Source organism: Oncorhynchus masou, chromosome 22, assembly GCF_036934945.1.
Source record: "Oncorhynchus masou masou isolate Uvic2021 chromosome 22, UVic_Omas_1.1, whole genome shotgun sequence".
Lineage (NCBI taxonomy): Eukaryota > Metazoa > Chordata > Actinopteri > Salmoniformes > Salmonidae > Oncorhynchus > Oncorhynchus masou.
In genome coordinates this window covers 56157956-56230044 of record NC_088233.1, presented here as the reverse complement: position 1 = coordinate 56230044, position 72089 = coordinate 56157956, and the positions used below count along the sequence as shown (strand labels likewise).

The following is a 72089-nucleotide window of genomic DNA, read 5'->3' as shown; positions in this document are numbered from 1 at the left end:
TTAAATATAAACAACATCAATCTATACACAATACTCCATAATGACAAAGCAAAAACAGGTTTGTATACATTTTTGCTAATGTATTAAAAACACATAACAGAAATACCTTATTTACATAAGTATTCAGACCCTTTGCAATGAGACTCTACATTGAGCTCAGGTGTAACCTGTTTCGATTGATCATCCTTAAGATGTTTCTACAACATGACTGGAGTCCAATTAATTGAAACACATAGAGACACACCTGTCTATATAAAGGTCCCACCATTGACTGTGTATGTCAGAGCAAAAACCAAGCCATGAGGTTGATGGAATTACACATGGAGCTCCGAGACAGTATTGTTTAGAGGTACAGATCTGGGGAAGGGTACCAAAACATTTCTGCAGCATTGAAGGGCCACAGGAACACAGTGGCCTCCATGATTCTTAAATGGAAGAAGTTTGGATCCACCAAGACTCTTTCTAGAGCTGGCTGCCTGGCCAAACTGAGCAATTGGGGGAGAAGGGCCTTGGTCAAGGAGTTGATCAAGAACCCAATGGTTACTCTGACAGAGCTCCAAAGTTCCTCTGTTGAGATGGGAGAACCTTCCAGAAGGACAACCATCTCTGCAGCACTCCCCCAATCAGGCCTTTATGGTAGAATGGCCAGACTGATGCCACACCCCAGTAAAAGGCTCATGACATTCTGGTTGGAATTTGCCAAAAGGTACCTCAAGACTCTCAGATGATGAAACCAAGATTGAACTCTTTAGCCTGAATGCCAAGCATCACGTCTGGAGGAAACCTGGCACCATCCCTATGAGGAAGCATGGTGGTGCAGCATCAGACTGATGTTTTTCAGCTGCAGGGACTGGGAGACCAGTCAGGATTGAGAAAAAGGTAAACAGAGGAAAGTATAGATAGATCCTTGATAAAAACCTGCTCCGGAACCCTCAGGACCTCAGGCTGGAGTGAAATTTCACCTTCCAACAGGACAATGACCCTAAGCACATAGCAATGACCCTAAGCACAACGCAGGAGTGGCTTCGAGACAAGTCTCTGAATGTAATTGAGTATCCCAGCCAGAGCTTGAACCCAATCGAACATCTCTGGAGAGACCTGAAAATAGCTGTGCAGCAAAGCAAAGCAAAATCCAACCTGACAGAGCTTGAGAGGATCTGCAGGGAAGAATGGGAGTAACTCCCCAAATACAGGTGTGCCAAGCTTGTAGCGTCGGACCCAAGAAGACTCAAGGCTGTAATCGCTGCCAAAATGCTTGGTAGCGAAAGGTTCTGAATACTTACAGTGCCTTGCGAAAGTATTCGGCCCCCTTGAACTTTGCGACCTTTTGCCACATTTCAGGCTTCAAACATAAAGATATAAAACTGTATTTTTTTGTGAAGAATCAACAACAAGTGGGACACAATCATGAAGTGGAACGACATTTATTGGATATTTCAAACTTTTTTAACAAATCAAAAACTGAAAAATTGGGCGTGCAAAATTATTCAGCCCCTTTACTTTCAGTGCAGCAAACTCTCTCCAGAAGTTCAGTGAGGATCTCTGAATGATCCAATGTTGACCTAAATGACTAATGATGATAAATACAATCCACCTGTGTGTAATCAAGTCTCCGTATAAATGCACCTGCACTGTGATAGTCTCAGAGGTCCGTTAAAAGCGCAGAGAGCATCATGAAGAACAAGGAACACACCAGGCAGGTCCAAGATACTGTTGTGAAGACGTTTAAAGCCGGATTTGGATACAAAAAGATTTCCCAAGCTTTAAACATCCCAAGGAGCACTGTGCAAGTGATAATATTGAAATGGAAGGAGTATCAGACCACTGCAAATCTACCAAGACCTGGCCGTCCCTCTAAACTTTCAGCTCATACAAGGAGAAGACTGATCAGAGATGCAGCCAAGAGGCCCATGATCACTCTGGATGGACTGCAGAGATCTACAGCTGAGGTGGGAGACTCTGTCCATAGGACAACAATCAGTCGTATATTGCATAAATCTGGCATTTATGGAAGAGTGGCAAGAAGAAAGCCATTTCTTAAAGATATCCATAAAAAGTGTCGTTTACAGTTTGCCACAAGCCACCTGGGAGACACACCAAACATGTGGAAGAAGGTGCTCTGGTCAGATGAAACCAAAATTGAACTTTTTGGCAACAATGCAAAACTTTATGTTTGGCGTAAAAGCAACACAGCTCATCACCCTGAACAAAACATACCCACTGTCAAACATGGTGGTGGCAGCATCATGGTTTGGGCCTGCTTTTCTTCAGAAGGGACAGGGAAGATGGTTAAAATTGATGGGAAGATGGATGGAGCCAAATACAGGACCATTCTGGAAGAAAACCTGATGGAGTCTGCAAAAGACCTGATACTGGGACGGAGATTTGTCTTCCAACAAGACAATAATCCAAAACATAAAGCAAAATCTACAATGGAATGGTTCAAAAATAAACATATCCAGTTGTTAGATATGCTGTTGCTACTCTGTTTATTATCTATCCTGATTGCCTAGTCACTTTTACATTTAGATATTTTCTCAATTACCTCAACTACCTCGTACCCCTGCACATTGACTCGGTACCGGTACTCCTTGTATATAGTCACGTTATTGTTATTTTTTGTGTCACTATTTCCTTCGTACTTTCTAACTCCGCATTGTTGGGAAATGGCTCGTAAGTAAGCATCTCAGGATAAAGTCTACAGCTGTTGTATTCGGAGCATAAGTGGCAAATATAATTGAAGTTGAATTTATTATATTTTATTCACCGTAGTGTTTTGTGGACATGACTGTAGTATACTGTAGTAAAGTGTATTATAGTATAAATATTGTAGTATTACTATAGTAAAAACTATAGTATACACTATAGTAATTACTGTAGTGTTTTTGTGGATATTGCTGTAGTATTTACTATAGTGTTTTTTAAATTTATTATCTTTGACAAAATTGGGGGCTTTCTCCTTGAGGAAATGTACTTGTCAAATAGTAACAGCAAATTTTCCTTAACCTGTATGACAGCAGACACTTCTGCTCTTTTCTATAACCTGTAGAGAACACAATATACAGTTGGTCTGTACTTGGCATGCAGGTTGCTAACTAATTGGGGGCACAAATTGGGATATAGGGGATGGGAATGGGTGGAGCATATACAAATGAAATAATGTAGTATTAATATAGTTTTAAAAATGTTTTTGCAGACATTTGTTTACGGCTCTCGTTTGTGGAATGACCGGACCAAGGTGCAGCATGGTAGGCGTGCAGCGTGGTAGGCGTACATCGTTCTTTTTATTGATGACACCAAAAGCAAAATAACAATGACAAAAATGAAAGCGCACAGTTCTGTAAGGCAAAACAAACTATACAGAAAACAAGATCCCACAAACCCCAAAAGGAAAATGACAACTTATATATGATCCCCAATCAGAGACAACGATAGATAGCTGCCTCTGATTGGGAACCATACTCAGCCAAAAACACAAAGAAATAGAAAACTCGAGTTCCCACCCGAGTCACACCCTGACCTAACCAAACATAGAGAATAATAAGGATCTCTAAGGTCAGGGCGTGACAACATTGCTGTAGTATTGACTACAGTGTTTTTTGCAGATAAAATTGTAGTATTTAATATAGTATTCTACAGTATACTACAAAATTCTATAGTAAGCACTACACTGCCGAGGGATACTAGTATATAGTATAATATTCTACAGTATACTACAACATTGTATAGTAAGCGATACACGATTAAGGGATACTACAGAATGTAGTATAGTATTCTACAGTATATTACAGTTCTCTATAGAATTCTATAGTAAGTACTATATTATTCTATAGTTAACTGTAGTATATTTTTATGTGGGAGTGCCTGACAGCAAACAGAAGGAAAGCCAGTGTGAGTGACATTCAGCCTCCCTGTAAACCTGGGTGACTTCTTCTTACTGTACACATACTGACTAACCACTGTTTAAAAAAAATAAACTCTTACGTCAGAAAGAGCATACATACTATTAATAGATAGATTGACAGATAATAACTGCCACTGTTGCCACGTGTAGGCTACCTCAACAGTTCGTGGGTTGTTCAATGTGTTCAATGTCTGAAATCTGAAACTAGATCGGACAAAATGTGTATGTTTTAACCTTTGATTGATTTAAATTTCATTCATAACAAGTTGCTAGGTTTAAATGCACACTTCATGAGATTATCCCACATGTGTTTTAGAGTCAAGGTAGCAAACTTCTACAACATTTCCATATGCCAGTATATGCTGGGAAAGTGACATTTTTCAGTCTCCACTTATGTATCCACCTTTTCTGTGCTTCACTGAACTTTAAGATTGTTTCATCAAAATCATGAAAATGTGTCCTCTTAACCTGGTCATGTCATATTCTTATTTGTGGATTAAATGACTTCTGAAGGTTTTCAATTTTGTTTTCGTGCCATTTGCACTTGAAGTCAATAAAAAAAAGTGACTATGTCACACTTTCCCAACGCTATATAAGATTGTCATACTTGTCATACTGGCTGTATTTCTGCCTGCTTGAACCGCAATAGATACACAAGAAAACATTAAATGACCCTGGGAATTGATAGAACATCGTCAGAGATGCACAAAAATTATATAAGGTTCAAAAGTCAACAAAGTAACACAAAAACTTTTCAGCGCTAATTGAAACACAGAAAAGACAAGGCTATTACCACTTCCTCCTAAAGCTCTCTGTCACACATGCTCAAATCTCTTTCCATTGACATCACTTTCTCGTTAACACTGATATTATCTGACAAAGCAAGTAAATGATAGCCTTGCCTTGGCCTTGCCACGGTAACTTCCTATCAAATCATGCTGTCACAAGCATCATTTTGATTCCTCCGTTTCGCCACTTTGCTCAGTGTCCCTCGCTTATGGCTCTCAGAGTAATGATGATGCGGTGCTTCGTAGCATAAAGAGGCCTTTCATTCTCTGTCGATGCACAAACACACAAACAATATCAACATGATGAGATTATCTGCTGACAGAGAACAACAAAGTCAAAAGAATAGTTTTCTTGTGTTTTCCGTGAAATTTTAATACAAGCCCTGTAACGGAAAGCCCTGTATTGTAAACAATGCATGGAATGCAATAACAATACTTGGCCTAAAAACATCCTAAAATAGCTCATACACATAAATTCAATTTATCACTTGAGAACATCTGTGTTGTTGACTCAGAATTCAAAGTATTGGATCAGAGCTGTTTTCAACTGAACAGGCCTCTCTTTTTCAAACCCCATTACCTGCCCTGAGAATTTGGGCAGATTACTGTCCAGATTACTGTCCAGATCACCTCCACCATAAAGTCTTCCAGACTATAGCAAACACCGGATTGTTGCTCTCAAACAGCCGTAGCCCAGGAGAGCGCCCTTCCAGACAGTAGCGTAATAAGATACGCTATATTTGACTGATCTGAAGGGAACAAAGATGGCTGTATTTCAAAAATAAGGGATCCCTGGGAAAGAAACGACGGGCAGGTTCCAGGATCCCCAGCATATTGCTCCGGACGAAGTTAGCAGGGTTCTTGGGTAGCCAAGGTAGGCTGAACAAACCCAACACTGGTAAGGGGGTTATTGAGCGACTGGGAGCTCCCAGATGTGGCATGCTGCCTGTGAGGCAATTCACGGAACTGCTCCATTAACGCCTTGAACCCCTGGACAGGCAAGACTTCATAACCAGGTCAGAGTCCAAACAGTACAGGGCGGCAGACAGGCTAGAGGTCAGGGGCAGCAAAGAGAGGCTAGGAAAAACAGGAGCTTGGAAAAACGCTGGTTGACTTGGCAAGACAAGACTAACTGGCAACAGAAAAACAGAGAAAACAGGTATAAATACACTAATAATAATAATAATAATAATAATATAGGTAATAGGGAAGATGGGTGACACCTGGAGGTAGGTGGAGACAATCACAAGGACAGGTGGAACAGATCAGAGTGATGGAGTGCTGCATGAGATGACCTGGCCTCCACAATCACCCGACCTCTACCCAAATGAGATGGGTTGTGATGAGTTGGACCACAGATTGAAGGAAAAGCAGCCAACAAGTGCCCAGCATATGTGGGAACTCCTTCAAGACTGTTGGAAAAGCAATCCAAGTGAAGCTTGTTGATAGAATGCCAAGAGTGTGCAAAGCTGTCATCAAGGCAAAGTGTGGCTACATTGAAGAATCTAAAATCTAAAATATATTTTGATTAAAAAAAAATGGTTACTACATGATTCCATACGTGTTATTTCATGGTTTTGATGTCTTCACTATTATTCCACAATGTAGAAAATAGTAGAAAAGAAAAACCCTTGAATGAGTAAGTGTGTCCAAACCTTTGACTGGTACTGTATATAAAATATATTTTGATTTGTATAAATCCTTTTTGGGATAGGGGGCAGCATTTTCACTTTGGATGAATAGCGTGCCCAGAGTGAACTGCCTCCTACTCTGTCCCAGATGTTAATATATGCATATTATTAGTAGTATTGGATAGAAAACACTCTGAAGTTTCTAAAACTGTTTGAATGATGTCTATGATTATAACAGAACCCATTTGGCAGGCGAAAAACCTGAGAAAAATCCAACCAGGAAGTGGGATATCTGAGGTTTGTAGTTTTTCAACTTAGTCCCTATTGAAGATACAGTGGGATATTGGATATGTTGTAATTCCTACGGCTTCCACTATCTGTCAACGGTCTTTAGAAACTTGAATGAGGATTCTACTATAAAGGAGGGGCTCATGAGACCTGTTTGAGTCAATGGTCTGGCAGAGTGTTTCAGGCTCGTGACACGCGCTCGCGACAGAGTTAGCTCTTGTTCCAGTGCTTTTCTTCAGACATAGGAATTCTCCGGTTGGAACATTATTGATGTTCGAGTTTTGTCTGGACAAAGTGCTCACGCCTCATGAAGATGGATTACTGGGCTGTACACGCTAACAACAAGTGGCTATTTGGACATAAATAATTTATGGAACTTTATGGAACAAATCAGTCATTTATTGTTGAACTGGGATTCCTGGGAGTGCCTTCGGATGAAGATCATCAAAGGTAAGTGAATATTTATTGTGTTATTTCTAACTTCTGTTGACTCCAAAATGGTGGATATTTCTCTGGCTGGATTTGGCTCCGAGTACCGTTCTCAGATTATGCTTTCTCCGTAAACTTTTTTTGAATCTGACACAGCGGTTGCATTAAGGAGAAGTCTATCTTTAATTCTGTGAATAACACTTGTATCTTTTATCGATGTTTATTATGAGTATTTCTGCAAAATCACCAGATGTTTTCACCACATTACTGCACGTAACGCGCCAATGTTAACTGACATTTTTGGATGTAAATATGCACATTATTGAACAAAACATGCATGTATTGTGTAACATGATGTCCTATGAGTGTCATCTCATAGGGGCGACAGGGTAGCCTAGTGGTTAGAGCGTTGGACTAGTAACCAAAAGGTTGCAAGTTCAAATCCCTGAGCTGACAAGGTACAAATCTGTCATTCTACCACTGAACAGGCAGTTAGCCCACTGTTCCTAGGCCGTCATTGAAATTTGTTCTTAACTGACTTGCCTCGTTAAATAAAGGTAAAATAAAATCTGATGAAGATCATCAATGGTTAGTGATTCATTTTATCTATATTTCTGCTTTTTGTGACTCCTATCTTTGGCTGGAAAAATGGCTGTGTGTTTTTTTGACTTGCCGGTGATCTAACATAATCATATGCTGTGCTTTCGCTGTAAAGCATTTTTCAAATCAGACATGATGGGTAGATTAACAAGAAGTTTATCTTTTATTTGCTGTATTGGACTTGTTAATGTGTGAAAGTTACATATTTCGGATTGTTGTCTAGAGTTTCCGCTAGCACAACGCCTGCCCTAGAAAGGTTAACACTTTTTTGGTTACTACATGATCCCATGCGTTATTTCATAGTTTTGAAATCTTCACTATTATTCTATAATGTAGAAAATAGTAAAAAATAAAGAAAGAAAAACTCTGGAATGAGTAGGTGTCCAACCTTTTGACTGGTACTGTATATATTATATATATATATATATATATATATATATATATATATATATACTTTTAGATTTGTGTGTCTTGTTAGATATTACTGAACTGTTAGGGCTAGGAATACAGGCATTCCTCTACACCGGCAATAACATCTGCTAAACGTGTATGCGACCAATAACATTTGATTTGTTTCGTCGCAACTCAGCAATGTTGATTCTAAGATCTAGCCTGCTCATTTTAAATGTAAGTAATTTAGCTGACACTCTTATCCAGAGCGATCCAAAGCGTGTGCATATATTTTCATACTGTTCCCCTGTAGGAATCAAACCCACAATCAAACACAATGCTATACCAACTGAGCCACATGGGCCTCAGACTACATTGTGAAGACGGCATCATCAAGTATGAGTGTCTCTCAGTTCACACACTTCCTCACTCTCCTGGAGGTCCCACTCAGGCAACATACACATGAAACCAGTAGTGGAAAAAGTACCCAATGTTTATACTCTAGTAAAAGTAAAGCTACCTTAATAGAAACTTACTCAAGTAAAAGGGAAAGTCACTGACCAAAATACTAGTCGACTAAAAGTCTAAAAGTATTTGTTTTTACATATACTTAAATATCAAAAGTAAATATATACTGACCAAAAATATGAATGGCACAATTTCATCGATTTTACTGAGTTACAGTTTATAAAAGGAAATCAGTCAATTTAAGTGAATTCATTAGGCCCTAATCTATGGATTTCACATGACTGGGCAGGGGTGCAGCCTTGGGTGGGCCTGGGAGAGCATAGGCCCACCCACTGGGGAGCCAGGCCCAGCCAATCAGAATGAGTTTCTCTCCACAAAAGGGCTTTATTAAAGAACAGAAATACTTTCATCAGCTGTCCAGGTGGCTGGTCTCGGACGATCCCACAGGTGACAATCCCACAGGTGAACAAGCCAGATGTGGAGGTCCTGGGCTGGTGTGGTTACATGTTTCTGTGGTTGTGAGGCCAGTTGGACATACTGGCAAATTCTTTAAAATTACGTTGGAGGTGGCTTAGGGAAATTAACATTAAATTCTCTGGCAACAGCTCTGGTGGACATTCCTGCAGTCAGCATGTCAATTGCATGCTCCCTCAAAATTTGACATATCGGTGGCATTGTGTTGTGTGACAAAACTGAACATTTTAGAATGGCCTTTCATTGTCCCCTAGCACAAGGTGCACCTGTGTAATGATCAGTGGCGTGTACTCATGGACGCCAAGGGAAGCCAGGCTTCCCCAAAAATACCAAAAAGGTTATAATGTATCTTTCGTCTGTGTTTCATAATTTTCCTTCAATTCACAAGAGGCTGAATGTATCTCACAGGAGAAATCATCCGAGTGAGCGAAACATGGTTTTCTACTTGTACAAATGCGCACACAAACAGCAATCAGAACCACGGACAGCCACATATTTAGCTTGTGCTGATTGGACCAATCAGCTTATGCTGATTGGTTTTTGGTATCTTTTACTTGTCACTGTATTAGACTAAGCATAGGTGGTTTGATGATGTTGAAATGTTGTGTAAATAGTGCTGGGAAAGTGGAGGCAGCTCCTGTTTTCTTTGCAACTTGCTGTAACTCTCTGTGGTTCTAAATCAATAGTTGTTTAGTGGACCGAAAATGTCAGAAACATTAAACTTGCTTAACCATGCTGTAGGTCATGTAACTGTCTGTTACATGCAATATGCGTTGTGGACTTCACCGAGGTTGCTATCTGGTTTTGTGATAAAACAACGTGTGTGTGATGGAGAAGTACGTTACGGGCCGCGGGCAGCATTTGGTAAGCTAACAGATCAACACGCACTCTCATCTCCCCTCCCTGCTTCGTTGTCAGCTAAGTTAGCAATGTGGGTCGACACACAAGTTAACTTAGCGATGTCAGTTCATACATTACACACATTATTCTTACCTACCTTCAGTAACAGTTTGGTATGGCATGAGGAATTGGCAGACAAGCTTTCATGTTTAATTTAAGTCATGTTTATTGTACTCCTGTGGCTTTTTTTTAAAATTGGCATGTTTTGTTTCTAAACGTCTGTGCAAGAGTGAAGGTTTCATCGAGTTGTGAGATATGTGCTAAAGTACTATAACACACTGTGAATGAGGAAAGGCACTACTCCCAATATAAGTGAACCCCAAATCAATGTAGTTCATATTAGTGCCTCTTCAATGGTCCAATGTCCATCGAACAACAAATGTAGAATTACTGACGCTAGCATTGGATGTGCTCGTGGATGCAGAACAACTTGTGTTGTCGACAGGTGTAGGTGTAGTACTGCTGGTAATAGTAAACAGTAAAGCTCGTATGTGTCTCTGTGGTTGCGGGCCTTACTTTTTTTAACCATTTATCAATTTTCGAGCAAACGGAATAACCAGCAGCAACGTTTGGCTACATACGGACCGTTAGTGGAATTCCTGCAAGAGAGTAAGAGTTAATGTGATTGGATGTTAATTATTTGACTAAGCTTCCTGTGTTTGTGTCACGACTTCTGCCGAAGTAGTTGCCTCTCCTTGTTCGGGCGGTGCTCGGCGTTCGACGTCACCGGTCTTCTAGCCATCATTGATACATTTTTCATTTTCCATTGGTTTTATCTTGTCTTCCCACACACCTGTTTTCAATCCCATTCATTACCTGTTGTGTATTTAACCCTATGTTTCCCTCATGTCTTTGTCAGAGATTGTTTAATTGTCAGTGTTGTTATTTTGTTGTGTTGATGCGCGACGGGTCCTCGTACCCATGTTTTTTTCATGTCTGTACGTTTTAGTATTATGGAGCATGTTCTGTTGACATTTATTAAAATACTCCATTTACACTTCATTTTGACTCTCCTGCGCCTGACTTCCCTGCCACCTATACACACGACGCTGACAGTTTGACATTGTGTTGTTATTTCGCTGAGCACTAGTTTAATTTTACTTTTGGTAGTGAAATAAGGCTAGTCATGTGAGAGAAAAAAACTCACCCAAATGTATAGTCCCATTGGAAATGATAAAAGAACGGTTTGAAAATGTGAAGATTTTTATTTTTTTATTTTTTAAATGTGAATCACATTTTTATTTGGCATAGCCCCGACGACATTGTGCTTACCTCTGGGGGTACCCAGTTTTAGAATACCTGTTCTACAGGAAGAACTCGATTCAGCCAAAAATAAATATGAGGAAGTACACGCAAAACTAGATCAATCTGACAACCTAGTAAAAGACAGGGACGCACAACTTGATACCCTGCTGTCACGACCGTCGAATGAACATGACAGAATATCCCACCTAAACAGCACCAAGCAGTGTGCCCAGGAGGTGAAGGAGAGTTGGTCATGGGAAGAGATACTAGGTGGATGCGAGACCCTTCCTTGGCGGGTGTCGCCGAGGAGTAAAGGAGGACAGCGACGACGCCGGGGTCTTTGGCCACAAACAACCCAAGGGCAACCCCAAGTTCTTTTGGAGGGGGAACAAGGGGCGGTCAGCCGAGCTGAGAAGAGAGCCCGAGAACGTTAGGGAGTCGATGGAGCAGTTTGAGGAGGGATATCGGAGAGAGATGTTGGCTAGAAGTATGCTGCAGTGCAGGCTTTTGAGGAGCATGTCATCAGTCCAGTGCAACCTGTGCCGGCTCCACGCACCAGGCCTCCAGTGCGTCTCCCCTGCCCGGTACGTCCCGTGCCGGCTCCCCGCACTCGCCCTGAAGAGTGTGTCATCAGTCCGGTGCAACCTGTGCCGGCTCCATGCACCAGGCCTCCAGTGCGCCTCCCCAACCCGGTACATCCTGTGCTGGCTCCCGCACTCGTCCACCAGTGCGTGTGTACAGTCCGGAGTCTCCTGCAACGGTCTACAGCCCAGAACCTCCAGCGACGGTTCACAGTCTAGAGCATCCAGTGACGGTCCATGGCCCGGAACATCCAGGGACGGTCCACGGCCCGGAGCTTCCTGCGCCAGCTCCATGGCCAGAGCCTTCCTCTGCGCCGGTGCTCAGTCTAGGCAAGGCGTCCAGTCCCGTTCCATGGCTGGAGCCTTCCTCTGCGCCGGTGCTCAGTCCAGGAACGGCATCCAGTCCAGCTCCATGGCCGGAGCCTTCCTCTGCGCCGGTGCCCAGTCCGGAGCTAAACGCTAGATCCACTTACCTCTTGGTGCAATCTGACCCAAGCGGATGTTTCCATTTCTCGGTACACTCAGCTAGGAACACTGATCGATTACTCCTTCCATGATTTCAAGTTGTTTGTTCCTGTGATTGGGCCACTTCCTTCCTCCTTAGACCCATGTGGGGAGGGAGAGGAGCTTTCCACTTGTCCATCACAGGCAACACATCAACACATCAACATACAGACTGGATATCGACAGAGGCCAAGACATGTTGATATACTCCATTGTCACGGAGGAAGATACTGCATCTCCATTTGCTTCTGAAGTTCACACTGAAGAGGCAACAGCTGGTGGTTCACCCACCACTGACAAGCTATCTCCAGCTGATGAAGAGTTGTACGATTTTGCTGAACCATATCCTGGCTTCCGTTACAAGTACTACAGCTAATGTCAGAAGCAGACACACTTGTCAATGACACAGAACGACAACAGTTGCAGGACTTGTTTAACAAACACAAAGATATCTGATCGACAGACTCGGTGGACTGCGGTGGTCATGTGGTGCGTATTCATGTGGTGCGTATTCCCACACTACCCGGAGCAGCTCCTAAATTTGCGTGACAGTACAAAATGCTGCTTGCGGCGTACGTGGCGGTACAGTTAATTATCGACCTTCTACTGGCAAAAAAAATTGTCATGGCCGTTGCTGGAAGAAGACCAAGGTGCAGCGTGGTGAGCGTACATATTCCTTTATTTAGAAAAGACGCCGAACAAAACAATAAACACTACAAAACAAACCGTGACGCTACAGGTTGTGTGTCATAAACAAAAGTCAACTTCCCACAAAGAACAGAGGGAAAAAGGACTACCTAAGTATGGTTCCCAATCAGAGACAAAAATAGACAGCTGTCCCTGATTGGGAACCATACCCTGCCAAAACATAGAAATACAAAATCGTAGATAACAAAACATAGAATGCCCACCCCAAATCACACCCTGACCAAACCAAATAGAGACATTAAAAGGCTCTCTGTAGAATGATCACACCCGTGTGTTGGTACGTGTGAAAAGGTTAAGGTACCAGAGTGGAAGATTGTCCACAAAGACAACCTGGCCAGATACCAACTTTCCGATGACAGAATAGACACAGATATTGAAATGCCTGACGCTTTTTTTAACATTCCCTTGAGTTATCACCAACCATTCAAAACTAAGTTCAGTACGAGAGCCCAATGACTGTTGACCTTAGCGTACTGGACGAGGCATTTTTAGTTGACTCGACTGACTAGAAGCCAAAAGACTGGTCAGTCACATGCTCTTGGACAGTGCCAGACAGTATCCTGACTACTACCATGATCCTTGGTCTTATTTCCATTGGTGTGTGCATCTACTATGTACACAGATGCACACGTGCAATGGAAGACCTTAAGTTAGGATCACTTTTGGGACGGAATCAATTCCGATGTTCTGAAAATTTGCAATTGATGATGAAACCCCCTCAGGTGATCCATCTACGGCATCCACAAACTCCACCCCAAAGTTCGCTAGGTCAGCCGTGTAGAGTCATTATTGTCAGCCTCGCCACACAGTTTGGCATTCTAGAGAGTGCCTGAAACCACATCTTCAACTAGGGCAGCCCTAGATATGACATTGAACAAAATACCATGATAAAGTTATTTAGCCAAGACCATGGACATATATAGAATAGAGTTCAATTAGATGATTAAGGTGTGGTAGCTATATTTTGTATACCTTTTTGTTTGTGTTTTATTCTTAATTATACTTTCATTTTCTTTGAAATTTAGGAAGTGATAGAGCCACAAATCAACCACCAGTTAGTGCCACAATACCGCTCGTTTGGGGAAGAAATGTAATGATGTATTTTGTGAGTATTTAGCGTCTGCCTAAGTTACTGCCTAGATCCACCAGCCTGGATAACCGGACAACAGATCTGGATTGACTATCCACAACCAGGACATCCCCGGATCATTCTTGTGGTCAGGGTAAACCACCGGAGGGGGACCTCTACAATGATACACAAAGCAGGACATCCTGTGGTCATTGTTGTGGTGGGTTGCAACTTGCAGAATCTTTCCAAGATTGAACCCACCAGAGGGGGACTGCCATATCTGTCCTGTGAGGATCAGAATGGGTCAGATCAGAATGGGGGGGGGGCAGTAACGAGGCCTCTTTCTCTCCCATAGAGGAGAGAGGGGGAGTTGCTGGATGGTTGACCATTCATACCCTGTCTTAAATTACAAGTGAGTATTGACTACATCTCCCAAATCGCCCAAATCTCTAACGTCCAAAAAGTGGATAATGAAACAATAATTTGAATATAAAGATTGGGGTGAATGGTCAGTGGGGAGATGTAGGAAAATAATGTCATAATGTCATATTGTTATTCATTTTGTGATATCATTAAAAGCTGTATGGGCAAAATGCTGTAACTTGGAAAGGATACCCCCTTTATCTGTCAAGTTTCCATTCAATACATTGTGCAGACGATATGAAAAATTATTAAAGTATTTTTGTTAAGATGTGAATGTGATTTTGGGAGTCATAAGATCATATCATAATCATATCCTGTGCACATTAAGTAGCCACCCCCTGGGTGAAGTCAGAAGAGCATGTCAGTGTGATGGAACCATTCTTTTCGACCAGAGTGCATATTAAAAGGACTGGATAAGAATTAACGTATCAGAACAGAACATTGCCAGGTTGCTGCTGTGTGTGTGTAAAGTGGTCTGAATAATCAACATGAGGTGTAGGCTAGAAGCTCACTCCCCAGACAATCACAGGTACAGCTGATTAGCTGCCCTAAGTTAGACATTGAGAAAAGCGAATCGAAGTGTGACCATTATACTACGCTGCAAACCATCCCATCCAACTATGGATCTCAAATCACCGTATGCTCCTAATCTCATTACCGAGGGGAACCATAGACACGGCTGGCTAAATATCACACTAGGAGCATCGTATAGAGTGAACAGATGTGAGAAGATGGAAAGGGGGGACCCCCCCTTTTGGACACCAGAACCTTACAAGCGTTCATGTACAAAGTATATGATTAATGTGAGACCAGTCCTAGAATGTATTCATGATAAGTATTATTTTTCTCTCGCTCTCTCTCCTCCCCACCCCTCTTCAAATAGTTGTGTATAAGCCACCATATTTTGTCAGTCCACTAGGGACCTTTCTTCTCATGTATTAAGTGTTATCTTGTTCTCATTTTAATTAGCTAGAAAATTAATAATTAAACCAATTGGTGTAGTCCTGAATCATGAGTAAGGTTGGTGTTTTTGCAGATGCATGAGGTTACGATGTTCAGCATTTTGATAGGTAATGATTATTAAGATGATTGTTTATCGATGAAATAGATATATAACTTATAGAGTTTAATTTGGGAGATGGTTACTCTTTAAAACCTCTTAGGGATTGTACCCTTTTTTTCAATTTTCGCCTAAAATGACATACGCAAATCTAACTGTTGATAGCTCAGGATATGCATATTCTTGATACCATTTGAAAGGAAGCACTGTAAAGTTTGTGGAAATGTGAAATTAATGTAGGAGAATATAATAGATTACATCTGGTAAAAGATAATGCAAATAAAAAAATCTGGATTTTTCTATTTTTTTTTAAAATGCAAGAGAAAGGCCATAATGTAATATTGCAGTTTAGGCACAATTTAGATTTTGGCCACGAGATGGCAGCAGTGTATGTGCAAAGTTTCAGACTGATCCAGTGAAGCATTGCAATACTGCACAATTGTTTTCATCAAGTCTGCTTAAATGTGCTGAATTGATCAATTTATACATTTTCAAGTACATAACTATAGAGAACATACAAAAATTATATGGTAATAAAACATGTAAGTTTACATACTCCGAGGAAGGTCATACATGATGGAAAATAGCTTCCCTATTGTTGTGCACTCTCCTCAAACAATAGAATGGTATTGTTTCACTGTAATAGCTACTGTAAACTGGACAGTGCAGATAGATTAACAATAATTTAACCTTTCTGCACATATAAGACATGTCTTTGTCCTGGAAAGTTGGATGTTACTTGCAACGTCATTCTAGTCACATTAGCGCAGCTTAACAACAACCACCCTAGTTTGATGCCTCCCCTATGCCACGCATTGATGACTTACTGGAGTGAATATATCAGCATATTGGATCTCCGCAAAGGGTACTGGCATGAAGAATCCAAGGCCTACACTGCCTTCCAGACGCCGACGAGCCTTTACCAGTTCAAGGTCATGCCGTTTGGCCTTCATGGGGCCCCTGCAACTTTCCAGAGGCTGATGGACAAGGTCCTCCAGGATGATGTGGTGATTCTCTCTTGGGAGAGAATTTGACCTGCATATGGAGCACAGAGCCCTGACCTGGTTCCAGACCATGAAGGACCGGAATTCTCGCTTGACCAGGTGTTATCTGGAGCTCCAGCCCTTCCGGTTCTGTGTCCATCACAAGGCAGGAAAATAAAACGACCTATCCCATGGCTAGTGACGGATTTGCATTTGGTAAACTAACACACTCATCTCCCTCTCCCTCCTCCGTTTTCAGATACAGCATCAATGTGGGTTGACAAACAAGTTGACTTCGCTGTCTCAGTTCATACATTCAACACATTATTCTTACCTCCCTTCAGTAACAGTTTGGTATGGCATAAGGAATATGCAGACAAGCTTTCATGTTTAATTTAAGTCACATTTATTGTACTTATCAATGTTATTGATGAGTTTTTTTATTTTATTTTATTTCACCTTTATTTAACCAAGTAGGCTAGTTGAGAACAAGTTCTCATTTGCAACTGCGACCTGGCCAAGATAAAGCAAAGCAGTTTGACATATACGACAACACAGAGTTACACATGGATTAAACAAACATACAATCAATAATACAGTAGAAAAGTCTATATACAGCATGTGGAAGAGTGCGCTGTTTGTTTGTTTCTGCTCCTCCCTCCGTCTCTGTAGTTTCCTGGCACGTTCATGTGAATGTCAGTAGTGATGGGATTTCATAAATGTGCTATATTGTATTATGATAAACCAATTGCAAAAGTTTAATGAAGATAATTCATTAAATGTTTAGCTGAGTGGAAAAGGTAGGCTTTGATGTTTGTAATCAAATTAATTAACTAATGAGTTTGGTATGTTCTGATGGGAGGGACTTCACCTACAAAAGGAGCCTCTCTTCAGTTCAAATGGGAGGGGGGGAGGGGGGGGGGGTTGATGGGGCAGCACTGTTTAGCTGTCCCCATAATGTATACTTTTGGTGGCAGTACTGTTTTTCTTCCGGAATCACTATGTACAGTAAATAAACACCTTTGCACTGAAGTACTTTTGCGCCTCCGCCATTGTTTTAATTGGTAGAGGATAGGTTCTTCAGTTTTGCCTTCTGGCCTACTCTATGCGATTGTGTGCTTGAATGAATCCTGCCACTGTCTTCTTATTGTCTCGGCCTTTAGGTCTATATATCACGGTCGCAAGGCACATTAATTAACATCAAACACATTCATCACAACACATACAGGGGGGCTTGGCTTCCCCAGTGAATTTACCCCACACACCGCTACTTGTAGTGATCATGCTGTTGAAACAGCTTCTTGATCTGCCACACCTGTCAGGTGGAGGGATTATCTTGGCAAAGGAGAAATCCTCACTAACAGGGATGTAAATATATTTGTGTGCAAAATTTGAGAGAAACAAGCTTTTTGTGCATGTGGATAATGTTACATGTTGCACTTATATTTTTGTTCAATATAATTGCAAAAATATACTTTAGTCTAAAAAGTAAAAGTATAAATAATTTCAAATTTCTTGTATTTGGTAAACCAGATGGCACAATTTTCTTGTTTTTTTTAAATTTACGGATAGTCATGGGCACACTCAGACATAATTTACAAATAAAGCAGATCAGAGGCAGTAGGGATGACAACAGATGTTCTCTTGATAAGTGCATGAATTGGACCATTTTCCGGTCCTGTTTAGGATTCATTACGTAACGAGACCTTTTGGGTGTCAGGGAAAATGTATGAAGTAAAAAGTACATTATTTTCTTTAGGAATGTAGTGGAGTAAAAGTAAGTTTTCAAAAATCTAAATAGTAAAGTACATATACCCCCAACTATTTTTACAACACTGCATAAAACACATTTCCAATATTGTATATGGAAATCTCTCGTCTTTTTTTCTCTCTCTCCCCCTCTCTCTTTCTTCCTCTGTGTCTGTAAATCTCTCCCTCTCTGTGTCTGGTCGGTCTCTCGGAAAGAAGCTTTCAAGTTTGTACATCTGGACAGTACTACAAAAAGGAAAGGAGTTCCAGAGCAACGCACCAATCAGCCCATTGAACAAGCAGCGTTCATTCAGAACCGGAGGGGTAGACCTAAAGTCAACCTCACAGCTGCCTCTCATCTTCCTCAAGGACCCAGCCTGGAACTTAGCAACAGAGGACCGCTGTAAACACTTCCATCAAGAAACGGGACTGTGTCATCATTTCCTTTATATATAGTAAAGAACTCCGTAGATGAGAACATGGTGAGGATTCAGAGGCAGAAGTAGGATTTGGTAGGGGAGGCATGTTACATAAAGGTGATATTCAAGCCTAAAGGCAAATTGTGTTTTGAGTTTGATTATTGTTCCACTTCACCTTCCACCAAAGTTTAGAATTGTAAAGAAAAGGTAATAAAACCTGATTATTCTCAACTGCAAGCACTGTTTCGGGAGTCCTGGTTATACACCACATGACCACACCGTCAGACCAGGCTAAACATTGATGTGTGATTTAGACTCCTTCTATCATTACTTTTACTTCATGTAAAATCTGTGGTTCAAGATTGTTTAGCTTAACTGAATAGGCGATATTCAGTGTATTTGGCAGGGACAATCTAAAAAACAAGTCTCAGTGTGAGAAGTGATGCTTTGCATCAGATTTACCCTTGACATACAGTGGGGCAAAAAAGTAGACTTTCAACTCCCTCCAAAGATTTTCTATGGGGTTGAGATCTGGAGACTGGCTCGGCCACTCCAGGACCTTGAAATGCTTCTTACGAAGCCACTCCTTCGTTGCCCGAGCGGTGTGTTTGGGATCATTGTCATGCTGAAAGACCCAGCCACATTTCATCTTCAATGCCATTGCTAATGGAAGGAGGTTTTCACTCAAAATCTCACGATACATGGCCCCATTCATTCTTTCCTTTACACAGATCAGTTGTCCTGGTCCCTTTGCAGAAAAACAGCCCCAAAGCATGATGTTTCCACCCCCATGCTTCACAGTTGGTATGGTGTTCTTTGGATGCAACTCAGCATTCTCTGGCCTCCAAACACGACGAGTTGAGTTTTTACCAAAAAGTTCTATTTTGGTTTCATCTGAAATTCTCCCAATCTTCTTCTGGATCATCCAAATGCTCTCTAGCAAACTTCAGACGGGCCTGGACATGTACTGGCTTAAGCAGGGGGACACGTCTGGCACTGCAGGATTTGAGTCCCTGGCGGCGTAGTGTGTTACTGATAGTAGGCTTTGTTACTTTGGTTCCAGCTCTCTACAGGTCATTCACTAGGTCCCCCCGTGTGGTTCTGGGATTGTTGCTCACCGTTCTTGTGATCATTTTGACCCCACGGGGTGAGATCTTGCGTGGAGCCCCAGATCGAGGGAGATTATCTGTGGTCTTGTATGTCTTCCATTTCCTAATAATTGCTCCAACAGTTGATTTCTTCAAACCAAGCTGCTTACCTATTGCAGATTCAGTCTTCCCAGCCTGGTGCAGGTCTACAATTTTGTTTCTTGTGTCCTTTGACAGCTCTTTGGTCTTGGCCATAGTGTAGTTTGGAGTGTGACTGTTTGAGGTTGGTACAGGTGTCTTTTATACTGATAAGTTCAAACAGGTGCCATTAAAACAGGTAACGAGTGGAGAACAGAGGAGCCTCTTAAAGAAGGTCTGTGAGAGCCAGAAATCTTGCTTGTTTGTAGGTGACCAAATACTTATTTTCCATCATAATTTTCTCCTCATTTTGTCTGTCATAGTTGAAGTGTACCTATGATGAAAATTACAGGCCTCTCATCTTTTTAAGTGGGAGAACTTTCACAATTGGTGGCTGACTAAATACTTTTTTGCACCACTGTATTCATTACACCTGTCCAGTGTGTATTTACAGGTGATTAGAACGCTGTAATCCAGAGACTCCACTCAGAGACTGGGTGGGCCGACCACTGGGGACGAGGGCTGGCCAAGGCCACCAGAGGGCTCCATTACATCCAGCCAGCTCCCTTCCCCAGAAATATGGGGGAGAGGGCCAGAGAGTGCTGAGGCTGAATCAGGGAGGGAGACCCAACGCTGCCCATGCCCAAGGCTACCAGGGGGCACCATTACATCCAGCCAGCTCCCTGCACCAGAGTGGGGGGGGGGAATCCCCCACCAACGGCAACCAGGGGGCGTCAATACATCCACCCAGCTCCCTTCCACGGGGACATTATCTGACCTCAGTCAGAGGCCACCAGGGTGCGTCTCTACATCCAGCCAGCTCCCTGCCCCAGGGATATGGGGGTTGAGGGCCAGAGAGAGCTGAGGCCGACCCAGGAAATGGGCCGACCCCCGCCCACGGCCACTAGGGGTAGTCACTGCATCCACCCAACTCCCTGCACCAGAGAAAGGGGGGTGAAGACAGCCAGAGAGGGCTGGGCCCAACTCAGGGAAGGGGGGCCGACCCCCGGATAGGGTGCCCAATCTCCGCACTCTGCCAAGGGAGCAAGGGGGCGCCTCTCCATCCAGACAGCTCCCTGCACTAGGGAGATTGGGGGAGAGTTCCAGAGAGGAATGGGGCCTACCCAGGGAGAGAGAGGCCAACACCCGGAGAGGGGGCGCTGGCCCCATGCCCCCGACCACCAGGTGGCGCCACAACATCCACCCTGCTCTCTGCACCATGGAAGAGGGGGAGACTGTCAGGAAGGGCTGGCCGACCACCAGAGAGAGAGCCCAACCCCTACAAATGGCCACCAGGGGACACCACTAAATACACCCAGAGAGGGCTGGGGCCGACCCAGAGAACGGGAGCTGACCCCCGGACAGGGAAGGCCGACATCCGCCCGCGGCCACCAGGAGGCGCTACTTTATCCAGCCAGCTCCCTGCCGCAACGAGATGGGGGAGATTAGCCCAGTGAGTGTGGGCCAATCTCTGGAAGGGTCCTAACCCCCGCCTACGGCCAGCAGGGGGTGCCACTACATTCAGCCAGCTCCCTGCATGGGCAGAGGAAACCCAGGGAGGGAGGGTCAGCCCCGCCCATAGTAAAGGCCATCAGTGGGTACCACTACATCCAGCCAGCTCCCTGTCCCTGCTATAGAGAAATAGTAATGGCGTATTTTTGTAGGGACTAACTCAGCCATGGTTCATTCGACAGCCCGGGGTAATGGGGTAATGAATGGCGTTTTTGTAAAACGACTAATTTGGTAAATACAGGCTTAGGAAATGTTATAAATTTTGTTCTATGAGATAATCTTCATCAGCTAATGTCATAGTTTGGTATTTTTTTAAACATTTATGTTTTGAAAAAAAGCACATAAAGCACATATAGGCTTCACAATTGATGAAGATCATGTTAAATGACTGATATTATCTCATAGAAGAAAACATAAAATATCTCCTAAGCTCATATTAACCTCAGACCTTATTTTCAGCGTTTTATCATATGTCATATTTCTACCATTATAACAGTACATTTACATTTTAGTAATTTAGACGCTCTGGTAAAATGTTGCTAAATACATATAACTCATATCTCTGGTGCATCTTTGTAAGGCATCTAGGTGTAGCAGGTAAGTCTGTCAGTCGCAGGACACAGAGACACAAATATTCCAAGAAGGAAAGTAATCAAGCTCAAATACTGACCAACTTACAATGAACAAACACGCGCAAAACCATCAGGGAACCATGTTCCATAGGGAACATAATTATGGAATGGAAACCAGGTGTGTACAATGAAGACAAAACAAATGGAAAATGAAAAGTGGATCGGTGGCGGATAGAAAACCGGTGACGTCGACCGCTGAACGCCGCCTGAACAAGAAGAGTGACCAATTTCGGCGGAAGCCGTGACAAAATATTTTAGCATTTTTCTTACAGTAACACACATTTTCAGCCTTTGTTGGTCTTATTTCACCAATATTTATTAATTTATGCCATTGAAAAATCTATTCAGTTCCTCCACATTGAAATGAATGGTGACCAACTTGAAAATAGGCTGCTGTGACTGATTTTACCCAAAATCTATGATGACTCTATGAAACAATACAATCAAAGTCTATTGCTATTGATATCATAAAAGTGTCCTAGTGGTTAGCTGACTAATTGAATGACTGACTGACTTATAGACTCCCGTTGATGACAACAATACAATTCTAGTGCTCCATTCCAAGGATATAGTTTATCGCTTTTCACTTGAATTAGCTGTCCATAATTTTTCCTTGTCTGAAGTATTAAGCTGCATGTGAAAACACATTTTAATCACACTTTCTATTCACCAGATGGGGTTGTTTTGAGAAAAGTACCTACTTTTTCAAAAACTCCATGTGTTTGATGGATAAATTAAAGCAATATTAGTCACCATACTTTCCAAACAAGAAAGGCTGGATGAAAATATTTTCTAAAAAGGAAATTATAAATATTTGAGAGACATAAGCTGTTTGTGCATATGGAAAATGTCCGGGATTTTTTATTTCACTTTACATGTCGCATTTATAATTTTGTTCAGTGTATATACGTCCATGTGAAAATGTGCTGCAAATTGAGACTTCATTGCTCAAGATGGTAATCCAATGTTTTGAGAATTGCTGGCTAGCCCTGTGTCCAGTACATAAAATGCAAATATCTAATATTATCTTAAGGCTACATCTCTGCACCGTTTCTTTTGTCACTGATAGGCTGTACATTTACCTGCTTATTCCCTGACATTGTCCAAGTTCTGATTTCTCATCATTCTCCCTTCCTCCTCTGATGTATTCCACATTTCCCACTTCCTCACCAGACAGTAACAACAAACTATTCAAAATGGTGCTAATTTCATTCATCAACAACTTTTTTTAAAGGGTAGACATTTACAGTATCTATTTACAGATCATAGTCTAGCCCAAAACTAATGAGACCGTTTCAGCATGTAAAAGGTAACAGTAAAAAACAAATATCATTTTTGCATATATAAAAAGGCAACATAAAATAATGAGTGAGTTGTGACTGAATAGATATGTAATAAACAACTATAGACCTGCTCAATTACTCACATCCAACATAAAGCACTTTAGAAACAGAATTAACTAAAATACCTTAATGAAGATGCCAGTTGATGACTTGTGATGCGTCTGTTTCTCAAACTAGACACTCTAATGTCCTCCTGATCAGTTGTGCACCGGGGCCTCCCACTCCTCTTTCTATTCTGGTTAGAGCCAGTTTGCTCTGTTCTGTGAAGAGAGTAGTACACAGCGTTGTATGAGATCTTCAGTTTCTTGGCAATTTCTCACATAGAATAGCCTTCATTTCTCAGAGCAAGAATAGACTGATGAGTTTCAGAAGAAAGGTCTTTGTTTCTGGCCTTTTTTAGCCTGTAATCAAACCCACAAATGCTGACACTCCAGATACTCAACTAGTCTAAAGGACAGTTTTATTGCTTCTTTAATCAGCAGAACAGTTTTCAGCTGTGCTAACATAATTGCAATAGGGTTTTCTAATGATCAATTAGCCTTTTAAAATGATACACTTGGATTAGCTAACATATAACGTGCCATTGGAACACAGGAGTGATGGTTGCTGATAATGGGCCTCTGTATGCCTATGTAGATATTCCATTAAAGTTCAGCCATTTCAAATAGTAATTTAAAACATTAACAATGTCTACAGTTGTATTTGTGATCAATTTTATGTTATTTCAATGGGACAAAAAAATGTGCTCTTCTTTCAAAAACAAGGACATTTCTAAGTGACCCCAAACTTTTGAACTGATAGTGTAACTAGCTAGAAGTCATTGTTCTATAAGCTTTCCTCATCCTCGCTGGTCTGCTGATGTTTGAGTACTTGATTATGATGTTGTGGCTGTAACACTTCCTCGACATTGCATCATTTTATTTATCCATTATTTTACCAGGTAAATTGACTGAGAACACGTTCTCATTTACAGCAACAACCTGGGGAATAGTTACAGGGGAGAGGAGGGGGATGAATGAGCCAATTTTAAACTGGGGATTATTAGGTGACTGTGAATGGATTGAGGGCAAGATTGGGAATTTAGAACATAAGCATAAGAACAACAACTTTATCGGATAGACACTTACAGGAAAACCAGCTCATTTAGCAAGCCAATAAAATATATATATATTGCATTTGTTCAAACTTGAAATCTAGCTACTCAAGATAGAGATCTTAACATTTTTATCTCAGTAGCAGTTTGCTCCCACTTCATCTGGGCACGGCAACAGCCAGAGAGAAGCAGAAGCACAGCAGATCTTATTCATTAGCGACTAGCTAGCCAATTTGAGCAAATACATCTCAGCTTGCTAACTAGCAAACTAGCCAACCAATTACACAACAAACACAAAGTAAACAATTACTTTCTAAACTAATGTTCGTCACAACCAAATGGCAAGTACCTATTGCTCTGTTCCACAACATAACAACCATTCGTTTCAGGTTAGACAGAAGACTCTATTTAAGTGATAATGCCAGAGAAACCGGTGCTTGAAGGATATTGGCACAGGTGTTGTTAGGCCCTAGTCGAAGGGATACCAACATAATCAAATAATGATTGACATATTTTCATTAAAAACCTTATTTGGATTAATTTATTCATACCGTTTCATCCTTCCACAAGATATAGTACCGAAACAAATCTAGGGTTGCTAACCAAGCCAGCTGGTCGTTTGTTCTATTGGTTCGGTTGCCAGAGATGCGACCCAGTCGTTGCTTCCAGAGGCAGTTTGGAACTCAGTAGTGAGTGTTACAACCGAAGACAGGCAATGTTTTACACACTACGCGCTTCAGTACTTGTGGTCCCATTCTGTGAGCTTGTGTGGCCTACGACTTAGCAGCTGAGCCATTGATGCTCCTAGACGTTTCCACTTCACAATAACAGCACTTACAGTTGACCTGGGCAGCTCTAGCAGGGCAGACATTTGATAAACTGACATGTTGGAAAGGTGGCATACTATGACCGTGCCACGTTGAAAGTCACTGAGCTCTTCAGTAAGGACTTTCTACTGCCAATGTTTGTCTATGGAGATTGCATGGCTGTGTGCTTGATTTTATAAACCTGTCAGCAACAGGTGTGGCTGAAATAGCTGAATCCCCTAATTTGAAGGGGTGACCACATACACTAAACATGCACATACAAAAGTATGTCACGGAGGGGACAATGTAATTAGAAGCTGCCCCCATACATTGTATTACATGCCCATAACCTAATTCACCTGCTACAGGTTTCACCCAGACAAATATAAGGTGTTACCCCTGTTAACTCTTCCCCCTGTTGATCACAGGAGTTATTAATTGACGCGTCACTGATTGGGACCTGGTAGTTGCTTGCACCTGTTCTTTATTTAAGGCTAAGGGAAGAACACCATGAAATGGACAAAAATTAATGGCAATGGGCGAACCATATACACAATCGCAAATACCACTCAAATGGACGGCAGTTCATCAAAACCATATTGCAACCGGAACATTACAAATGCCAAGTGTAAAAAAACAAAATCCCATAGGGGGAGAGAGTAGATTTTCATATAGGAAATCAATCAAATGTATTCATAAAGCCCTTCTTACATCAGCTGATGTCACAAAGTGCTGGACAGAAACCCAGTCTAAATCCCCAAACAGCAAGCAATGCAGGTGTAGAAGCACGGTGACTAGGAAAAACTCCCAAGAAAGGCCAGAACCTAGGAAGAAACCTAGAGATGAACCAGGCTATGAGGGGTGGCCAGTCCTCTTCTGGCTGTGCCGGGTGGAGATTATTACAGAACATGGCCAAGATGTTCAAATGTTCATAGATGACCAGCAGCAGGGTCAAATAATAATAATCACACTGGTTGTAGAGGGTGCAACAGGTCAGCACCTCAGGAGTAGATGGCTTTTCATAGCCGATCATTAAAAAGAGTATCTCTACCACTCCTGCTGTCTCTAGAGAGTTGAAAACAGCAGGTCTGGGACAGGTAACACGTCCGGTGAACAGGTCAGGGTTCCATAGCCGCAGGCAGAACAGTTGAAACTGGAGCAGCAGCACGGCCAGGTGGACTGGAGACAGCAAGGAGTCAACAGGCCAGGTAGTCCTATGGCTCAGGTCCTCCGAGAGAGAGAAAGAAAGAAAGAAAGAGAGAAAAAGAGACAAATAATTAGAGAGAGCATACTTAAATTCACACAGGACACTGGATAAGACAGGAGAAATACTCCAGATATAACAGACTGACCCTAGCTCCCCGACACAAACTATTGCAGCATAAATACTGGAGGATGAGACAGGAGGGGTCGGGAGATACTGTGGCCCCGTCTGACTATACCCCTGGACAGGGCCAAACAGGCAGAATATAACCCCACCCACTTTGCCAAAGCACAGCCCCCACACCACTAGAGGGATATCTCCAACCACCAACTTACCATCTTGAGACAAGGCTGAGTATAGCCCGTAAAGATCTCCCCCACAGCACAACCCAAGGGGCGGCGCCAACCCGGACAGGAAGTTCACGCTAGTGACTCACCCACTAAAGTGACGCACCCCTCCTAAGGATGGCATGGAAGAGCACCAGTAAGCCAGTGACTCAGCCCCCGTAATAGGGTTAGAGGCAGAGAATCCCAGTGGAGAGAGGGGAACTGGCCAGGCAGACAGCACCGGCGGTTCGTTGCTCCAGTGCCTTTCCGTTCACCTTCACACTCCTGGGCCAGACTACACTCAAGGGACCTACTGAAGAGATGAGTCTTCAATAAAGACTTAAAGGTTGAGACAGAGTCTGCATCTCTCACATGGATAGACAGAACATTCCATAAAAATGGAGCACTATAGGTCCCAATTTTATTTGGTCAATTATACATATGCAGTAACCGTATGGACGTATATTTGTCTTATTTAATTGATTTTGTCCATAAGGCTCATGTTTTGTTAATTTGCCATATATGATCATAGGAAGTCGACTTCTGAACCCAAGTCAGTAAACCATGTCCAAATTGCATAAGAAACATCCAAGTGATATATAATTTATCACTATGTTAAGCTCTGAATCAACCTTGAAGGTCTATAGGAAGTCAAAGGAAGTAATAATTTCTCATTGATGTTGATTCAGCATGTTCATTTCGTAATGGGAAGTCCTTATGGAGATACACTGGCAATGGAAACTGTCAACTTGCAGAAGAGCTGTTCACAACTACAACATAGCATATGTGTAATGGACACTGTCCAATCATTGGTGTGGATTTCAGCCTGTCCATTTGGTGATGTTACAGTTGAAGTTGGAGGTTCAAGTACACCTTAGCCAAATACATTTAAACTCAGTTTCACAATTCCTGACATTTAATCCTAGTAAATATTCCTCATTTTAGGTCAGTTAGGATCACCACTTTATTTTAAGAATGTGAAATGTCAGAATAATAGAGAGAATGATTTATTTCAGCTTTGATTTTGTTTCATCACATTCCCAGTGGATCAGAAGTTTAAATACACTAATTTTAATTTGGTAGCATTGCCTTTAGATTGTTTAACTTGGGTGAAACATTTCAGGTAGCCTTCCACAAGCTTCCCACAATAAGTTGGGTGAATCTTGGCCCATTCCTCCTGACAGAGCTGGTGTAGCTGAGTCAGATTTGTAGGCCTCCTTGCTCACACACACTTCTTCAGTTCTGTCCACAAATGTTCTATAGGCTTGAGGTCAGGACTTTGTGATGGCAACTCCAAAAGGTAGACATACTCTGGTTATTTTTTATTAGTGCAGGGTGAGCTGCACACAGTGGTCTTCCTACTAGGGCACACCACCTCAATGCTAACAGATTTACTATGGTTCATAGGCATATGATTACTGCATACAATAGCTGTAGGATCAGCAGAGGCATTACGGGCAGTAAGAGGGACATCAATTAGATTATTTACATTGTGTCTTCCAACGCCCCTGGGAGAATGTACATTTGCTGAAGCATTTTGACAACTCAGCGACATAATGGTAGGGATTAAATGAGCTGGAATTGGGCCATTGATAAGTCATTGTTTCAACGCAGCCTTATACTGCTGTGAAAGGATCCAGGAACCCAAGTGATTTGGGTGGATCCCATCCTCCTTATAAACAAGCTTTGTTTCCTGAAGGTGTCAGAATTGTTAATAAATGTTTCACCCACAGAGCTGCAATAGTCTCGTGGCCAGTTATGGAGGTGAAACTTTCAATGCCACGATTTAGGGAGGGCAGAGGGCCAGATATTATGGGGCGTTTGTTGGTGTTAAGTAGGGACTTTAAAATCCATCTTCAGCTGTTCTGAGCTGACCTTCATAATGTAATTTGACCCCACACTAACCACGACAGTATCAGCCCCCAGTGACAGACTCACAGCCTTGGGAAGCAACCAGGTCTTTGCCCTAGGTATAGATATATGCCTCGCCATCGAACTCCCTATCACAATCGCAGGAATGATCCAGCCTCTGCCATGTCGAAGCAGAGGACAGAGCCACAGAAGTCACCTGAGTTGGAATTGTCCATAGAGCTCCGTGACAGGATTGTGTCGAGGCACCGATTTGGGGAAGAGTACCAAAAAATGTCTTCGGTATTGAAGGTCCCCAAGAACATAGTGGCCTCCATCAGTCTTAAATGGAAGCAAGTTGGAACCACCAAGACTCTTCCTAGAGCTGGCCACCCGGCCAAACTGAGAATTGCCTTAGTCAGGGAGGTGACTAAGAACCCAATGGTCACTCTGAAAGAGCTCCAGAGTTCCTCTGTGGTGATGGGAGAATCAGCCAGAGCCCAGACTTGAAACTGATCGAACATCTCTGGAGATGCCTGAAAATACCTGTGCAGCAACGCTCGCCATCCAACCTGACAGCTTGAGATGATCTGCTGAGAAAAATAGGAGAAACTCCACAACTACAGGTGTGCTAAGCTTGTAGCGTCATACCCAAGAAGACAAGTCTGTAATTGCTGCCAAAGGTGCTTCAATAAAGTACTGAGTAAAGGGTTTATGTAAATGTGATATCACATTTCATAGATTTTAGAATAAGGCTGTAACATAACAACATTTTGAAAAAGCACTGCATTCACTAAGTATTCAGACCCAGGTTCTCTCATCTCCACAGAGGAACTCTGGAGCTCTATCAGAGTGACCATCGGATTATTGGTCACCTCCCTGACAAAGACCATTCTCCCCCGATTGCTCAGCTTGGCCGGGCGGTCAGCTCTAGGAAGAGTCTTGGTGGTTCCAAACTTATTCCGTTTGAGAATGATGGAGGCCACTGTGATCTTGGGGACCTTCAATGCTGCAGTCATTTTTTGGTACCTTTCCCAGATCTGTGCCTCGACACAATCCTGTCTCAGAGCTCTAAGGACAATTCCTTCGATCTCATGGCTTGGTTTTGCACTGTCAACTGTGGGACCTTATATAGACAGGTGTGTGCCTTTCCAAATCATGCCCAATCAATTGAATTTACCACAGGTGGACTCCAATCAAGTTGTAGAACCATCAAGGATGATCAATGGAAACAGGATGCACCTGAGATCAATTTCGAATCTCATAGCGAAGGGTCTGAATACTTTGTTTTTTATTTTTAATAAAATTGCAGAATTTCTAAACCCATTTTTGCTTTGTCATTATGGGTATTGTGTGTAGATTGAGTTAAACAAATATGTCATCCATTTTAGAATAGTCTGTAATGCAACAAAATGTGGAAAAGGCAAGGGGCCTGAATACTTTCCGAATGCACTGTATGTCTGACTCTGGCATTATAACTGAGAAGAATGGGATAAGTGATCGTCATTTTATCTCGGCAGGCTTTTTATTTGAGAGAAACAGTGGTGTAGTTGACCTTGGTCAGTTAATCGACTGCTCTTCCCTCTGCCGGCCTCTAGCTGACTTGTCGGTTTAACCGCTTCAATTGCTGGTGAATCTTTGTTTTCATTTCAATCATTTACTATCTGTGATGTGCTAAATCCCTGCCCTGCATTAATGCAAATAAAGATCTACTGGAGCTGATATGCTTAATCCATTTTTGCTGCATCTCTCTGCCATATTGCCAAATTATTAACCCATAGGTTTTACCTGACGATTATATATCTGGCACTATCCCCAAGGTTTGGAAGGCGGCCTATGTTCTCTCATTCACAAAGGTGGTGACTCTTGTGACCAACCTGACAGAGCTTGAGAGGATCTGAAGAGAATGGGAGAAACTCCCCAAATACAGGTGTGCCAAGCTTGTAGCATCATACCCAAGAAGACTCAAGGCTGTAACAAAGTACTGAGTAAAGGGTCTGAATAGTTCTGTAAATGTGTTTGTTTTTTTATAAATTTGCACAATTTTGAAAAAAAATGTTTTTGCTTTGTCATTATGGGGTATTGCGTGGTAGATGGGTGAGGAAAAACAACAATTGAATCCATTTTAGAATAAGGCTGTAAAACATAAATGTGTAAAAAGTCAAAGGGTCTGAACACTTTGAATCATATGTTCTAATATGCATTAGTGTTTTGAATTAATCATCACCTTTGAAAGGCTGTGCATTTCATTGTGTTAGGCTTTGAAACATCCACAACAATGTTTTACACTGTTTCAAACTGCTGCTGAACTTCTTTCTTCAAACTGACCATCACAGCAAGGTGAGTTTTAAAAGCACCATACTGTTTTTATGAAATGTGTCTGCTGTGATTTTCAAATGCATTTGCATTAATGTCAAAGTGGTTAAAGGGACAATAGAGCGCAGAGTACCAGGCCATTAGGATCTGATGGTAGTTACAGTAGCAATTTGGGTACTACCAAAGTATGTCCAGAGTGCATAAAAGGAGATTACCGTTACTCAACGGTCACCTGTAATTTTGATCATGTGGAATTTTACTGCAGTCATGACTGCCCGTAATATGGTCACTGCAACAGCCAACCGGCCTCACAATTGCAGACCACTTGTAACCATGCCAGCCCAGGACCTCCACATCCGGCTCCTTCACTTGCGGGATCATCTGACACCAGCCACCCGGACAACTGATGAAACTACACGGCCACATGTCACAGAATCTGTACACAATTCCTGTAAGCTGAAAATGGCCCTGTTCTTCCATGGCCTGCATACTCACCAGAAATGTCACCCATTGAGCAAGTTCGGGATACTCTGGATCTACGTGTACGACAGCGTGTTCCAGTTCCTGCCAATATCTAATATTTGCACAGCCCTTGAAGAGTGGGACATCATTCCACAGGCCACAATCAACAGCCTGATCAACTCTATGTGAAGGAGATGGGTCATGCTGCATGAGGCAAATAGTGGTCACACCAGATACAGACTGGTTTTCTGATCCACGTCCCTACCGTTAAGGTATCTGTGACCAACAGATGCATATCTGTATTCCCAGTTGTGAAATCCATAGATTAGGGTCTAATTATTATTATTTACTTTTTTTAAATTGAGTGAACTGTAACTCAGTAAAATCTTTGAAATTGTTTATATTTATGTTCAGTGAAGATGTTCATTTTGGTTTATGAAAATCTACAGCCAGGATCTCAAATTACTTGGGAACAGAAAGATTTGGACACCATGAAATTTGATTTTACATATGGCCCCTCCTTCCTTTAATCTGTCACATCTAAATACATTAATCACTTCAATGTCTTTATCAGAATAGGAACCATTCAACCATGTTTCCTAGAGAACCAGAATGTCAGGCATGAGCCCTAAACCTGTCAATTGTGTCCATTTTTTCTATCATACTTGTCACATTTAGTTTCATAAGCATGAGCCCTCTATGAAGTGTAAAGTCAGAGGGTATTAAGATCATTCCCATAAGAGCGAGCAGGCATAGGGTCATCTGCAGCTATTTGTTGAGTGAGATAAGACTTCGATAAAGTCCCTGGCCAACCACGTAACAGCAAAGCAGTCTGAACATTTGACAGAACTCCCTCAAGTTGCTGGATGCAGGGGAGAGAACTGGGAGAGCAGTGTTGGTGGAGTTGCTTTGTGAGATGGTGTAAACCGTGGAAGGTGTGAACCCACGTTCAGTTATTCCATTGTTATATAAAATGCCAGCTGAAAAGTACCAGCGACCCCGCTGTCAGAGCCGGGCCGTGTAGGTGGAAACAAACGTCTGCACCTTTTTGGTGAAACATCGGTGTAAATTCGCCATATGAGCTGCACCATGCATAATTGATGAGTCACAAATAAAGACAAGACAACAAATGTTCAAATTTTTTCATTAGATTTTATTGAAAACTTTATAAAATAACATGCTACAGCAGCATTTCATTTTTTGTTTACTATCCTTTACATGTTCACATTTATTCAAACTGTAGAAAATGGCTTCAACAGCCCTCAGACCAACCGCACAGGGAGAGACTGAGACAGAAGGGATCTGCTGCCCTCTTGTGGCTAAGAGTGGGAATTCACTTACCCAACACCACACTATAGGCCTTTTAAAATGTTTTACCTTTATTTAACTAGGCAAGTCAAACAGATTTTAGTCTCAAAAACCCAACCCTAGGAAGCACAGTGACCAAATTTACATGGGCACAGTATTTCCGGATAGTAGCTCATATCCCACTTAAGGTCTTATTCTGGAATGAATAAATGGACTATTCCTCATTTAAGTTATAGGTTAAATGGAATTGTAACAGAAACACAGACTGACAGTAGGGCCTATAACCTCTCACATGCAGTGTCATATAATACTATCACTAGCAGTAAAATTATACAACAAATGTCTTGGGAACAAGGATGAAGAATATTAATATACTTTCTTTATTAATCTCGAGTCCAGTACGGAGAATCAGCTAAATGAATGATTGAATTATTTTGGTCGTACGAACTGTGCAGTTAGCCTACCTTTTGGAAGAGATTTGTTTGACAAATCAAATGAAAATATCACAACACCCATGATTTGTAAGATTGAGCCTGCGCACTGCACGAAAAACAACAGGATATTGGTGTGCATGTAAACGTGGTCAATGACTAAGTTCTGGTTACAATGGCAGACTCTTTTGGCATAGGGGAACCACATCACTGCTTATGCCACTACTTTACCCACTTGAATAAAATACAAAATAGATTTTGGCTGCAACCTTTGCTTCACAAGGTTTTGGCATGTCTGCCTCGTGATTTGTTGGGAGAGTCACCAGATCTCCCCCGTATCAATGTAGGCAGTGACATAGTTCCTCTATGCCAAAAGAGCCCATCATTGAAACCAGACTCTGGTCTGTTGCTTGGGGGTCGGGTTTTGGAGAATAAGCAGGTTTGGGGATCAATCTCATTTCAGTGCAGTCAGCTTGAAAAGTAAACATAGAAAACAATGAACAATTATCAAGCCAATACTTTGAATTTCATCATCATCATCATCAGTTTCCTGAATTGAAATAGAATTGGCCCGAAATCCTGATCCTTCGCAACGGGCACGGTAGACTGAATTCCCGGGCTCACGTCTAAAATGATAATAATTTAAAAAAAATCTTAGTGTCATCTTCAAGACACTCCAACATAACATAGTACAAGAAAACAGGTACAGACTTAGGGATACTTCAGCTAAACATTTTTTTTTGTACTTTGTACAGGCAGCCTGCACATTCAAAGGGGGCAAAATGTTCTGAAACCAATTTAGAAACACTCCCCCCCCCCCCCATTTGGAAACTATTCCGAGCCCTGGACCTTTTCCACATTGATGAAGGCTGTAATGTAACAATCTACACACAATACCCCATAATGACAAAGTGAAAAACAGGTTTAGACATTTTTGCAAATGTATTACAAATAAAAAAAACAAAATACCTTATTTACATAAATATTCAGACCCTTTGCTACGAGACACAAAATTGAGCTCAGCTGAATCCTGTTTCCATTGATCAAATTCAATTGATTGGACATGATTTGGAAAGGCACACACCTGTTTATATAAGGTCCCACAGTTGACAGCGCATGTCAGAGCAAAAACCAAGCCATGAGGTCGAAGGAATTGTCCATAGAGCTCCGAGACAGGATTGTGTCAAGGCATAGATCTGGGGAAGGTACTAAAACATTTCTGCGGTATTGAAGGTCCAAGAACACAGTGGCATCCATCATTCTTAAATGGAAGAAGTTTGGAACCACCAAGACTCTTACAAGAGCTGGCCACCCAACCAAACTGAGCAATTGGGGGAGAAGGGCCTTGGTCAGGGAGGTGACCAAGAACCCGACAGTCACTCTGACAGAGCTCCAAAGTACCTCTGGAGATGGGAGAACTTTCCAGAAGGACAACCACCTCTGAAGCACTCCACCAATCAGGCATTTATGATGGGCTTCCGTCTGGCCACTCTCTCAGTAAAAGGCACGACAGCCCACTTGGAGTTTGCCAAAAGGCACCTAAAGATTCTCAGGTCTGATAACCAAAATGGCACTATTTGGGCTGAATGCCGAGCATAAGGTCTGGAAGAAACCTGGCACCATCATTACGGTGAAGCATGGTGGTGACAGCATCATCCTGTGGGATGTTTTTCTGCGGCAAGGGCTGGGAGTATAATTAGGATCAAGGCAAAGATGAACAGAGCAAAGTACCCTGCTCCAGAGCGCTTAGGGCCTCAGATTGGGGGTGAAGGTTCACCATCTAAGAGGACAACGACCCTAAGCACACAGCCAAGACAACGCAGGGGTGGCTTCGGGAAAAGTATCTAAATGTCCTTGAGTAGCTCAGCCAGAGCCTGGACTTGAACCTGATCAAACATCTCTGAAGAGACTTAAAAACAGCTGTGCAGCGACACTTCCCATCCAACCTGACAGAGCTTGAAATGATCTGCAAAGAGGAAGAAACTCCCAAAATCCTGGTGTGTCAAGCTTGTTGCATCATACCAAAAAGATATGAGGCTGTAATTGCTGCCAAAGGCGCTTCAACAAAGTACTGAGTAAAGGGTCAATCTTGGTTCAAGCAGACCAGATATTGTTTCTCATGGTCTGACAGCGGGCTGTCATGTGCCTTTTACTAAAGGAGTGGCTTCAGTCTGGACACCCTACCATAAAAGTCTGATTGGTGGAGTGCTGCAGAAATGGTTGTCCTTCTGGAAGGTTCTCCCATCTCCACAGAGGAACTCTAGAGCTCTAGGAAGAGTCTTTGTGGTTCCAAACTTCCTCCATTTAAGAATGATGGAGGCCACTGTGTTCTTGGATCTACAACGCTCCAAACATTTGTTGATACTCTTCCACCAGATCTGTGCCTCGACACAATCCTGTCTCGGAGCTCTACGGACAATTCCTTCGACCTAATGGTAGGGTTTTTGATCTGACATGCACGGTCAACTATGGGACCTTATATTTCCAAATCATGTCCAATCAATTTGAACATTTACCACAGGTGGACTCCAATGAAGTTGTAGAAATATCAAGGATGATCAATGGAAACAGAATGCACCTGAGCTCAATTTCGAGTCTCATAGAAAAGGGTCTGAATACTTAGGTAAACAAGGCACCCGTTTCTATATTTATACAATTGCAAAATATAAAATAAACTTCTCACCTTGACATGAGGTATTGTGTGTAGATGGATTTTTTTTTTAAATTAAAAAAAATTACATTTTAGAATAGGGCCGTAACATAAAATGTGGAAAAGGTCAAGGGGTCTGAATACTTTCCAAAGGCACTGTACACACACTACTGGTAAAAAGTTAAAAACACTCATTCAAGGTTTTTTAATGTTTCACTATTTTCTACATTGTAGAATAATAATGAAGACATCAAAACTATATGGAATCATGTAGTAACCAAAACTGTCAAGCAATTAAATTTAAATATATATATATATATATTTGAGATTCTTCAAAATAGCCACCCTTTGCCTTGACAGCTTTGCACACTCTTGGCATTTTCTCAACCAGCTTCATGAGGTAGTCACCAGGAACGCATTTCAATTAACAGGGGTGCCTTGTTAAAAGTTCATTTGTGGAATTTCTTTCCTTTTTATTGCCTTTGAGCCAATCAGTTGTGTTGTGACAAGGTAGGGGTGGTATACAGAAGATAGGGCTATTTGGAAAAAGACCAAGTGCATATTATGGCAAGAACAGCAGTCCATCATTACTTTAAGACATGGTCAGTCAATGCGAACATTTCAAGAACTTTGAAAGTTTCTTCAAGTGCAGTTTCAAAAACCAACTCGGTCTATGATGAAACTGGCTCTCATGAGGACCACCACAGGAAAAGAAGACCCAGTGTTACCTCTGCTGCAGAGGATAAGTTCATTATAGTTACCAGCCTCAGAAATTGCAGTCCAAATAAATGCTTCAGAGTGCTTCAAGTAACAGACACATCTCTACATCAACTGTTCAGAGGAGACTGAAGGCCTGATTCACACAAGGTCAAATTGCTGAAAAGAAACCACTACTAAAAGGACACCAATATGAATTAGAGACTTGCTTGGACCAAGATACACAAACAATGGACATTAGACCGGTAGAAATGTGTCCTTTGGTCTGATGAGTCCAAATTGGAGATTTTGGTTCCAACCGGCGTGTCTTTGTGAGAGGCGGTGTGGGTGAATGGATGATCTCTGCATCTGTATTTCCCACCGTAAATAAGGTGCTTTGCTGGTGACACTGTCCGATTTATTTAACATTCAAGGGACACTTAACCAGCATGGCTACCACAGCATTCTGCAGAGATACACCATCCCATCTGAATATCATTTGTTTTTCAACAGGACATATGACCCAACACACCTCCAGGCTGTGTAAGGATTATTTGACCAAGAAGAAGAGCGATGGAGTGCTGCATCAGATGACTTGGCCTCCACAATCACCCGACCTCAAGCAAATTGAGATGGTTTGGGATGAGTTGGACCGCTGAGTGAAGGAAAAGCAGCTAACAAGTGCTCAGCACATGTGGGAACTCCTTCAAAACTGTTGGAAAAGTATTCCAGGTGAAGCTGGTTGAGAGAATGCCAAGAGTGTGCAAAGCCGTCAAGGAAAAGGTTGGCTACTTTGAAGAATCAAATCAAAAATATATTTTGATTTGTTAAAAAACAAAAATGGGTTACTACATGATTCCATATGTGTTATATCATAACTTGATGTCTTCACTATTATTCTACAATGTAGAAAATGGTAAAAATAAAAACTCTTGAGTAGGTGTGTCTGAACTTTTGACTGGTACTGTGCACAGACAGACACAGAGAGACAGATATCTATATCTATATGCGTGTATGTGTTTGTGTATATAGATTCATGTACACATACAAATATATATACAGACATATATACACACACAAATACGCCATAATTTTCAGAAACATTTCTGGAAGGAGAGAGGAAAAGCATTACAATTTAAAAAAAGGAAACCTTTGAGAAATACATAAATACACATATACATGTATATGTATATATACACACATATGTATATACATATACATTTAGACTTCAATGGCAAACTCCTCTGATTCTACGTTGCACTACAGCCCAGTTTATAACCACCACATAACATGTTAAATAATTGGTGTTTAATGAGAAGCCACCTTATTTTAAGGTTTAGAGCTGCTGGTTTACATTCACAATATATTATAAATGGCATTAAGCATGTTCTAGGTCACATGAGGCAGTTTGGAACTATTTAGCACAAGTCTTCTACTCTCCATCCAGTGACACACACACAAATACCTATTGCGACTCACAACTAGTTATTTTACATTGGATGGTGCTTGTAATTACACATGGAATCAAGGTGCCGAAGTTCATGTCCCAGCAAGAGTCACCATTGAGCCCTGAGCAGTGCAAAGGCTGCCCATTTTAGTCTTATCTTTGTGATGTGCTTTTTCCTCCCTTATTTATTGGGAGGGTGATCACCAACACAAGTGGATTAAGTCTGTAGCCAACATCCACAATGTGGACACCTCTCAGTCCCTTCATGTCATCTAGGCTTGATAGTCGCCCATGATGAACAGTGCGGCGAGGGCCAAAGGGTTATATAATACTGTAGCTACCACTTCAACTTCAAAGCCCACACTAATTGTTACCCGTCACCTGGCTTTTGGCTATTCTGAGACGCATTTCCCATGAATGACGCCAGTGTGATTAATTAAGACATTAAAGAGCCTAATTAAATACAGGTGTGTCAGACATTGTTCACATTTCTCCAATGGCTGTGTGCCCTGCATTCTTTAAGAATATTTAGAATTGTACAGATGTTCATTCTGTATTTAAAGCTTGTTTTGGCCAGCTTTGCATCCCTCCTTTGCATCCAATTTGGTTTGAATACCATTGTCTGTCATGTTACAGCCATCATTACCACATGTTACTAGGATATAACGATTGCAATCCACGGCATTGGGACTTAATTGCCCTAGCGCAGGTTGAGTGGCACAGCCCAAATGGTTTAGACGCAGGGTTTCCCCAAACGCGACCCTGCCCCCCCCCCGCCCGGGTGCACGTTCTGTTTTTTGCCATAGCACTACACAGCTTATTCAAATAACCAACTCCTCATCAAACGGTGATCATTTGAGTCAGCTGTGTAGAAAAAACATGCACCCAGGGGAGTCCCGGGACCGAGTTTGGGAATCCCTGCTTTAGCAGAAAATGGCTTGAACAGGGATTTGTTCAAAGCTTTGGCTGTTATTTAGCTTGTAAGTATGCTTGCTGGCCCCTTGGGGGGTTCGGTTCCTCTCCCTCCCAACCCTTACTTCATCCTGATTACATTTTAAGTTAACATAATTCTGCCACGGTGAAAACAAAATCCATCATCTGTCCCAACCCTTTGTGATCCCAGTTTTGCAAAAAAAGAAATTTTGGACCCAATTAAATTTCAACATATAACAGAATAATAAAATCGCCCCGTAAAGTTCCCAGCACGATTACACAATGAACGTACATGAGGTAAATCCCTGTAGTATGGGATAGCTAGCTGACACCACAACCCCAAATCCCTGTTCGGTGTTTTGTTCTGTGATTAGTGTTAACAGTGAAAAGCCAGCACAGGAATGACTATGACACTGTTCAGGTAGGCACAAGAACATCCCCCTTCCCCCAGACACACCTCTACACTTGTGATCCAGGCACCCTACGTGTGTATGGCGCTGCAGCGCTTTGCGGCTCTCTTTTTTTTGTCCCTTTCCCCACCCCCTACCAGCGGCAGGCTCCGCCTCTCAGGACTTCCTGTGTCGGAGAGACTCGGAGATGCCGTTGAGTTTGCTGCGTCCCGACGGGGTTGCCGTGCCACCGTTGCCATGGGGACGGCCGCAGTCCCCTGTGACCTCCTGCTTCCGTCGGCGAGCGTCTTTGTAGCGGAGAGTGATGTCACTGCGGGTAGAGCAGAGGGGGAGAGTCAAGGGGGACACAGTGGCACACACACGAATAAGGATGTTCACCAGCCTACATAGGCCTAAACATTAGCACATTTCTTCACACACACACTTACAAATACCCTGATTCTAAAGCACCCCCAATGGTTATGAACACGCTCACCCCATCCTCCCTAAGGGACAGTGTAGAATAGTAAGACATACAGCTGGGGAGGAGGAGACCACTTGTCAAGTCTCTGTTTAAACACGGCATGTCCAGACTACATGCGGCTATGGCTCATATATATATAAAAAAAAAACTTCCCCGTGATAGAAATAAAAATATATATAAGAAAATACTAACTGTTTTGTATGATATAGATATATATGGTGGCTTTTTTTTTAATATTAGGTGGCTTTTTTTAAATATTCCTCTGTACGCTTCAGAACCATGACTGAAGACAGTTGGCGGAAGGTGCAGGGTGAGGAGCTGCTGATCTGATTGGCTATCAGAGGATGGCGGGTGGGGTCAGCATGCTGACTGACAGGTTGAATCTCCTGTAATACAGCCAGGACGGCCAACCCTCTTGTAGAGAGCTACTGGGTGTGCTCCGGCCCTGCTTTAACACACCGGATTCAGTTAATTAAGCTTACCCGGCTCCTGAGCTGTTGATTTGTAGAATTATGTGTGTTTAAGCAAAAATGTTGACCGCTGAGGGTACTAAAGGACTAGAGTTGAGAAACTGCATGCACCCAAGGAGGGTAGCCATCTCTCTCTCCAGAAGTGGGGTAGCACTCCAGAAGGGGGGTTGGCCACACTGGGTTTGCCAGGGAGAATCGTTAGAAAAGCCCTCAGAGATAACATGACACGTCAGCTTTAGAAAACCAGCCTTGAGTTTCAAGTCATTTTTCTACTTCTTGCAGGGTGACATGGCATGTTAAAGGAAATAATCATTGACACAGCATCACACCACCAGCTCATGCCATGTCATACTTTATAAACTGTATTGGTGGCTGAGGAATGAGTCATACAGTGCATTCGAAAAGTATTCAGACTCCTTCACTTTTTCCACATTTCATTAAGTTACAGCCTTATTCAAAAATTGTTAAATTGTTTCCCCCCCTCATCAATCCACACACAATAACCCATAACGACAAAGCAAAAACAGGTTTAGAAATTGTTGCAAATTTATTAAAAATAAAAACTGAAATGACTAATTTACATAAGTATTCAGACCATTTACTCAGTACTTTGTTGAAGCACCTTTGGTAGCGATTACAGCCTAGAGTCTTCTTGGGTATGACACTACAAGCTTGGCACACCTGTATTTAATGAGTTACTCCCATTCTTCTCTGTAGACCTTCTCAAGCTCTGCCAGGTTGCTGCAGTTACTTTCAGACTCTGACTGGGCCACTCAAGGACATTCAGAGACTTGTCACGAAATCACCCCTGCATTGTCTTGGCTGTGTGCTTAGGGTCATTGTCCTTTTGGAAGGTAAACCCCCGCCTGAGGTCCTGAGTGCTCTTTAGCAGGTTTTCATCAAGGATCTCTCTGTACTTTGCTCCATTCATCTTTCCCTTGATCCTGACTAGTCTCCCAGTCACTGCTGCTGAAGAAAATCCCCACAGCATGATGCTGCCACCACCATGCTTCACTGTAGGGATGGTGCCAGGTTTCTTCCAGACGTGACACTTGGTATTCAAGCCAAAGAGTTTAAGCAGACCAGAGAATCTTGTTTCTCATGGTCTGAGAGTCCTTTGGTGCCTTTTGGCAAACTCCAAGTGTGCTGTCGTGCCTTTTACTGAGGAATGGCTTCCGTCTGGCCACTAAAAATAAAGGCCTGATTGGTGGAGTGCTGCAGAGATGGTTGTCCTTCTGGAAGGTTCTCCCATATCCACAGAGGAACTCTGGAGCTCTGTCAGAGTGACCATCAGGTTCCTGGTCGCCTCCCTGACCAAGGCCCTTCTCCCCGATTGCGCGGTTTGGCGTGGCGGCCAGCTCTAGGAAGAGACTTGGTGGTTCCAATCTTCTTCCATTTAAGACTGATGGAGGCCAGTTGTCTTGGGGACCTTAAATGTAGCAGAAATGTTTTGGTACCCTTCCCCAGATCTGTGCCTGGACACAATCCTGTCTCTGCACTCTACAGACAATTCCTTTGACCTCATGGCTTGGTTTTTGCTCTGACATGCACTGTCAACTCTGGGACCTTATACAGACAGGTGTGTGCCTTTCCAAATCATGTCCAATCAATTGAATTTACCACAGATGGACTCCAATGATGTTGTAGAAAAATCTCAAGGATGATCAATGGAAAAAGGATGCACCAGAGCTCAATTTAGAGTGAATAGTTACCTTATTTATGTATGTTATTATATATTTTTTGTTTAAAATTTTCCAAAATTACTAAACCTGTTTTCGCTTTGTCATTATGGGCCATTGTGTGTAAATTGGCGAGGATTTTCTCTTTTATCAATTTCAGAATAAGGCTGTAAATGTAACAAATTGTGGAAAAAGGGGTCTGAATACTTTCCGAATGCACTGTAGTCATAGCTTTCCAAATGTTCCAGAATGGCACTTTGAAGTGTGCAGTTGACAACTTCCACTTCATTTAGTGTTTTCACTGATCAAACCCTTTTCTAATTGAGGAACAATCTGAGAGAGAAAAGACAAAAAGGCCAGAGCGTGAGGTCAGAAAACAAAACAAAAAAACAGGAAGAGGATAGTAGTACGACACGGCAGAACCGAAAACAACACGCATCATGAGATGGATTGATTCTGTGGAGGAAAACATGGATCCATTTTGGATCCAGAGAAGGTGGTGGGTGATGATGGCACCAACGGCAGACCACGGCCTCGCTCCTACACCTACCTCACTGGACATGAACATTGCCGCTAAGAACGAGAAGGGACAGCAGGAGGGGTGGAGAAAACAGACGAGAAGCTTTAACATGCAGGGCTAATATACCCAGTCACGTCCAGCATGAGGGGAGGGGGGCAACATCCTTTTTGCCATTTAAAAAAAAAAAAACTTTATTTAACTAGGCAAGTCAGTTAATTAAGAACAAATTCTTATTTTCAATGACGGCCTAGGAACAGTGGGTTAACTGCCTGTTCAGGGGCAGAACGACCTTCTGGTTACTAGTCCAACGCTCTAACCACTAGGCTACCCTGCCGCCCCAAAAGAAAAATTGCACACTCAACCACGTAAAAAACATACACAACCATTATACCATATGGGGAGGTGAGGAAAAATAATATACCGAAAAAATAGACAAACATATGACATTACTAAAATAATAAAATGGGCAGCTAATGAACATAAGCTTCCATGAAGAATCAACATAAATGTATTCATAAACACGAATTTCATGCAAGGCATTTCTTATGAATTCATTAAATGAATCGGAATATTAAGTGTTACCAAAGCACGTCTGCATGGCACAGGTAACAGAAGAGACCAGAACGACTCCAGGCCATGACCCGAACACTGCTGAAGACCTCTTATACGGTATATATACACATTCTTGTCATTATTGCTATGCTCTACAACAGAGGAGACAGGCAGACTGGTTGGCAGCTTACCGGATGAAGAAGCGCCACAATGTCCAGCTGAGGATGAGGACGATGCCCAGGAACCAGCATTGGGTGACGAAGAAGGGGATGGGCAGCATGATGGTCCTGGGGTCGTATTTGACTACGATGAGGAACTCTGTCACGGTGATGGCCGCCACCAGCCACGCCTGCTGCCCCAGCTTCCTATAGAACTTCCTGAGGGAGGACGGAGGAGACAGAGACGGAGGATTTAATTGCTCGCCAGTAGTAAAGACACACTGCACACAATACATACAGTGTTACTAATACTCACGGGTCGTCCATGAAGTCGTAGATCTCCCTCATGGCCACTCCACCCACGTTGACAAAGAAGACGAGGCGAAGCAACACCAGGTAGTGCTCCGGAGGCATCCACAGCACAAACTTCAGGTAGAAGGTGTTCAGCTCCGCCAGCAGGAACTAACAGAGAGAACAAGAGAGAAGGGAGAGAGAGATGGAGAGACAGGCAGGGAGATTGCAGAGATTACAGGTCAGAGAGGAAGACTTGAGTAGAGAGATAAGCGACAGATTTAGTGTAGGTGAGCGTGAGAGCGCAAACTAGACAGAGAGTGACAGTCGACAAAGAGTTAAGTGAGAGGAATGAGAGAGAGAGCAACAGTGAGAGAGAGAGCAACAGTGAGAGAGAGAGCAACAGTGAGAGAGAGCGCAACAGTGAGAGAGAGCGCAACAGTGAGAGAGAGAGAGTGTCTCACCATGAAGATGATTCCCAGGACAGCCAGCCACCTGCGTAGGTTGGAGGCAGGCTTCCACTCAAACTTGACCCAGCTGTAGGGTGTGAACTGGAAGGCCATGCGCTTGATCTTCCCCCTGATTAACAGACACACACATATCATACACTATCCATCTCTAATAAGAATTGAGAACATTATATAAAAAAACTACTACTACAAACTCTTTGATGGGAGAATATTAGTTAAGTAAACAACGGCCATATCTATAACTCTTATGACATTGGGACTTTGTGCACAAGCTTAAGGAAGCGTAACCAAGGTGATAGGAGGTGGGCAGCGTACTTGTATGTGGGGATGTTCCACAGTCCCTGCCACTGGTAGGGCTTCATAGACAGCCAGCCTAAGGTCTTCATCCCAGCGTAGATCCCCAGGCCATTACACACCAGCACATCCATTATCCACTGAAAGACAGACATGACATTTAGGATTCACAGAACAAGACATGGCATTCGGCATTCTCTAAAGACAAAATCCTAACTCAAGCTTTCTGCACACATCATTCAGTATCTACTTACAGGGAGACCGATCTACTGACGGGGCGGCAGGTAGCCTAGTGGTTAGTGCTGGGCCAGTAACCGAATGGTTGCTAGATCGAAGCACCGAGCTGACAAGGTAAAAATCTGTCGTTCTGCCCCTGAACAAGGCAATTAACCCACTGTTCCTAGGCAGTCATTGTAAATAAGAATCTGTTCTCAACTTGCCTGGTTAAATAAAAAAGGTCAAACATTTATTTTTTTATTTTTTTTACACATTCAACGGACAGACTTGAAATTCAATAAAGTAATTTGCTTTTGAATTGCCTCCTAGTATCAAACATCCATTATCCAAACTCAACAGTGGACAAACATATCCTCGTGTGTTATGAAGAAGAGGTACATACATGGTCCCACCAGCACTCAGAGAAGTTGGGAAGCTGGTGCTCCAGACTGTACTCCAGGAACTCAAACATCACGCTGATGATCATACACATCCACCAGTCTCTGATCACAAGTGTCTGACAGAAGAAGGGAGGGAGATGTGAATGTTGTGGCTTCCTATAAGCAGTTACCCACCACTGTGTATGATGTCGTCATATTGCCAACTCTACCTTTAATCCAGTATTAATGCTAATCAAGCATGAAATATAGGCTTAAAATACAGTACACTACTCAGACCCACCTTAATATACCAGCCAAGAAAGTGAGCGGGGACAAAGCCATCCATCTTGTCCTGCAAAAATAGCATGTGTGTAATATTTTTTAACCTTTGTCAGTGATCTTTGGGACGGCCCTTTTACAACCATGTTAACAAAGAACTGAGAACCTTGTTTGGACGCGGACAACAGCGGATTGAAATATCTGTGGAAATTAGCGATTAATGAGTGGAATTTATGGTTACAAAATGAAAAAGCCCACAGAAAGCCAACATTTGAGTGTACAGTCCACTAGGGCAGTCTGTTGGCTTAAGGGAACCCAGTAGGAGCCCTGAGTGAAGTATTACACCGTCGAGCAAGACAGCGAGACACACCGAGAGAGAAAGAGAGGGAGGGAGAAACACACACACACACACCGAGAAAGAGAAATGTCTTTAGTGTCACAGTCCTTGCAGGTGCCACCATTGCTGTTGTGATACAGGTTAATGTGTGCGCGCACGTGTCTTACCCAGATGTTATGCCAGGGGTCGGTGGTGTTCCCCGGGTCGTATATGAGGCAGTTGCCGCCATAGTCCCTCTCCGGCAGGGCTACCCCCAGTTTGGGGTCAATGTACTTCATGAACTGTCTCCCATCACGGACCGTCTAATGAATGAGGGTAAATTAAGTATACACAAATAGATATTTAGTACTTGTCTATGTATACTGAACAAAAACAAACGCAACATGTAAAGTGTTGGTCCCATGTTTCATGAGCTGAAATAAAAGACCCCAGAAATGTTTCAGACACAAAAGGCTTCCCTCTCAAATGTTGTGCAAACATTTTTACATCCCTGTGTGTGAACATTTCTCCTTTGCCAAGATAATCCATCCACCTGACAGGTGTGGCATATCAAGAAGCTGATTAAACAGCATGATCATTACACAGGTGCACTTTGTGCTTGGGACAATAAAAGGCCACTTTAAAATGTGCAGTTATGTCACACAGCACAATGCCACAGATGCCTCAAGTTGAGGGAGTGTGCAATTGGCATGCTGACTGCAGGAATGTCCACCAGAGGTGTTGCCAGAGAATGGAATGTTAATTTCTACCATAAACCGTCTCCAATGTCGTTTTAGAAAATTTTGGCAGTACGTCCAACTGGCCTCACAACCGCAGACCACGTGTAATCACGCCAGCCCAGGCCCTCCACATCTGGTTTCTTTACCTGCGGGATCATCAGACTAGCCTCCCAGACGGCTGATGAAACCGAGGAGCATTTCTACCTGTAATCAAGCCCTTTTGTGGGGAAAAACTCATTCCGATTGGCTGGGCCCGACTCCCAGGCCCACCCATGGCTGCTCACCTGCTCAGTCATGTGAAATCCATAGATTATGGCTTAATTTATTTATTTCAATTGACTGATTTCCTTATATGAACTTTAACTCAGTAAAATTGCTGAAATTGCTGCAGTTGCGTTTAGATTTTTGTTCAGTATACTTTGAACACAACTTCTCTACGTACATTGAGAAGTTAACTCGTTTCTGGAAGATGTGTTCTCTTCCTTTTAAGTCCCTTCAGATCCATTCCGCATCTAATCATGTCATTGATCCTTTTCCCTTTTGATTGTCCCTCTTTACTAAAAAAAAATACCTAGTTGGCAGTGCTCAGAGAGAACTTGCATCTGTATTTTAAAGCTGATTGGAGTGATTATTCATTCAAACAATTCTATTGCAACTATAATAGCACAAACAATTCAGTGCTCGGGTGTGTGTGTGTTGGTGCAATCGACCCACCTGGAATAGCACAAAGATAAGGAATAGCTCGTAGACAACGGAGACACACAGCCAGAAGCGCCAGTATGCTGGAGAGAAAGAGACATAACAAAATATTATACATTTTAGCATAATCTATACTCCTGGGACATCCATCCACAAGGTGCTTTCCTTGTTAATGCTTTAGAGTCTAAGACATTGGAGGAGGAGGGAGTGCTAAGCTGAAATATGGAATTGTTTTAAGATGGTCTATCGATCATTCAGCGATTTGATTTAGAATTTTAGGACCCCTCAGGTATCCAAACAATATATTGATTTTGGCGTTTACTACTAAATCTCACATAAACACATTGAATAACACATTCATAAATGTCAAAAAGGACAGTCCAAAATGTATCATAAGAAACCAGGTTGACGCATCTGTCCTAAATCTAGCAAATAACTCACAAAACTACCTTCATACTTCCATTCCTTTTTTTACTGGTACCGGTTACCTTCAGATGAGTCCCGTGACAGATATCTTCAGTTTAAACTGACACTTTTTGATGGGATTTAAAAAAAAAATGTAACTATCGACTCTGCGGGGTTAAACAGTAAATAACCAAAACGGAGTCACTAATAAGGACCGCAAGGAAACATTACTGCACAGCATCCATTTAGTTTGTTTTGTTTATTGACAGTGTAGTAGTGCTGGGATACATACCGTAGCTCCAGTTTCTCCAGTCTAAAACCCTGGAGTAACCTTCACACCATCCAGTCCTATACAAGATTTTAGTCTCCTACAATGGGCCATTTGTTTTGCAAAATAGAAACACCTGGCAACAAGATGACAATGCCTGCAAACCACAAGTAGTGTTGTAGCATGACAAGTGTTGCCGTGTTTGCATTTGACTATCCATCACCTGTAGTAAACAAATGAGTAGGTATGAGTAGGACTACTTAAATAGCTAACAAAATGGTTAGTGGCCTTAAGTGTTGAGATTGCCTGCAATGACAACAAGCTCAGTCCGATGATGCTGTGACACACCACCCCAGACCATGACGGACCCTCCACCTCCAAATCGATCCCACTCCAGAGTACAGGCCTCAGTGTAACACTCATTCCTTCAACTATAAATGCAAATCTGGCCATCACCCCTGGTGAGACAAAACCCTGACTAGTCATTGGAGAGCACTTTTTGCCAGTCCTGTCTGGTCCAGCGAAGGTGGGTTTGTGCCCATAGGCAACGTTGTTGCCGGTGATGTCTGGTGAGGACATGCCTTACAACAGGCCTACAAGCCCTCAGTCCAGCCTCTCTCAGCCTACTGCGGACAGTCTGAGCACTGATGAGGGATTGTGCATTCCTGGTGTAACTTGGGCAGTTGTTGCAATCCTGTACCTGCCCTGTAGGTGTGATGTTCGGGTGTACCAATCCTGTGCAGGTGTTGTTACACGTGGCCTGCCACTGTGAGAATGATCAGATGTCCGTCCTCTCTCTCTGTAGCGCTGTCTTAGACGTCTCAGTACAGACATAGCAATTTATTGCCTTGACCACATCTGCAGTCCTCATGCCTCCTTGCAACATGCCTAAGCACATTCACACAGCTAAGCAGGGACCCTGGGCATCTTTATTTTGGTGTTTTTCAGAGTCAGTAGAAAGGCCTCTTTCGTGACCTAAATTTTCATAATTGCCTACTCACTGTAAGTGGTTAGTGTCTTAATAACCGTTCCACAGGTGCATGTTCATTAATTGTTTATGGTTCATTGAACAAGCATGGGAAAACGTGTTTAAATCCTTTACAATGAAGATCTGTGAAGTTATTTGGATTTTTAATAATTATCTTTGAAGGACAGGGTCCTGAAAAAGGGACGTTTCCTTTTTTGCTGAGTTTACAATGGCTCTTTGGTTTGTAGCCTGTAATGATTTGTAGCCCCTGCCAGGCTTTCCCACTGTCCTTGAAAAGGTTTTCATTTTTGGTCTTTGTATGCTGCCTTGCACTCCTTGATTTTGCTTTTGAGTTGCCTTGGAATGTTTTTCATTTTCTCTTTAGTGCTACCCGATTCAAAAACATTTTTAATTCCAGAGTTAACCACGGTTTATTATTGGGGAAGACGTTGAGACTTTATTTTTGGGAATAATGAGATCCTCACAGAAACGGATGTACTCACAGTTTAGCTCATCCGACTCTACATACTATGTTATGATCTGATCTCCTAAGAAAAATTGAAAAATATGCACCTATGACGTTACCACAACAGAGGATCAGACAAGTTTAATTTCAGGTAGGACATGAAACATATTGCTGATATGGTAAATGTTCAGATTAAAATTGTGCAATTCAGAGTTTCACAGCTGAATGGGACAAGCTGTAAAAGACAAATTCCCAGTTTCCACTGTTCCTGACCAATGCACATGCTGCGATTAAATAAACAAAAAGTTGTTCAACTGGTGGTGCTTGAAACGACACACTAGGAAAAGGCTAAATCTGTCTCTGCAGTAAGGCTGCACGATTTGGACAAAAATGGACATTTTTTTGGGGGGGCCAGATATTGCAATTATGATCATGAATTGCAAATTTCCAACACTTGAGTGAAAAACATGTCTAACGAAATTACCAAGTTAAAACAACTGTCAGGGTAGAGATCTTCTAATATGAGATCATATGAATTAATACATACTGTGCTAACAGAATACAAGTCCAAATGAAACAAATCTTTTCCAACATTGTTATAGGCTACATACACCTACATATTAACAAAACGCATGTTTTATATGATCATAGAAATATAGTGTGCTATAAGCATAGCACTTATTAATTTATGATTAACATTATGGAGTTCTTATTTTAGCATTAATTTTTAAACAACCTAAATTAATTATTTATTCAGGAAGGTGGAATAGGAAGCTTATGATTGTGTAATTATGTACAAGTAGGCTCAAATCATTATTATTATTGAAATTGTTAGTCAAAGTTCCAGATATGCATCGTTGGTCACAGATAAATAAATAATGTAGGGGCGTGGATCAGTCAGTATCTGGTGTGACCACCATTTGCCTCATGCAGCACGACACATCTCCTTTGCATAGAGTTGATCAGGCTGTTGATTGTGGCCTGTGGAATGTTGTCCCACTCTTCTTCAATGGCTGTGTGAAGTTGCTGGATATTGGCGGGAACTGGAAAATGCTGCTGTACACGTCAATCCAGAGCATCCAAAACGTACTCAATGGGTGACATGTCTGGTGAGCAGGCCATGGAAGAAAGGACATTTTAATCTCCCAGCAATCGGGTACAGATCCTTGCAACATGGGGACTGTGCATTATGCTGAAACATGATGTGATGGAGGAATGGCACAACAATGGGCCTCAGCATGTCGTCACGGTATCTCTGTGCATTCAAATTGCAATCGATAAAATGCAATTGAATTCGTTGTCCAATTTATGCCTACCCATATCATAACCCCACTGTCACCATGGGGCACTCTGGTCCCTACGTTGATATCAGCAAACTGCTTGCCAGCACGACACACGCAGTCTGCCCGGTACAGTTGAAATCAGGATCGATCCGTAAAGAGCACACTTCTCCGGCGTACCAGTGGCCATTGAAAGTGAGCATTTGCCCACTGAAGTTGGTTACGACGCCAAACAGCAGTCAGGTCAAGAACCTGGTGGGGATGACGAGCATGCAGATTAACTTCCCAGAGACGGTTCCTGACAGTTTGTTCAGAAATTCTTTGGTGTGCAAACCCACAGTTTCATCAGCTGTCTGGCTAGTCTCAGACCATGCCGCAGGTGAAGAAGCCAGAAGGGGATGTCCTCGGCTGGCTTGGTTACACTTGATCTGCGGTTGAACATATTGCCACTAATGGTAGAGAAATTAAAATTAAATTCTCTGGCAACAGCTCTGATGGACATTCCTGCAGTCAGCATGCCAATTCCCTCAAAACAGACATCTGTGGCATTGTCTTGTGTGCACCTGCACATTTTAGAGTAGCATTTTATTGTCCCCAGCACTCGGTGCACCTGTGTAATGATCATGCTGTTTAATCAGCTTCTTGATATGCCACCCCTGTCAGGTGGATAGATTATCTTGGCAAAGGAGAAATGCTCACTAACAGGAATAGAAACAAATTTGTGCACAAAATTTGAGAGAAACACTTTTTGATCAGACTATATACACACACACAAAAGCATGTGAACACCCCTTAATTTGTGGATTTGGCCATTTCAGCCACACCCGTAAAATGTATGCCCTGCTAGAGCTGCCCCGGTCAACTCTAAGTGCTGTTATTGTGAAATGGAAACGTCTAGGAGCAACAACAGCTCAACTGCAAAGTGTTAGGTAACAAGCTCACAGAACGGGACTGCAGAGTGCTGAAAGCGTGTAAAAATCGTCTGTCCACGGTTGCAGCACTCACTGCCGAGTTCCCAACCGCCTCTGGAAGCAATGTCAGCACAAGAATTGTTCGTTGGGAGCATCATGAAATGGTTTCCCATGACCGAGAAGCCGCAAACAAGCCTAAAATCACCATGTGCAACGGCAAGCATTGGTTGGAGTGGAGTAAAGCTCACCGCCATCTGGAGCACTGGAAATGTGTTATCTGGAGTGACAAATCACGCTTCACCATCTGGCAGTCCGACGTACGAATCTGGATTTGGCGGATGTATTGTAATCCCTATGTAATCTGTATGTATGTCACACAGTCGGGATAGTCGTCATGGCCCACTCCATTGTAATGTAATCTGATGCAGTGTATGTAAATCTGTATGTCACACAGTCGGGATAGTCGTCATGGCCCACTCCATTGTAATGTAATCTGATGCAGTGTATGTAATCTGTATGTCACACAGTCGGGATAGTCGTCATGGCCCACTCCATTGTAATGTAATCTGATGCAGTGTATGTAAATCTGTATGTCACACAGTCGGGATAATGTAATCGATCAGTGTATGTAATGGCCCACTCCATTGTAATGTAATCTGATGCAGTGTATGTAATCTGTATGTCACACAGTCGGGATAGTCGTCATGGCCCACTCCATTGTAATGTAATCTGATGCAGTGTATGTAATCTGTATGTACGTCACACAGTCAAGATAGTCTTCATGGCCCACTCCATTGCTGTGCCTCCAAACATCTATATTGATCTAGAAGCAGACATGCATTCTTTCTCTCCCCACTGAAGACATTTTCAGAGGAAGAACAGACCTGCTCTTCACACCAGTATCTCTACTTGCACATCCATCACTCTGCTGTTTAATTGCTAAATTGTAATTACGTCGACCACTACGGCCTATTTATTGCCTTACCTCCCTAAATCTTACTACATTTGCACACACTGTATATAGATTTTTCTACTGTATTATTGAATGGGTTTGTTAATTCCATGTCTAACTGTTGTTTGTGTTGAATTGCTATGTTTCATCTTGGCAAACGTCACAGTTGTAAATGACAACTTGTTCTCAACTGGCCTAACCTGGTTAAATAAAGGTGAAATATAAAAATAAGACCGCAGAGCGATACTCCATTACAGAGTTTGATTTACACCTGTGCTTGCCACAGCAGTTGACAACTTTTTATGTTTGACATGTCCACAGTGCTGCAGCACCACCACCTTTGAAAGCAGCGATTCACCGCAAGCCATATCTGGGAAGAATATTATAGGTTTTCGGTTTCTCAAAAGCATTAAATCCCTCTTTTCTTTCAAAGTGTGAAAGTGACCATGTTGACTCACTAACGGTGTCTCTTTGGACAGGATGTAGTTTTGCTGAGAGCGTGTCCCATGTCAATGCACTTAGCCTACGTATCAAAAGGCTTGGCAGGCTCGTATTCACTGAAGTACAACAGCACGACGAAGCAGAAATGTGAAGAGTATTTGCACTGCGGCTGGAGGTTGTGTTACCTGGATGTGGTCTGGTGAATGGGCCATCTTTGGCTTGTGTCACTCCAAAGCAGAGGAAGACTAGGATGCTGGCCACAATCCCTCTAGTAGAAAACACAAGCAGACTTCAGTAAATAGAACAACTAATGATAAACTCACAGCTCAATCCTCTTCACAGGATGACTAAAAAGATACATTTAGAATATTATGACATCTATATACATGGACTGGAATTCATGGTTTGCATTAAAATGTCATTATTTGACCCATGTTTTGGCTAAAGAGCATTAAATCATCATTTTACTTTCAGCCCTCCTTAGAGGTTGTTCTGTAGGTCAAGTTGGGTGAAAGAGCTAGTTTTAGAGGTGGAAGACTAGGCAAGTTAAGGGCAGGGCCCAGGCAAGCTGAGTACGTGTGGCATGCTAGCTGTACCCATCATGTCATAAGGTGAATTCACCAATTTGTAAGTCGCTCTGGATAAGAGCGTCTGCCAAATGACTTAAATGTAAATGTCAGTGCACATGACTGAAGAGGCGAAAAGAAGAAGTTGTAGTGGGCTCTAATCTCCCAGGCGAGCTGGGCTCCGCTGACAACGGCAAATCCCGTTAATGACCATCGGATTGTCAGTACAGATAACAGAAATAGCTGGTTGGGGTTAACGCCTTCCTAAGTAACACCAACACTACACACAGAAACAAGCGTGCAAACACACTTCCTCCATCTGAAGACTCCCCAATGCTGCCAAATTCCTCTGCTCGCAAAACTCACTGAAATGGCTTAAGACCATGCAGAGGCTCTTAAAGTTCTTCTTACTTAGTCACAAAACATATACTTTTTTTTGTTTTGTATGTTAATGACTAGTACCAAAGCAGGGGGGTGGGAATATAAACAGTCCTCTGCTCCCCAAAGCATCCAGTAGTCAATACCTTGCTTTTTCCTACATTATATCTATGCCTTGCAATCTTCGATGTATTCTCCAACAGCCATTAATATTTAATTTGCTTGAGTGCTGGCCATTTCTTTCATAATAGTGTGATGTTTACTAGGTTTCACAGCATCTTTACGCTACAGAACTTAGTAAGAGTTGTGCATGTATTACCATGCAATATCTATTTTGACATTTCAAAAAAGTGCTCAAGAACTGAACAGCCAAAGCTAAAAATAAAGGAGGAACCTAAAAGACTGTGCTGACTGTGCTATAAGCCAGCTGGGCTGAAGGTGACTGGCTGTTCGAGGTGGAAGTGATTCCTTTCACACAAGCAGTCGTGACTAAGTGTGTGTCGCCGTGCTGCATGATTATAGAAGATTATAGAAGAGACATTGTGTGTGCGTAACCGAATTGCTGACCTTTTCGTGTTGTACGTCGTATCCTGGGGTGTCTCCTCCAACAGAGTGACATAGACCAACACACACGTGAGAATGAAAAGCACAGTGACTGTATGTGCTCTCCTGCAATGAGAGAGAGGGAGGGTGAGGAGAGAGAGCGGCAATCAATGACAGGGTGGCAAGAAGAATCAGCAACATTCATTGGCTGGACATGCAATGAGCAGTGTGTGTGTGTGTGTGTGTAAGAAAGAGTTGAGCTTCTTGGGCGAATTCAGTTCAATGACAACAGATTGTTCATTTCCACCGTGCTGATACTGGGCTGTTAAACTAGGATGCTGTATGGAGGAATGGTGTGAGTACACTTAAGAGAGTTCCCTTTTCTCCACAGTTAAGTGTGCTACATATGAACAGGCCACATTGCATGTTTCAAGTCTGTACCTACCACACCCACACATTAACCAAAAAGACTGGTAGGGGCAGGGAAAAGAAAAAAACTCAGAGGGAATGTTAGTGGTAGGTCAGAGGTTGTTCAATAGGGTAAATGGTGTGAAAGAGCGATAGGAGGGAGAAGGGTGGAAGAGGACATTGAGCGGTACGATGCCTGTCTGCCAGCCTTCTTGAGAGAGACGTTGTGAGCATAGGGCTAGGCGATATATCGAATTCATTTGGACTTGTTTTAGCGCGATATTCCAAACGCAATAAAAAAAAAATGGGCGTTTATGCCTGCTTGTTCTCATGTGGTCCTTTTGGTCTAATCTCCTTCTGTGCTGGGTGCACCTTCTTATTTACACCAGAGATCTGTATACACAGTGCCTTCAGAAAGTATTCACACTCCTAGACTTTTTCTACAACTTGTGTTACAATCTGAACTTAAAAATCGATTGAATTGAGATTTTGTGTCACTGATCTTATACACAATACCCCAGATTGTCAAAGTGGATTTTTTTTTTTTTATCGTTTACAAATTAATTACAAATGAGAAGCTGAAATATCTTGAGTCAATAAGTATTCAATCCTTTTGTTATGACAAGCCTAAATAAGTTCATGGAGGTAAAACAATGTCTAAATAAGTTGCATGGACTCACTCGGTGTGCATTAATAGTGTGAAACATGATTTTTGAATGACTACCTCAGCTCTACACCTCACACATACTGATAATTGTAAAGGTTCCTCAGTCAAGCAGTGGATTTCAAGCACAGCTTAAGCTTGAAAGACCAGGGAGGTTTTCCACAAAGGGCATCTATAGGTAGATGGGTAAAAAAATGTTTTTTTTTAAAAAGCAGGCATTGAATATCCCTTTGAGCATGGTGCAGTTAATTACACTTTGTATGGTGTATCAATACACCCAGTCACTACAAAGACAGGCACCCTTCCTAACTCAGTTGCCGGAGAAGGAGGAAACAGCTCAGGGATTTCCCCATGAGGCCAATGATGATTAAAACAGTTCAAATGTAATGGCAAGTCGGCTGGGGCCACTACTTTTACATATGGGTGGCCCCAGCGGATACCCAACGCTTGGCGTTGCAAGCGCCATGCTCTACCGACTGAGCCACACAGGACCCAATGGCTGTGTTAAGAGATAAAGTAGGATGGATTAACAACATTGTAGTTACTCTGGAATGTTAATGCATATACCTAAATTCCCAATCTGGCCCTCAAACCATCGTGGTCACCTAATAATCCCCAGTTTACAATTGGCTCATTCATCCCCCCTCCTCTCCCCTGGAACTATTCCCCACGTCGTTGGTGCAAATGAGGATGTGTTCTCAGTCAACTTACCTGGTAAAATAACAGATTAAAAAAAATGCTTAGTTTGTCACACATGGCATTGCCGTACCACATACTGCTAGAAGCATTTTAGCCAAAGACTGTTATACTACCTCTCAAGTCTGTCTTATAAATGTGCAATCATTGTGAGAAATAAGGTAAGCCACTTGATTTCAAATCTGAACAAAGTGGACAGGCTAGAATGCTATTCAAACAGTAGGGTGTGTATGACTATTCAACTGTTCTGCCTTGTTAGCTAGCAAATAGATCTAAGTTGGCTAAACTTGAAATATAAAGATCAACTAGCTACTGATTAGCACGTGGGCTTATGATTGAGAGATAGAAAATTGACACTGTTTTTGAGAACTATAATGCCTGCTGCAAGAAGTGAGTCAATATTAGTGAATGTGGCAAGGTTTGAAAACTAATACAGACTACAAAGGGAAACCTAGACGGGAGCTGCCCAGTGACACGAATCTACCAGACGAGCTAAATGCGGCAATCAACACTGAAGCATGCATGAATGCACCAGCAGTTCCGGCCGACTGCGTGATCACGCTCTCCGTAGCCGATGTGGGCAAGCCCTTTAAAACAGGTCAAAATTCAAAGCTGTGGGGCCAAACAGATTACCAGGACGTGTAATCAAAGCATGTACGAACCAACTGGCAAGTGTCTTCACTGACATTTTCAACCCCTCCCTGACCAAGTCTAATACCTACATGGTGTTTCAAGCAGACCACCAAAGTCCATGTGCCCAAGGAAGAGAAGGTAACCTGCCTAAATGATTACCACCTGAAGCAGTCACGTCAGAAGCCATGAAGTGTTTTGAAAAGCTGGTCAAACAAGTGAGTTGGCCATGGCAATATTTATAAAATGTCCTATCAATAGAGTATCCTTGATTTGAAAATGTAAAGTGATGGAGGGAGGGGGAGGGAAAGGGATAATGATAAAAACACATGGAGCACAGAGGGGAATAAAGAGCGCTGCCGCATGCCATAAAGGAGGTGTTGTATGCAGATCGCATTGGCCTGATATGACAAGATGGTGATGTTGAGTCATGGAGCAGGCATGTGGTTTTGTTGTTCCCCTCTGTAATCCATTTGGCAGGAGAGAGCTTTTTGTATGACTCCTGCCTAACAACAAACCACTGGGGAGAAAAGCTTGCTGGGACATCCTTCCATGCAGGCACCAGATCAGCACACTCCAATTGACTAGCTTTAAGGCCTAGACTATCTCACAGAGCACTATTCACTTGGTAGTGTGATGTCTTTGGCTATCATTAATGTGATGATGATAATCGATTTGATAAAACAATGTTTAATTACTCCTGTAACAATTACCACATCAGAAATCTTGGGGCTCCACTTCGGTTTGTATCATGAGTTACCTTTTTTCGAATTAACTCTAAAAGATATAGCCTACATTTCAGCCATCAAGGAATTGTTATCTTCTATAAGTCTCATTTTGAATTATGTAAAATCTTTGGATATCTGCAAGAACCCTAGCATAAATGAATCAGCGATACACAAATTGGTTTAATTATTTACTAGCTAACTAACTAACCACATAGAATTACATACAGAGTAGAGTTATTGGTTACTAATCCAATGCAATGAAAGGTCCCTAGTGAACTAAACCGATATGACAGCTTGTAAGACCAAATGAAGAGAGAGAGGGCCATGTAAGAAAGAGCATGAGAAAAGAAAAAAAAGGACTTCACCATCACACATACAGCTGATAACTATGGTCATGGAAATGCTTTGCACATGATCAGTTATTTTCTAGATATTTTTTAGAAAGTAACTAACTGAAAAGCGGTGCGTACATATGTATTCACCCCTTTCGCAATGAAGTCCCTCAATAAGATATGGTGCAACCGATTACCTTCAGAAGTCACAGAATTAGTTCAATAAAGGCCAACTGCAAGCAATCGAAGTGTCACATTGATCTCATATAGACCGCAGACGGGTACAGTTGAAGTCGGAAGTTTACATACACCCTAGCCAAATACATTTAAACTCAGTTTTGACCATTCCTGACATTTAATCATAGGACATTTTTACTGTCTTAGGTCAGTTAGGATCACCACTTTATTTTAAGTGAAATGTCAGAACAATAGTCGAGATAATTATTTATTTCACCACATTCCCAGTGGGTCAGAAGTTCACATACAGTACACTCAATTAGTATTTGGTAGCATTGCCTTTAAATTGTTTAACTTGGGTAAAACGTCATTTCGGGTAGCTTTCCACAAGAAATTGGGTGAATTTTGGCCCATTCCTCCGGACAGAGCTGGTGCAACTGAGTCAGGTTTGTAGGCCTCCTTGCTTACACGCTTTTTCAGTTCTGCTCACAAATGTCCTATTGGATTGAGGTCAGGGCTTTGTGATGGCCACTCCAATACCTTAACTTTGTTGTCCTTAAGCCATTTTTCCACAACTTTGGAAGAATACTTGGGGTCATTGTCCATTTGGAAGACCCATTTGCGATGTTGCTTCAATATCTCCTCATAATTTTACTTCCTCCTGATGCCATCTATTTTGTGAAGTGCACCACTCCTTCCTGCAGCAAAGCACCCCCACAACATGATGCTGCCACCCCCTTGCTTCACGGTTGGGATGGTGTTCTTCGGCTTGCAAGCCTCTCTTTTTCCTCCCCAAAAAATTTATGGCCAAACAGTTCCATTTTTGTTTCATCCGACCAGAGGATATTTCTTCAAAAAGTAAGATCTTTGTCCCCATGTGCAGTTGCAAACCGTAGTCTGGCTTTTTAATTCCGGTTATGGAGCAGTGGCTTCTTCCTTGCTGAGCGGCAAATAGAACTGTTTGGCCAGAATGACTAGAGGTCGACCGATTATGATTCTTCAACGCCGATACCGATTATTGAAGGACCAAGAAAAACAAAAAACAGATACCGATTAATCTCATATATAGAGACATATAATATATATATATATATATATATATATATATATAAATAATGACAATTACATGAATACATGAACATGTATTTTAACTTAATACATCAATAACATCTATTTTAGTCTCAAATAATGAAACATGTTAAATTTTGTTTAAATAATGCAAAAACAAAGTGTTAGAGAAGAAAGTAAAAGTGCAATATGTAAAAAAGCTAACGTTTAAGTTCCTTGCTCAGAACATGAAAGCTGGTGGTTCCTTTTAACATGAGTCTTCAATATTCCCAGAGAATAAGTTTTAGGATGTAGTTATTATAGGACTAGGTCTCTCTTTATCATTTGTATTTCATATACACCTTTGACTATTGGACGTTCTAAAAGGTACTTTAGTATTTGCCAGCCTAATCTGAGGAGTTGATAGGCTTGAAGTCAAACAGCACTGTACTTCAAGCATTGCGAAGAGCTGCTGGCAAAAACGCAGGAAAGTGCTGTATGAATGAATGCTTACGAGCCTGCTGCTGCCTACCACCGCTCAGACAGACTGCTCTATCAAATCATAGATTTAATTATAACACACAGAAATACGAGCCTTAGGTCATTAATATGGTCAAATCCGGAAACTATCATTTCGAAAACTAAACATTTATTCTTTCAGGGAAATACAGAACCGTTCCGTATTTTATCTAACGGGTGGCATCCCTAAGTCTAAATATTGCTGTTACATTGCACAACTTTCAATGTTATGTCATAATTATGTAAAATTCTGGCAAATTAGTTCGCTATGAGCCATGTGGCCCAAACTGTTGCATATACTCGGACTCTGCGTGCAATGAACGCAAGAAAAGTGACAATTTGCCTAGTTAATAATGCCTGCTATCATGAATTTCTTTTAAAAAAATATGCAGGTTAAAACAAAAATATATACTTCTGTGTATTGATTTTAACAAAGGCATTGATGTTTATGGTTAGGTACATTCATGCAACGATTGTGCTTTTTTCATGAATGTGCTTTTATTAAATCATCCTCCGTTTGGCGAAGTTGGCTGTCTTTGTTAGGAAGAAATGGCGTTCACAACGAGCCAGGCGGCACAAATTGCTGCATATACCCTGACTCTGTTGCACAGAACGCAAGAGAAGTGACAGTTTCCCTAGTTAAAATAAATTCATGTTAACAGGCAACATTAACTAAATATGCAGGTTTAAAAATATATACTTGTGTATTGATTTTAAAGGCGTTGATGTTTATGGTTAGGTACACATTGGTGCAACGACAGTGCATTTTTCACGAATGCGCTTGTTAAATCACCCGTTTGGTGAAGTAGGCAGTGATTCAATGATAAATTAATGGGCACCGCATCGATCATATGCAACGCAGGACAAGCTAGTTGTCATGATGTTGCCCTCTGAGTACATCGAGCACCATCCCCGCTCTCTGCTAACTTCCCTGAAAAGTTGCATATCACGGGAGCTATTCGATGCTAATGCAGAACGCCACAGGATGTTCTTCTGCTGGTCAAGGGCAGACAGGTCTGGAGTGAACCAAGGACTATATCTATTCCTAGCTCTACATTTTTTTGAATGGGGCATGCTTATTTAAGATGGTGAGGAAGGCACTTTTAAAGAATAGCCAGGCAATCAATTCACATATGGTATCGAGGGCACAGATTGAGGCAGGTCTGAAGCAAGCGGCAACAGTGAGAGACTTGTTTCTGGAAAGGTGAATTTTTAGAAGTAGAAGCTCAAATTGTTTGGGTACAGACTTGGATAGTAATACAGAACTCTGCAGGCTAACACCGCCCCCTTTGGCAGTTCTATATTGGCGGGAAAATGTTATAGTTAGCGATGGAGATTTTGGGGTTTTTGGTGGTTTTCCCAAGCCAGGATTCAGACATGGCTAAGACATCCGGGTTGGCAGAGTGTGCCAAAGCACACTTTTTTTTACCCCTTTCTCTCCCCAATTTCGTGGTATCCAATTGTTTTAGTTGCTACCATCTTGTCTCATCGCTACAACGCCCGTACGGGCTCGGGAGAGACGAAGGTTGGAAGTCATGCGTCTCCCGATACACAACATAACCAAGCCGCACTGCTTTTTAAACACAGCGCGCAAGCAAGCCGCACCAATGTGTTGGAGGAAACACCGTGCATCTGGCAACCTTGGTTAGTGCGCACTGCGCCTGGCCCACCACAGGAGTTGCTGGTGCGCGATGAGACAAGGACATCCCTACCTGCCAAACCCTCCCTAACCCGGACGACGCTAGGCCAATTGTGCGCCGCCCCACGGACCTCCAGGTTGCGGCCGGTTACAACAGAGCCTGGGTCTCTGATGGCACAGCTGGCGCTGCAGCACAGCGCCCTTAACCACTGTGACACCCGGGAGGCCGCCTTTCATAAAATCAATACACAGAAGTATATATTTTTAAACCTGCATATTTAGCTAAAAGAAGTCCAGGTTAGCAGGCAATATTAACCAGGTGAAATTGTGTCATTTCTCAGTCAGGGTATATGCAACAGTTTGGGCAGCCTGGCTCATTGCAAACTAATTTGCCAGAATTTTACATAATTATGACATCACATTTAAGGTTGTGCAATGTAACAAGAATATTTAGACTTAGGGATGCCACCCATTAGATAAAATACCGAACCGTATTTCACTGAAAGAATAAACGTTTTGTTTTCGAAATGATAGTTTCTGGATTCAACCATATTAATGACCAAAGGCTCGTATTTCTGTGTGTTATGTTATAATTAAGTCTGATTTGATAGAGCAGTCTGACTGAGCGATGGTAGGCAGCAGCAGGCTCGTAAGCATTCATTCAAACAGCACTTTCGTGCGCTTTGCCAGCAGTTCTTCGCAAGCACAGAGCTGTTTATGACTTCAAGCCTATTAGCCTAATGGTTGGTGTAACCGATGTGAAATGGCTAGCTAGTTGGCTGGGTGTGCGCTACTAGAGTTTCAAACATAACTCACTGAGACTTGGAGTAGTTATTCCACTTGCTCTGCAAGGGCCGCGGCTTTTGTGGAGCGATGGGTAACGCTGCTTCGAGTGTGGCTGTCGTCGATGTGTTCCTGGTTCGAGCCCAGGTAGGGGCGAGGAGAGGGACGGAAGCTATACTGTTACACTGGCAATACTATAGTGCCTATAAGAACATCCAATAGTCAAAGGTATATGAAATATAAATGGTAGAGAGAAATAGTCCTATAAATACTATATTAACTACAACCTAAAACCTCTTACCTTGGAATATTGAAGTCTCATGTTAAAAGGAACCACCAACTTTCATATGTTCTCATGTTCTGAGCAAGGAACTCAAACGTTAGCTTTTTTACATGGCATATATTGCACTTTTACTTCTCCAAGACTGTTTTTGCATTATTTAAACCAAATTGAACATGTTTCATTATTTATTTGAGGCTAAATTGAGTTTTATTGATGTATTATATTAAGTTAAAATATTTATAGTTCAGTTCAATATTTATAGTTAAAATATAGTTCATTCAATATTGTTGTAATCGTCATTATTACGAATAAATAAATCCAAAAATAAGCTTTTTTTGGTCCTCCAATAAATCGGTATCGGTCGACCTCTAGTCTCTACAGACATTTAAACCAGGTGATGTCATCGCATATGTAGGAGGTGGAACAACATGGTTGGTTAAGGCATATTGAGCAGGGCTAGAGGCTCTACAGTGAAATAAGGGGGGCACCATGAAATTAAGCAAGGGGCACCATGAAGACCAAGGAGCTCTCCAAACAGGTCAGGGACAAAGTTGTGGAGAAGTACAGATCAAGGTTGGGTTATTTAAAAACATCAAACTTTGAACATCCCACAGAGCACCATTAAAACCATCATTTAAAAAAAAAAAATGAAAGAATATGGCACCACAACAAACCTGCCAAGTGAGGGCTGCCCACCAAAACTCAGACCAGGCAAAGAGATTATTCAGAGGCAACAAAAGAGCCCAAAGATAATCCTGAAGGAGCTGCAAAGCACCACAGCGGAGATTTCTTGTTTATTTCACAATAAGAAAAAATATTTTGCATCTTCAAAGTGGTAGGCATGTTGTGTAAATGAATTGATACAAACCCACAAAAAAAATACATTTTAATTCCAGGTTGTAAGGCAACAAAATAGGAAAAATGCCAAGGGGGTGAATATTTTTGCAAGCCACTGTATTTACAATTGTACACCTTTTTTGTGTGTTGAAATTGCCGGTCCATCTGTGGAGTAATTTGACAGAAAGTGTCTGGTTAGGTCTTCCAGATATACCAACGGTGGTTCACAGGCTCGGTTCGTTAGAGGAAATTGTTCTTCTCGCTCTTCTTCGGTCGAGTTTCCTAGAGTATTGTACATATACAACTGCAGACTGAATGTGTAGCCTTGAAGAGATATTCTTCTTCTCTGTTGAAAGTTTAGCCATTCCTGGCAGTCTGACGGACTTCTCTGGGTTTGGCGGATGCCAGGAGAACGCTACCTGCCACAATGCATAGTGCCAACTGTAAAGTTCGGTGGTAGAGGAATAATGGTCTGGGGCTGTTTCATGGGTCGGGCTAGGCCTCGTAGTTAAGAGTGAAGGGAAATGTTAACGCATACAATAACATTCTAGGCGATTCTGTGCTTCCAATTCAATATTGGAGTGGCCATCACAAAGCCCTGACCACAATCCCATAGAACATTTGTGGGCAGAACTGAAAAAGCGTGTGTTAGCAAGGAGGCTTACAAACCTGACTCAGTTACCCCAGCTGTGTCAGGAGGAATGGGTCAAAATTCACCCAACTTATTGTGGGAAGATTGTGGAAGGCTACCTGAAATGTTTGACCCAAGTTAAACAATTTAAAAGGCAATGCTACCAAATACTAATGAAGTGTGTTCCCACTGGGAATGTGATGAAATAAATAAAAGCTGAAATAAATCACTACTATTATTGACATTTCACATTAAAATAAGTGGTTATCCTAACTGACCTAAAATAGGGAATTTTTACTAGGATTAAATGTCAGGAAGTGTGACAAACTGAGTTTAAACATTTGTCTAAGGTGTATGTAAACAGTTATAAAATATATTATTCCCATGCATATCAGAGATATACAAAATACACCTGCTTTTTCCATGACAGACTGACTAGGTGAAAGCTATCATCCCTTATTGAAGTCAATTATTCAATAAACTTCAAAATCAGTGTATAAGAAAGGGGGGGAGACAGATTAAAGAAGGCTTTTTAAGCCTCGAGAAATTGAGACATGGATTGTGTAAGTGTACCATTGAGGGTGAATGGGCAAGACAAAATATTGAAGTGCCTGTGAACGGGGTATAGTGGTAGGTGCCAGGCGTAGGGCGGTGACTGTATTACTGACACACCGCCGGTCACAAGTCATGAAGGCAGTCAAATTCCATGTGACTGTTTTGTCACGGTAATCAGACTTCTCAAAGCTTGGATGCTGCCGATGGGCATTAGTAGCCTACCAAACTTGTTACCTGCCTGGTACTCAGCACTCTATTGTCCTTCTAATCACTGACATCAATGTAAACGTAATCAAAAAGGCTATGCAATTGCATGAGAAAACAGTGATGGCCTCTTAAAAAGAGGGTCCCATCAGAATTCTATAGACGAGGCCTACTATGTTGATTTCTCAACTTTCCTAATATTGAGCAAATATTAAATCACATTGCTTATCTTTACAACATGAGTATAGCCTACCTAGTTGTCGTGAAAATAAACCACAAGAAAAGCATCCTCTATTTGCTATTTAAGTGCACAGATGACATGTATTGTTTCCCCTGCCCCCATTTCAAGACATGTGCACGATAATAGTCCAATCTAAATCAAAACTAATTTCACACAGAGCTGAAGGAAATTTGAAATGAATAAAATGGGCAAATGTTGCACAATCCAGGTGTAGACAGCTCTTAGAGACTTGTCCAGAAAGACTCACAGCTGTGATCACTGCCAATGGTGCTTCTACAAAAAGTATTGACTCACGGGTTTGAATACTTACATAGTTTAGATATTTCTGTATTTATGTTGTTAAACATTTTAGCAAATTCATTGAAAATTATTTTCACTTTGTCATTATGGGGTATTGTGTGCAGATGGGGGTGAGAAAAAAAATATGTCATCAATTTTGAAGTCAGGCTGTAACAACAAAATGTGGAATAAGTCAAGTGGCACAAATACTTTGAATACACACTTATCATATGCTGCTGCAACGCCGTTCTTCATTTGACTCTTATCTATCCTGATGCCTCGTCACTTTACACTGCCTTCATGTACAAATCTACCTCAAATACCTCATACCCCTGCACATTGATCTGGTACTGGTACTCCCTGTATATAGCTCCAGCGTGTGCATTTTATTCCTTGTGTTACCATTTTATTTTATTATAATTTATTTTACTCTCCGTTGTTGGAGAGGGCTCATAAGTAAGCATTTCACAGTTAAGTCTACACACGTTTTATTTGGCGCATGTGACAAATATCATTTTATTTTAGATTTGATCCAAATCACATCTGTGAAAGAGCTGTTAATCTGTCTCTCTGATTTGCATACTGCTACTAATTGTTAGAGAGGAGTTAGAGAGGAGAGCCTCATTCTGGTCCATACTCACTTTTGAGTGTTTAAAAAAAGCTCTAGTTTTTTTTATTGAACTCACATTTCACAATCGGAGATAATGGTAGGTAACTTTTTAGGCATGTCTCTTTCAGTTTAAGAGAGACAAAAGATCTGTCTCACCAAAAATACTCAATGTCCATCACAAAAATATGGGGGCATGAAAAACCTGTCTGAGCTTGTATTCCAGTGGCATGTGACAAATCTACAATTAACCTTGAATTCATAGCCCACATAAAAGGCAGAGCTGTCACCTTCTAAAGAGCCCCAGGCACTGTCACGTCAATAGCCAACAATGACAGCCTTGAGTTTGGGAGAATAAAATGACCTGCCATTGATCAGCAGCACTCACCAGAAAAAGGTGTTGGTTCCATCGTCGAATACTTCAGACTCCGTGTTTCGTCTAGAAAGGTTGTCTCGGGAGACTTGTTTAGCAGATTTGTGTTTGGTTGGAGTCGCCGGGGTCAATGCGTGGTGGGGAGAACCGGACACTGAAGGGTCAGATGAGCCATTATTGACCTGCTCCTCTGCAGAATTGGCAGGTTTGCCAGTGACAAGAGCCACGCTGCTCCTCTTTGAGTCGGGCTTGGTCATTGTGTTCTGAATCCCTAGGTTGAGTAGATAAGATCTTCTCAGGATATAGCTCTGTTATTTCACTGCGTGTCATCCAAAACAGCCCCACCCAAGTCTGTCAGCATCTGAAGCGGGTTGAGATCGCAAAACACACCGTTAATTGAAAAGCACATGTGAAGTTCATGGGAGCATGTTAAAGCTGGTGTCAAATGAAAGTTAGGAGTCTATATTTGAGAAATTACAGCATATATAACTACTTCAAAGATTTTCCATCCTAAAACTTAGGAATAAGCAAAGATTTAGATTTTTGGACCGAGTTTGGGAAACCCTACCATTGATTTCCATTCAAGTCTATTGTATTTGCTAGTATGATAGCAGATACCATAGACTTCGAGTCATTGCGCAAACGCTAGTTAGGATTGGCTCGCAAAACTACCACCAAGGTCCTTCATGCTGTACGTAGACATTAAAAATGGTATCCACGAGTTAGATAAAGAGGCCTCATTGCCTAAATATCCCTTTAAATAGGTACTGGGAATACATCAAAACATAATGCTTTAGACCCCTGCCAACTAATAACAATTCTATATTTAGTTATTGAGAAATTGCCTTGTGTACATTGAAGAAATATTGCCCTGGACCTTAAAGGAATACTTTGGGGTTTTGACAATGAGGCTCTTTATCTACTTCCCCAGAGTCAGAACTCATGGATACCATGTTATTGATCTGCGTGCAGTTTGAAGGAAGATCCTAACTAGCACAATTGCTGACTAGCGATAGCGCAATGACTGAAAGTCTATATACCCATAGACTTCCATTCATTGCGCTAACGGTAGTTAGCATTGGATCATGAAACTACCTTCATACTGGACACAGAGACAGAAAAATGGTATCCACGAGTTCATCGGACTCGTGAGGAGTAGATGACTGGCCTCATTGCCAAAATCCCGAAGTATCCCTTTAATTCTGTTACCAAAAACCCACATAGCTTTAGATATTTTCTCATTTCTCTCCCTCATGCAGGGATGATAATCTACCTTTACTTGTGTGAACTAAAACCTTCCAACTATTTCGCGTTTTTTACTGATAGCTATGTGGTTTATTAGGTGATAAAAACGTAAGATTCTGTTACCAAATGTAATTACTGCAATTGAATTGGCTACAAAGGGAAATCATTGTCACAAATACAGATATAAATTGAACCCGTTACGAAATTAACCTTGGGCTTTCCCATCCGAGCTTTTTTCTCTAATTGACCTTGTAAATGCCCGGGCCAGGCAGTTCATGCCAACACGACTAGCAAACTTGACACAAATGTATACATTTATATCAACGCGATGACTTGCTACAACTGTTCCCGTGTCTCAACGTTTATGCTATAATAACGTTGTTGTAGTGATACATTGCTGAAAGAAAAACATTTTAAAAAAACATCTCGCTAGCTAGCTAGCAAGCCAGCCATTTTCCACCCACCGCAAATCTAAGAAATGTATCACTTATTCCAACTGTTCATACCCTGCAAATGTTATGTCACTGCGAATAAGATAGCTAAATACACCAGTTCAACGTCAGACTGTGCTCAACTGGATAGTTACATAAATGATAGTCATTACGCAATTTGCAAACCACTGATGATAGCCTATAAAAGCCAGACCCGGTGTCCACAGCTCTCCAGGCTAGCTACTGTAGCTAACGTTAGCTACTTCAACCTGGACACATGGGCATTCCGTCTAGTGATGAATCGCGAACAACAACAAAAAAAATCTAATGTGAGCGTCGTCAAAGTCGCATATAATAGGCTTGTAAACGACGAGTTGATCACATAAGGCGACTCTCCTCTTAGGTTGTGCTACATAAATACTTGTCTCTCCGCGCAACGTCCAGTTTGTGGAAAAGCTACTGTTGCCACCTAACTTACCTGTATAACGTTGCCTCGAAAATAATTTCAGGGGATGCGAACGAACATTTTGTGGTGGCCGCTTTTGTCGTCACTTCCTTCTGGATCAGCATACACATAATCCCATTGCGTCACCAAATGTGTCGTTTTCGTCATTTATTTTACTCAAAGATAACTGTGCCACTCACTGCACTGTGTCAAAGATTTTCTTTCGAATATTTATGGTGAATAAGAATATCTATATTACTGACATAGATCTATATAGATATTAATGTTCTAATTTGTATAAGTAAAGACTATCAAATATATATTATATAACTCACAGTTTCACCAATACTCTTCTTATGTGATTCATAATGTAACGACCCTTTCAGGTTCAAACATCTCCCCCATGGTTTCTCTTTTGAACATTTGAAGAGTGTTCAGATGTACTCTGGAGAAAAGACAGGTTACAATTAATGCATAATAGGTCTGTCTTTATTTCTTGTGAATACAATTAAGGGCAGGCAACAATACAGCTGAATAGCCAAGAATTATTTGAATTTAACTCAAATGTTCTTGATTCCCCTTTAGCCTATAGGCTAAAACAGATTAAGCTGCTCAAAATCAGTCTGTCTTCTTTTATACTTAGTCACTCCACTACTGTCAGAGCATGTCTTGGGCTAAAGTGTTAAAAACTTTTTTTGTGATAGATCTTGTCACGGTTGATCTTTGACTGAATGTGTAGATAGCACAAGGTTATCATAGCGAACATCTGTTCACTAGACCGAATATGGAATATCCTACAGAAATCCTGGCGAAAAATCCTTCAAAAAGTGTCACACCATCTATATCTTCCTTTTGTGTGGGTTCAAACAAGCACTGATGAGCTGGAGATTTAACACAAAGGTCATTTACCCACTGCACAGTCCAACTGGCTGACCCAACCACTAACACTATTGGCTCTTCTCTTGGTTTTATTTGATAATAGCCTGATAGATGGTCAATCTATAATGTAGCCTATCTTTAGATCCATACCGTTTTGCAATATCACATGAATTTGTTTGTTTTTTTGCCTTGCCTTGCGGCCCCAGACTAAATTAATGAGGTACTAATATGACGTCTCCAAAGTCTATGTAAAACAAACCAAATAGAAATAGAAGAACTGAGCAAATATGACCTTTGGCAGAGGGCCATTGTGAGGGGATTTCTTCAGTGCAACACAGAAAGCAAACTTTCCCAACACAATAAAGTCCACACTGTTTCTTGGAGTTAATGTATAACTGGAGTTAATCTCCAGCTCTTCTCGTGTAGCCATACCTCCTAGTGGTGCATGTGTAATGGATGTGAAACGGCTAGCTAGTCAGCGGTGGTGCGCGCTAAATAGCGTTTCAATCGGTGACTTCACTTGCTCTGAGACCTTGAAGTAGTGGTTCCCCTTGCTCTGCAAGGGCCGTGGATTTTGTGGAGCGATTGGTAAGATGCTTCATGGGTGACTGTTGTTGATGTGTGCAGAGGGTCCCTGGTTTGTGCCCGGGTATGGGCGATGGGACGGTCTAAAGTTATACTGTTACATTGATGCTGTTGACCCGGATCACTGGTTGCTGTGGAAAAGGAGGAGGTCAAAAGGGGGGTGAGTGTAACGGATGTGAAACGGCTAGCTAGTCAGCGGTGGTGCGCGCTAAATAGCGTTTCAATCAGTGACTTCACTTGCTCTGAGACCTTGAAGTAGTGGTTCCCCTTGCTCTGAAAGGGTCGCGACTTTTGTGGAGTGATGGGTAACGATGCTTCGTGGGTGACTGTTGTTGATGTGTGCAGAGGGTCCCTGGCTTGTGCCCGGGTATGGGCGAGGGGATGGTCTAAAGTTATACTGTTACACATAGTCAGCTGTTTGTTCACCTGCAGCTGCCCACAATTGCTAATAACCCATCCACAACCACAACCATATGTGATCAAGTGAAAATCTGAGGCTCACACACGACCCGCTAATATAGAAAAAATGCTATAGGCTACAGTCAGAAACGGCGGAACGTTTTTTTTTGACTGGAGGTGCAGGATAAAAAAAAATCTGATTTAGATATGTTTCTGCCTATAAATTCCAACATTTTGGTATCTTATTTGTTCATCAACTTGTCTATAGTTCAGCCTGGTCTCGTATAACGCAAACGTCTAGCAACTCAAATGTTGCATGCTCAAATCTTGGACAACTTTCAAAATTGAGTTTATGACCAATAAAAAAACTTTGCAACTAATTACTACTTTTTTTAGCTACTTTTCAACTACTTAGCATATAAATTAACCCTTCCCTTAACCTTAATCTTTTAACCTAAATCCTAACCTTAACCTTAATCCAGGGCTTGCAAACTATTACAGACTACAAAGGGAAGCACAGCCGAGAGCTGCCCAGTGACACGAGCCGCCCAGATGAGCTAAATTACTTCTACGCTCGCTTCGAGGCAAGTAACACTGAAACATGCATGAGAGCATGAGCTGTTCCGGATGACTGTATAATCACGCTCTCTGCAGCCGATGTGAGTAAGACCTTTAAACAGGTCAACATTCATAAGGCTGTAGGGCCAGACGGATAACCAGGATATGTACACCGAGCATGAGCTGACTAACTGGCAAGTGTCTTCACTGACTTTTTCAACCTCTCCATGTCTGAGTCTGTAATACCAACATGTTTCAAGCAGACCACCATCATCATCATCATCATGCAGATCTCCACAATAGCAGTGATGTTTTGGATCTGTTGCTGGGCAACACGGACTTTCAACTCCCTCCAAAGATTTTCTATGGGGTTGAGATCTGGAGACTGGCTAGGCCACTCCAGGACCTTGAAATGCTTCTTACGAAGCCACTCCTTCATTGCCCGGGCGGTGTGTTTGGGATCATTGTCATGCTGAAAGACCCAGCCACGTTTCATCTTCAATGCCCTTGCTGATGGAAGGAGGTTTTCACTCAAAATCTCACGATACATGGCCCCATTCATTCTTTCCTTTACACGGATCAGTCGTCCTGGTCCCTTTGCAGAAAAACAGCCCCAAAGCATGATGTTTCCACCCCCATGCTTCACAGTAGGTATGGTGTTCTTTGGATGCAACTCAGCATTCTTTGTCCTCCAAACACGACGAGTTGAGTTTTTACCAAAAAGTTATATTTTGGTTTCATCTGACCATAAGACATTCTCACAATTTTCTTCTGGATCATCCAAATGCTCTCTAGCAAACTTCAGACGGGCCTGGACATGTACTGGCTTAAGCAGGGGGACACGTCTGGCACTGCAGGATTTGAGTCCCTGGCGGCGTAGTGTGTTAAAATAATATGTGTACAAATAATACAAGATGCTTTGAGACCAGGTCGTATAATTATATACATGCAGCTTCTCTTCTGTCATTTTCTGTTGCCCTAGAAGACTAAATGAACCCTTTCTCACCAGAATAAAAGACGTTTAGGGATGGGGACAAAATGCAATAACTCAGGAAAGTGTTCTGTGTAAAATGTCAAATGACATCAGCTTGACCGGTTGTACGGAAATAGAAAGCTTTGAAAATGACACGTTTCTTAAAATATTTCAGTTTGGCATGGGTGCATATTTTGTGGTTGAAATACTATCAGCTTTTATAATGCTAATACAGATATCACCTATACAGATGGTAGGCCTGTCTAACTGAGCATTTGCATTCTCTGAAGATGTTGAAGGAAATCTGATTTCTTCTCTGTAGCCTAAATGTGGCGTATCATATTACTGTAAGACATGCTTAATTATGCAGGAGTTAATGGTAAGGCTATGTGAAAAGTTATAGACCTTCATTCAATGTCCAGATTTCAGTTCCCATTTAACCCATCCTAACAGTTGGCTACAGTTCCCTTGAAGTGCCATAGGCCTTATATGAAGTCCCATCTTGTGACTGTAGAATTTGTAGTCTACAGCACCTCACAATCGTCACACATAACATTGGCACTGCAGTCATCCTCATTAATCACTTCACCAAAACTTTCTCAAACATTAAGTTACTTTTCTGACCCTCCCTTCTCTTTATTTTCAACTCTCCATTTTTGCAGCTTTTTCTGTTATTGTCTCTGTGGATCAACCTGTTTAACCAAAAGCATTTGGCGATTGGCATGTAGGCTATTTGGCATGCCTACAGTTAGGCCCTAAATATTAGGTTTACGCACTAATGTCAGAAAGCCTAAAATAATGAAAGAAAAACCTCAATGCAGCCTTTATATAAAAATTGCACAAGAACTTTAGAAGCACTTAAAATAAGGTCTGTGTTTCACATAGGCTTACCCTGGTGTGACGTTTTGATAACCATGAGTATTATGACTCATACTGTGGTACTCTATTACAGTTTAGGTGTTTTAATAATGCTGAAGATTC

General features: G+C 42.0%; 1 protein-coding gene across 4 annotated transcripts; it reads right to left on the bottom strand.

The window, feature by feature from the left end:
* Positions 1-32513: 32513 nt before the first annotated feature.
* ptdss2 (phosphatidylserine synthase 2) lies at positions 32514-67827 on the bottom strand. 4 transcript variants are annotated; one of them, XM_064930610.1, is made up of 13 exons: positions 67748-67827; positions 65609-65954; positions 53985-54086; positions 52659-52741; positions 46799-46866; positions 45533-45667; positions 45051-45101; positions 44773-44886; positions 44175-44293; positions 43854-43968; positions 43415-43560; positions 43132-43317; positions 32514-39566 (listed from the first exon to the last, which is right to left on the bottom strand). In XM_064930610.1, exons 2-13 carry the CDS (start codon positions 65848-65850, stop codon positions 39413-39415), a joined length of 1515 nt encoding a protein of 504 aa, XP_064786682.1. In that variant the 5' UTR covers positions 65851-65954; positions 67748-67827; the 3' UTR covers positions 32514-39412. The 4 variants fall into 4 exon arrangements, with proteins under 4 accessions (XP_064786682.1, XP_064786683.1, XP_064786684.1 ...); XM_064930611.1 differs by lacking the exon at positions 67748-67827 and adding an exon at positions 67303-67737; XM_064930612.1 differs by lacking the exon at positions 67748-67827 and adding an exon at positions 67443-67737.
* Positions 67828-72089: the final 4262 nt, after the last annotated feature.

Coding starts and splice junctions, on each gene's coding strand:
- ptdss2 (XM_064930610.1), bottom strand. CDS start 65,850: ATGACCAAGCCCGACTCAAAGAGGAGCAGCGTGGCTCTTGTCACTGGC. Junction 52,742..53,984: donor ACGACGTACAACACGAAAAG/GTCAGCAATTCG, acceptor GTTTTCTACTAG/AGGGATTGTGGCCAGCATCC. Junction 46,867..52,658: donor ATTCACCAGACCACATCCAG/GTAACACAACCT, acceptor CTTTCTCTCCAG/CATACTGGCGCTTCTGGCTG.